Consider the following 72,089-nt stretch of genomic DNA (forward strand, 5'->3'; position numbering starts at 1 on the left):
GGCCATTCAGCAGAAGATTAATATTTTCCTGCTGTTTCCTCTACAATCACTATTGCTGGTCCTGGAATGCTAGACTATCACCAGCAAGCAGTTCTCACTAGAACTAATGCCTTTGCAATGTAGTCTTCGGCAATTGTTCCAATACCGCTAGTGCAACTGGACAATATAACTTGCTTCACAACAGATTCCTGTCACATAGCAAGTCAGCCATTCACCAGAAACCCAGATGTAGCTGTGGCATATTTAATTCATAACTAATTCATATTATCGTTGATTCTGTGGATCACTGGTGAATTTCAGCACAGACACTGCCCTTTCTGAGAAGTGGTGTCTAATCTGAGCAGGAACAAAACATTGATCTGAACTGGGACATTCGCTGAAAGACTTTATTCAAAACTGTGACATTTCTAACCTTTAGTGTATGGTACAGTAGCTTGAAAAATGAGCAATAACCCCACCCCCCCCACCCCAGAAAAAAAATTTTTTTTATTGTTCATCCAGTAGTTAAAACTGCAAATCAATGCTTTTCACATGGTACAAGCTCTGAATTTTCACCTCCTGGACTGAGGACCCAATCCTGCAAAGTGCAGATCATTCTCAGTTCTCCTGGACTTCCATGGAGATTGATCGCATCCAACATGCTACAGGAAAGGGCCTGGAGTAGATTTCATTCTAAAGAATAAAGTTGAAAAATGAAGTCCTCAGAAGTCTTGAACGTTAAAGTCAAGGTTGCTATGGAAACCTTAACTCTGCTGTTTTGTGCACAAGCATTACAATACAGTCTTTAATTCCAGCATAACACATTATTTTTTCTGTCGGACCTCTGCCTCCTTCACTTTGCAATCTGGATGGAGCGCACTGAATGAGACAGCTGTTCAATGTTTATTTTCTGTCCTCACTGTCCAATACGTGGTTCCTTAGCTCATTCACTGAGAGCCATCCACCCGCTGCACCGAGTGAGGCAGGTGTTCTCTGGGAAAAATAGCACGTGGCCATGTACCATAAAGATTGGCTTGGAATGCATATTTTCAAGGAGACAGAGTTAAAGTAGTGTGGGCAGCTTTAACCTTGGCCTTTCCAGACTTCTGAGAACTTAATTTTGTAACTTTAGCATTCTTCTGATGTAGGGCATTTCTTAGTTCTTTTTAATTTATTATTTTGTAATAAGGAGGGAAATAGTAAAGAAATTCCATCTTGTGGAATGACTTGCTAGTCAACAGAAGAAAGCTCTATCCAGTTCAGTGTGGTCTGCCTCATTCAACATGCACTTGTGTGTATGGGGGTGGGTTTTTGGAGGGGGGTGAGGGAGTGAGAGAACCTGGATTTGTGCAGGAAATGGCCTAACTTCATTATCATGCACATTGTGTAAAGAGTTGTCACTTTGGATGGGCTATCACCAGCAGGAGAGTGAATTTGTGTGGGGGGGTGGAGGGTGAGAAAACCTGGATTTGTGCTGGAAATGGCTTTTAGATAAGCTAATACCAGCAGGACAGTGGGGTGGGAGGAGGTATTGTTTCATATTCTCTGTGTATATATAAAGTCTGCTGCAGTTTCCACGGTATGCATCTGATGAAGTGAGCTGTAGCTCACGAAAGCTCATGCTCAAATAAATTCGTTAGTCTCTAAGGTGCCACAAGTACTCCTTTTCTTTTTGCGAATACAGACTAACACGGCTGTTACTCTGAAACCTTTAATTGGTCAGATTTCAGTACTGAAATTTCCCTGCTTTGTTTCAAATGCAACTTCACAATACTCACCCCATTCCATTATCACCTTCACATTCTTATCTCCTCTGACCCAGCTACTTGGTACCACTCAAACAGTGCCAAGAAGTTGCAATCTGACTATGTCTGGCCAGTCAAAATCAGGAGCCAACAGGGAGGAGCGTTCAGATGGCATAAAGCCAGCTTAGTTATCTCTTGCATGCATCACTCCTCCCAACTCAGCATACAGGGGATGTTGAGTGGATAGATGGTTGGGTCGGGTGTGAAGCATAGCTGTGTTCTGCTGAGTCTCAGCTGCCATGTGGCTCATTAGGGATTTGCCCATCTAGTGTAAGGTTGCAACCCCATTGATGCTCTAACTCACACTAGAGCCAGATAGCTTGGCCCAAAGAATGAGGAACTATAAACTGCTCAGTGCAAGGGAGAATCTGGCCCTACATTATCTGAGCAGAACCCAAGGTTGTTTCAGAGAGCAATGCAAAAGCCAAATAAATAAAAATAAAGTAAATGTGATGCACACTATGTAGAATTCCTTATGTGATGTAGCTAGTTATTATAAAAAGAAAAGGAGTACTTGTGGCACCTTAGAGACTAACAAATTTATTTGAACATAAGCTTTCGTGAGCTACAGCTCACTTCATCGGTTGCATGCAGTGGAAAATACAGTGGGGAGATTTATAGACACAGAGAACATGAAACAATGGGTGTTACCATACACACTGTAACGAGAGTTTATTCCCTCCTGCCCCACTGTTCCTCATACGTTCTTGTCAACTGCTGGAAATGGCCCACCTTGACTATCACTACAAAAGGTTCCCCCCTCTCCCCCCCCGCGTTCTCCTGCTGGTAATAGTTCACCTTACCTGTTCACTCTCGTTACAGTGTGTATGGTAACACCCATTGTTTCATGTTCTCTGTGTATATAAATCTCCACACTGTATTTTCCACTGCATGCATCCGATGAAGTGAGCTGTAGCTCACGAAAGCTTATGCTCAAATAAATTTGTTAGTCTCTAAGGTGCCACAAGTCCTCCTTTTCTTTTTGCGGATACAGACTAACACGGCTGCTACTCTGAAGCTAGTTATTATCGGTTTGTCTGTCTTTCATGTCTTGATATCCCAGTATTACAGCCCAGCATGGAGCACTTTGACAGAATGCTATCAACTGAAACTGACTTGCAGATTTCCTTCTACAACAAATTTTAAAATCTGACCTGATACATTGTCTAGTTTTTGTTCCTCTTGGTTGCTGAAGCAGAACTAACTGCACAACCATTGCATTGATTAACAACAATAAATACACAATCTTTTCACACTAATTCAATACCCACTGCCTCTTCTCCCATCCCGCCCATTCCCCCTCACAAAAAATCTGTCCCTGTATGAACCTCTTGATTCTAGCACAAAACATCATTTTGAAATAAAAGCATCCTCTTTTGAGGAGATTTGGAAAATAAGTGAGTGGAATTGAAAGCTCTGATGGGAAATTTCAAGGGAAGATGAACATAGGGAAAAATTACATACACAGTACTGGATCAATTTAATTTTAAATCTGTTTTATTTGAAGGTATGTAATAAACTGGAGAAAATTTGTTTTTTTTTTACGAAATCCCATAGCTTTTCAAATATTTCTGTAGAATCTATGAAGTGCTGAATTTTAAAAAATTTCCAATGCAATAACCTCACAATTCTGGTTGATGCATATTAGCTCTTTGGTCCCAGTTCAAATTGAACTGATCTTTTTAAAAGACACGTTAGATTGTTTCATACTGTTTTCTTGAAAGTGTTTCATACTGTTTCTTGGAAGTGCAAGGCATAGTTAAGGTTGTTTGGGTGCCTTAACTGTGCATTTCCACATCTTAACATGCTTGGATATCTTGTAAATTTAACACTAACTCTGAACTTACTGTGTTTATAAGTGCTTGTGTAACCCTTCTGCCTGTCAGAGTTGGCAGCAACAAGGGCCGGGTTCAGGATCTAGGGGTTCCATTCCACTAACACAATGCAAAACAGGCTAGAGCCCCCACCCAGTGACCTGGGACAAATATATACCACCCCTGCTGGGCGCCTCTAAGAGGCAATACTTTCCCTCTCGCAAGCACAGAGTCTGAGTGTAGCAAAAGCCTTTTAATAACAGAAATAAACAATGTGGCATTGTGTTGGGGAAACACCACCAATAGGATTCATAACACAACCCATGAGCAAAAACCCCACACCAAGCAAACTGGGCCATGTCCTTTCCCTTTGGTTCTTGAGTCCAGCAACCCAAAAGTCCCCCAAAGTCCCAAAAGTCCAACAACCCAAAAGTCTCTGTCCCTGGTCAGTGCAGCGCCAGAGTTTGAAAGTTTATCTGCAGAGTTTTACCTCCCAACCTGGATGGAGATTAGGGGTTAAGGGGCATTTTACGTGGTCTGAAGCTGATTACCTCACCTCTCTGTGGGCTCCGCTGCACTCTACCAGCCATCCCACAAATCGCTCCGCTCTGCCAGCCACCCCTATGAGCTGCTCCAGCCATCCCACAAACTGCTCCACAATATATCTTTAGGCCCCCCCTACTTAACACAACAGTGATTTCAGCTCTTAGTAATTTTAGCTCTTTTGTGATTTCAGCTTATAGCAGGGGAGCCTCAATGCTGGTGCACCATTAGCCCAAAATGAATTCAGTTCAGCAGCCTGTAACTAAACTCCTAATGGAATCAAAATTAGCTCTGATATTCCACAGTGAAGAGAAGAGGCAGTGCAATTAGCATATAAAGCCCTCATCAGGGAACCCATACCACCAGGCATTAATACCCATCCTCAACTTCTCTCCAATCACTGAGTTTTGGAACCCATGTCCCTTGCCTAGCGGATGCTACTTAGTTGATGGCGAGTCCCTCCATCATAACAAAAGGCCAAGTACAGTTCCACTGTCCTTGATTCACATAATCAGGATAATAACAATTTATTCTTCCTGCCCCAATAATAGAGAAACTGGGGATCCCACAGCAGCCAAAGTGACCATTTGGGCAGCTGTGGGCTCATGCTAGGCGGGGTGGGTGTGCCTATGCAAATGAGATCAGCCCCTGAAGTTCTTTGCCACAGCTCACTGCCAGATGTCAGGGTGGAGCTCATCCTGACTCTGCTTACACTTGTTTTGGCAATAATTACCCTATCCTTGTACTTTGTGTGTGTGTAAATCACTGATATGCACTCTCAATCTTAACTCCATTTTCATATGTATTTTGTCTTGGAATTTCCTTGTGTTTTTTTAACTACAATTTTCAAACATGAACACTAAACAAGAAACCCAATGAGGAAGTTACTATATGGTATTTCTAATGATCTGAAGACATGAAGCATCAACTAACTTTTTTTTCAATTTTATTTTAACATTTAGGGTTAAATTCACCTAGGTGCCTTGGCTGTTTTATGCCATTCTGGACCTGCACAAAGCAGTAAGAGCATACTGGTCAGTTACACTGAATTTACAGCTGCTTTGTCTTGCCAGAGCAGCATAAGGTGTGCACAACCCAGTTTTTCCTTCTCACTTGCTTCCCCCTACGTTCTCCTGCACACACAATACAATTTGCCTCTCCCTCCAGTCTTCTGTATTCCTTTGCACACTCCTTTGATCCAAATTCCCCCTCCTGCCATCCCTGTTGAGTAGATTTGGCACAGTGGTTAAATGTTGAAAAGATACATTTACGATTAATAGCCATTTTTGCAAATTGAAAGTTTCTCCACAAGCAGGAGGGAGTGCACAAAATCTCCTTCAAGAACTCACCAAAAAATTGCTCTTCTTCAAAATAGCCACCTTCACGCAATTGTTCTTATTGGGACTGAGTCTAAAAGCTGACCTCACTTCAAATCTCTCATTGTACTCTGTGGAAGTGAGGCCACAGGGTGCCCCCAGCAAAGATGGCCACTTTCAATGGGTGTGTATCCAAGCTGCTTTCAAGGAAGATGGTACACCACTATCCCCCGCCGTCTCCCCCCCCCTCGCCCCATGCTGCCTAGAAGCAAAAAAAGATCACTGTGAGGAGTAAATTAATGGTGGCCATTTTTGGAAAGGGCAGCTTGTGGCCTAAGTTCCATTGAGAACTTGGGTGGGAATTTTATGCCAATTGCTAAATTTTTTAAGGACCTGATTTAAAATTAATTTATAAATTAACAATTTACTTGTAAATGGTCAAAAATCCACTCAACATTCAAGAAATATATGCTGTAATTTTGGGGAGGATACAGCTGAGGATATTATTCTTTCATTAATGACTTGGATAATGGAGTGGATAGTATGTTTATAAAATTTGCAGATGACACCAAGCTGGAAGGAGATGCAAGCACTGGATATCAGTTGGAAAAGTTGACTAGGTGGTAGTAATGAAGAAAAGGATCTGGGGGTTATATTGGATCACACATTGAATATGAGCCAACAATGTGATGCAGTTGTGGAAAAGGTTAATATCATTCTGGGAGTATTAACAGAAGTGTAATATGTATGACATGGAAGGTAATTGTCCTGTTCTACTTGGCACTGATGGGGAATCAGCTGGAGTATTGTATCCAGTTTTGGGCACCACTCTTTAAAAAAGGTGTGAGCAAAATAGAGAGAGTCCACAGGAGTACAACAAAAATGATCAAAGTTTTAGAAAACTTGACCTATGAGAAATGGTTAAAAAAAATGGATGTTTAGTTTACAGAAAAGATGACAGAGAGAGGCCTAATAACAGTCTTCAAATATGTTATGAGCTGTTTATAAGGAGGAACATAAAAACATAAGAATGACCATACTGGGTCAGACCAAAGGTTCATCCAGGACTGTGATGAATTATTCTCTATGTCCACTGAAAGTAGGAACAGACGTAATGGGCTTCATCTGCAGCAAGGGAGATTTAGGAGAGATATTAGGAAAAACTAGCTATAAGGATAGTTAAGCACTGGAATAGGTTACCGGGGAGGTTTTTAAGAAGAAGTTAGACAAACACCTATCTGGGATGGTCTAGGTATACTTAGGCCTGCCTCAGTGCAAGGGGATGAATTAAATGACCTCAGAAGGCCTCTTCCAGACCTTCATTTCTGTGCTGTATGATTTCCATACATAACAAAGAAGTTGAATCGTACCTGAAGTGCAAAAATACATCTCTATTTTAACTATGAAGCTGCAAGCGGTGCCTCCATATTACAGTTTGTCATAGACTTTTGGGGACTTGATTCTCTGTTGCCCTGCACCTTGTGTTAGTTGTTCACTTTCCATCGTGTAAATGCAAAATTGGTGTAAAATTATATCAAATCAGAATGCTAGGGCTTGATTCTCATTTACGCTAATGCCACTTTACACCCCTTTGGCAAAGTAAATGAGACTTAAAATGAGTGTAAATGTACATTGCTAGTGCAGTATCAGTAGCCTTGATGTAAATGAGTATCACACCCATAGTTTTAAACCTACTTTGCATTCACTTTGCACAGGTGTATACAACTATACAGGATGCAGGGCAATGGAGAATCAGGCATTGGGTGTTTAAATTTGTTTTGACCTTTAACACTGCCTTTGTGCAGTCCACAAGCTAAATGAATGCTTAGGAGAATGTACTGAGACTATATATACTATTATCTCCTAAAGGTTAATGTACTTAGGCTGTTTTCATGTAACATAGTAAATATAGATGTAAATAACTCATTATAATTTTGTGACTATTAGTCTTTATTAGGTAAATGTATGTGTAACAAAGTAAGCAAACATTCTTAACACAACCAGAAATGGAATTTTCAACAAACACAAAGGATTTTCATACCATGAGAGTTAATGGATCTAGCCATATATCACATGCACCTAATGTACTTATTCCAAAAGAATAAGATTAATATGATTGTGTGGTATGATTTTTTTAAATTTTAAGGCATGCCAAAATATTACCAAAATACTATGTTAAAATAATATGGTTTTAGATTATGAAAACTCTTCTTAGTACAACACTGCACTAAATACACAGACAAAAGCTAAAGTTATCAGATTAATTAAAATCCATATTTTGTCAGTGTTTGATGCACAAAAATAAAAATAATGAAGATCTTATTGTTCAAGTATATTGTTCAACATATTTTCCCATTTTAAAAAGGCAGTTTACATAGACTAGGACTGAGTACAAGGATATTTAAATACAGAGGTCAGACTTTTAAATGCATTAATCTATTGTACTGGTATTGGTAATCACTATCCTATAAAAGACATTCTAAGAAATATTGCTAGGATTCAGAATTTACACTCATGCTAATCCCACCTGTTTGCAATATATAAGTGGCACCTTATATCTGTTGCAAATCACCAGTTAAGATGCTTACCCTTTCATCAATGTGGGGGAAGAGCTGGAACATGCAGAAAAACCATGTATTCAGACATCATTATTAGGTTAGCCCATTTGGAACTGCTAGTAAGTTTTAAAATAAAAAGTTAATGGCAACACAGGATTTCAGGTAATGTAAACTTGAAGAACAGAGGGCAAATGTTAATGTTCATGAAGACTGTGGAATAACAAAAATGGCCAGAGCCAGGCTTAGTGTGGCCAGGTCTACTGAACCAGCTAAAGTTTCAATTTATCAGCTACATACTGTACTAGTGTAGCTACTTGTTTGCCATACCACAATGTCTTTTCTGAAATACTGGATGGATCTTCAAGGCATAACTTCCAGAAAAACTGGGAGGAAAATGGTAGCACTCCACTGGTAAGTAAACTTGAGGGTATTAAAATGTACATCCTATTAAGAGCTCTATGAGATACATGCTTCCCCAGCTGGTGGTGCTGTTTGAGCATTCCAAACATCTCTGGCAATATGCCCCAAGTCCTGAAATCTAGTACCCTGCTATACCAAGTTTCATAAATTGGAAGGCCAGAAAGGACCATTATGATCATTTAGTCCAGGGGATCTCAATCTTTTTCTCTCTGAGACTTCCCCCAACATGCTATAAAAACTCCACAGCCCACCTGTGCCACAACAGCTGTTTTTCTGCATATAAAAGCCAGGGCTGGCATTAGGGGGTATCAAGAAGGGCAATTGCCTGAGGCCCCACACCACAGGGGACCCCATGAAGCTAAGTTCAGGCTTTGGCTTCAGTCCCGGGTGGCAGGTCTTAGGGCCCCGGGCTTCAGCCCTGCACAGCGCAGCTTCGGCTTTCTGTCATGGGCCCCAATGAGTCTAATGCCGGCCCTGCGTGGCAGATGCCCTGAAACCTGCTTGTGGCCCCGCAGGGGGCCCTGGACTGGACCCCTGGTTGAAAACTGCTTATCTAGTCTGACCTCCTACATAACACAGGCCAAAGAACCTCTACCTTGAGCTGCTGTTAAACTAAGAAATCCTATCATTGCTTCCTAAAGCAGGTAAATACATACTAGAAAACTGTACTAAAGTCACCAACATCATCATAAAAAGGTTCAAGAGGGAGGGGCAACTACCTGAATCCCTAAATACCTTTTTTCCACATTTTTTCTATTTGAAAAAGTTTTTCTAGTTCAGTATAAGCCTATTTCTCTAAGTCCTCTCTCACCTAAAATTGAGCCAACTCAGTTATTCACAGCCAGTTTCTATGGAGGACTGAATAAATGAATGAATCAAGTACTACGAATTTAGGATTGTATAGTTCCTGACATACTGAACAAAATCTATCTATACACCAAATTTGGGTCAAACTGCCCAAACCACTTTCTAAATAATTTCTTTAAAACCTTTTCTCCCCCTTTTTTCCACCAGTCCCCCCCCCACCACCAATAGAAACAATGTAATGGTCCATTAGGTGCAACCCAAGTGACAATGTACCTTCAGAGAAATAACATCTATGTCATTTACCCAATGTGTTCAGCACTTCTGATACATGAATACTAACATAATGCATCAGGATAAGCCTTCCTGATCCTACCTTGTTGAAATGTTATGCCACAGACCAGGAAAAAAAAGAAAACAGCTTGAAAAAAAAGCTGCCTAAAAGTGCACTTTTTTTTTTTTACTTTGTTTCAAAAAGAAGAAACCCAGCAAAGGTGGAGTAACGCTGGTGATCTCCATGGAGGGCTCCATTCCCCATTCGCAGCCAAACTTCATCTCCCTTGGCAAGTTTTAGCACTGCACTGTTTCCTGATGTGTCAGCTTTTCCTTTTGATTCATAGCTAGGAATGAATGTTTTACAAAGAGTTACGCTTTTCTTTGGTCAACAATGATCAAATAAGTCACCTAAAAGAAAATGTTGAGCCTAGAAAACACATGGTTTTGCTCAGGCACCAGCAAAGCAAGCACGTGCATTCCACCCATCCCTTTTTTTTCGGGGCAGTTGTGCTCTCGGAGCTGCGCCACTTAGACGGGGCGAGGGCGCCGCGCCCCTGGCCGCAGCGGGAAGGGGAAGCCTCAGCCCCGGGATGCTGAGCTGCCAGGGCCCAGCCACTACCTGGGGAGGAGAGGGCGAGTCCTGCCGGCGAGCCGGGGCTGTACCACCTCCTCTGAGCACTGGCTGCCGCAGTGCCTTGTGCCACCCCTTATCTCGGGGCTTCTCTGCGCGGCTGGGGAGGGGTGGGGAGGGGGTAAAGCCCTTGCAGGCGCTGGAGAAGGTGACATCACTCCCTCCACTTCCAGCGCCGCCTGCAAGCCCCAGCCCCACCTGCGCTTGGGGCGGCAAAAGAAACCCAGAGCCGGCCCTGGTTTTGCTCAGTATATTATGTTTTAAATGGTAAAATCAAGGCAGAGTTGACAAGCAGGTGTTGAGTCAGACAGAAGAAGTTTATTCAGTTGTCTCGCAGTTGGCTATGTAAATTAAGCACTGTAAGCCAACACCATGAAAGTCGAATCTACACATGGAGTAAACAGGGGAAAGGGACGGTACTGGCGGTTGTCTCTTCTCTGGGGTGGGGGTGGGGACGGTGACAGGGGAATGAACCTTGAAGAATATAAATAGAATGCAGTGTGACATTTTGGCACCTATTCACTAAGGGAGGACTGGGAAGAGAAGGGGAGGTTCATGAGTGCTTGGATCCTGGTTTGACTGAGAACCAGCTAGTTCTGCAAAAGACTGAATCCTGGGAGGGAAATTACTTCATTTATCAGGAAAGGTAGCCATTGGTAAGTGGAGACCCAGGTTTACATTTTATGTTTTTGTTTTATGTCTCTGTTTGCATTGTCTCTGCATTGCAATGTCTCTGTTTGCATTATCATCACTCACGCGCTCTTAAATCTTAGCCTTTGATAATAAACTTATGACAATAAACAATTTATTGTTTTCACTATAAGTATGTCTCAGTGCTCTTATGTTATACTGGAGCAGATCCTCAGTTGAATTAAACAAACTAGTGGGTGCACTGTTCCTTTGGGGACAGCTTACCTGGCAATTTCTGTGAGTGTCCTGTGGTTACAGGGGTGGACACTACAAGGGAAAGAGGGCTCAAGGATTGGGGTGCACTTATTGTTAACCTGCAAGACAACATAAGGGCTGGCAGAGCCCCGAGGAGATTGTATGGGTGGCTAACAATCTGGCAGTGTCTGGGAGCTGACATTCAGTTCAGCACAAGGAAATCTTCCTTTTGCTGGAGGTAGAGGGGTAATAAGGTGACTCACAACCCTGGGTACCCCAGGGAAGCATCACAGAAGGATCCACACATTTCTCACATATCTGGCTATCTACACATTCTGAACCATATGATGAACAAGTGACTGGGCTCAAAGTCAGTCCTTTTGGATACTGCCAAGGGCTTTCGATTCCTGATCGCATGAGTAAAATAAAGACTTCGAAATCTGCTTAGCTGAGATAAATTCTCTGTCACACATTGCAGGGCACAGTTAATAGCACCCTGGTCACTGAGGTTGGTGCAGCCCTGGGCAGAGTGCAGGCTTAACTGAAGTCAATTAATCAGTTTCTGTTGAGGATTACTGACCCTTGGGTGGCAGTTGTTGGCTTAATGAGGCAATCGGCTCTGTACTTGGGAGGATATAAAGAGGAGGAACAGGCAGCAGAGGGAAGCTCAGAGGGTGAGCCTGGGCTGAGGAGAGAAGGCTGCATGGAAGTCTCCTCCTGCTAGAAGCCTGCAATATGCTCTGTTATACTTTGCAAGGGAATACTAAATACACAGGTGCTGAAAGGGTAATGAGCTCATGTGTGTTTGTGGTTAAGAGACCAGAAAGAGGCCATGCAATGTGGCACACCAGGTAGTGACCAAGCCACCCTGTGACCCAATGACATTATGTACAGCACTTAGCCTTCTTACTATTTCATAGCACTGTAGCTGAAATGTCATCTCTCTTTAGTATAACTTGCTTTATTGTAACATTCAGTAAGGCTGTCGTTTAGATGGTATGTACTGTACATGCATCAGAATCAACCTGAGATGAATATTGTTATTTTAAGCTATCACCATATGTTACCATTAGATCACAACCCCAGATCAAAACTGACCATTTGGAGAATCTGTCTATGTACAATGTATAAATGCTGGGTGATGTCATGATGTGGAATTCACCATTTGCAGACAGGGACTGTAGCAGTCTCTGCCAGACCAGGGATAATAGTCAGACATTAAATCTTCGTGGTTGCCTATTCAGGTAGAAATGCCTTGAACAAAGGGCTTGGCTGAAGCAGGAAAGTACCCATCAGCAGAATAAAGAAACCAGGTGTTTGTAGGGTGACATGTAAACATGAGGACTCAGAGAGACACAGTAGAAAGCTTTGACAGGAGAAAGGGGCATGCTTTTGTAGCAGAGGTGTGCTGTTTAAATAAGGGTCCAGCCAAAGTGAGAGAAAACTAGCTGACCCATAAAGGGGGAAAGGATTCTGAAGAGAATCCATGAGCTTTTGAAGAAGGATCCTGGTACAGCAAAGGACTTTGCTAAGGCCGAAGAATTCTCCACAGTTGGTGAGGCCCTTGAGGCAGGGAGATGGCTTCCCCCATCCTCCATACTGCTAAATAAAGAGTACTGATGTTTAGAATCCGGTGTAAAGTCTGTCTGTGTGTCTGTTTGCTTTCGCTATCATGTGCCCCGAAGAGTTAAATTGTAAACCCAGAGCACCCACATGGCTGCCCTTCTGAAAGAGGGTGTGCTACAGGAAGCCTGAGGAGTCAGCACTGGTCCCAAGGGTTAGGCAGTTGGACTTTGGATACTCAGCTTTCAGAGGGACAACAAGGAGTCTGGTGGCACCTTAAAGACTAACAGATTTATTTGGGCATGAGCTTTCGTGGGCTAGAACCCACTTCATCGAATGCTTTCAGAGGGGGTGCTAAACAGAGAAACTGCACCCCAAGAATTAGCCTAGACTCCCACAGGAAGGGGCACTGCCTGGACTCTGTTCAGACTCAAGAGGCTTAAAGTACCAGGAGCCCAGTGAGGTGGACTCCAAACAACAGCCTGGGGAGCGTCCAGCCAAAGAGGAACTCTGCCAGGGCTCTGTGTATGTGACAAAATCACTAGCTCCTTCCCCAATGGTGGGGAAATTCTAACTAAGACTGAATTTTAGTCTCAGGCACATCTCTAGTAATGACACACAACTATGAATCTAGGAAGGCAAACGTTCCACAGGCTATTTCTTTCTGATGTGTTTCATACTATCACGTTCCCTCCAAAATGTGTAGTAAGAACCGACATCCATGCAAATCTGTCTAGCATGGTGAAGAGCACACCTCTCAACTTACCTATATAAGCTGAAAACTGTATTGCCATTGTGCATGAGGTACACATACACTTCCTCCACATCCTCATGTTTCATCATGCTGAAGGTGAAGAAATACACCCCTAAAAAAGATATCATGTGCACCATGCATGTGTGTTTTACATAGTAAGTTGTAGGGTACATTCCACAGATGTGTTTGTTGGTTAGAATAGGGAGGAGATTTTGCCAAACCAAGGGCTCAGTGAAGTCACTGGGAGTTTTCCCTTTGACTTCAGCCAGACCTAGATTTGATTCAGTCATCTGATTCTCCACTGAGCACAGGGGATCACTGAAGTCAAGTTCCAATTAAATAAATTTACTTAAAAATGGCAGAGCCTTCCCTCCCAGACTGAGAAGGAAATTACTAAAACATCCAGTCCAATGACCTCCCCCTTTCCCTTCCCTACTTCCTTGCTCCTATCAGCTCATTGCTTTCCCCTCTTAACTCAGTCTCCACAACATACTTTTTTAAAATGTAGACAAACATGACACATGGCACTAATCACCCTGATCACTTTGTTTGTACATTGTGTCCCTTTAGTTCACCCTTTGTCTTTTTTAGATTTTAGCTCTTCAGGGCAAGGACTGTATCTTTTTCTGTGTTTGAAAGTACCTAGCTATACTGTGGATGCTATTTTGATATAAATAACAAACAACAATAATAAACTACATGGCCTGGAAAATAAAGTACGCTATGCAGCACTTCAGAGGCTATGGTCCCAATCCTGCAATGAGCTCTGTTTGGGCAGACCTCTCAGCTTGGGCAGAGATTGCTGCAGAATCCTGGGTGTGACATGGAAAAGTTAGCCTTGATTTCTGTGTGCCAGTGTGGGTGGCAGGTTCCATGTGTATACTGTCCTGCAGAGTTAATTTTGTTTTCACTCAGCAATCTGAAGGAAGTGGCAAAATGACCCAAAGTAATTTCAAATTCCTCATCATACCTTCATCAGAAATAATTCCTGAATCACTATCATCAGTTAATAATCATTCCCGTATTCTTGTGATTATCTTGTGATTCCCGTATTCTTGTGATTCCCGTATTCTTGTGATTTGCACATGTGATCTCCTTTCACTTTTGAGGGAGACAGGTATCTACAGGAACCCATTATGACTGACATCACTGTATGGTTGTAGAAAAGAAGTTAAGGATTAAGGACCTGATCCTGCAAACACTTAAGTAGGTGCATAACTTTACTCACGTGACTAGCTCCATTAACCTCTAAGGGACACTGTTATGAGTAAAGTTATACATGTGCATAAGTGTCTGTAGGATCAGAGCCAAAACAGGTCCAGAGGGCCTGATTTTCATGTACACTACTGCCACTTTTTGCAGCTCTGGCAGTGTAAAGGAGTTTTACAGTGAGTGGGAATGTGATTTGCACCCACTTTCAAGTACAGTTAAAACAGTACAACTTGTGTGTGTAGACCAAGCCACAGTGCAAATGAGAACCAGGCACAGAGAGCAAATTACGTGCTTATTCTTAAAAATTGTCCCTCCAGGTCAGGGGTGACGCACCTTGCCAGGACAGCATGCTAAAATTTGCACTGCCACCTCTATGCTCTACTTGTTCTGTAGATAAAAGGAAGTCTAAGGCTATAAATCTTTCCCCATGTATAAACCCCGAAGTCATGTTTTAAAAACTCACCTCAAAGATTTGAATAACAATGAAGTCAGATAACAGTTGCTCTTATTTGAAAAATTACTACTTAAAGTTCCCTCAACTTTGTCTTGAATTCCTAACTTCCCCAAACGGAGGCAAAGCCAAGAGCACTAGGAGCTAAATTCTAGTCCTAGTGAAGTCAATAGCTAAACTTCCTTTAATTTTAATGGGACCAGATTTTTCTTTTAATCAACATCTGACACTTTTTCTGACTGAAATTTATACTACTTTGCTTTATAAATACTCACCATTCACTGGGGCACCAAATCTACCAGTCATAACATCAAAGAAGTTTCCAACATTGGTTTCAACACTACTGAAGATTATCCCACTGTTCTGATTGCTGAAATGGGTTGCCATAGAAGCCATGAATGCAATCTATAAAAATATACATCTGATTTAACCAGTGGTTAATGAGCAGGAAAAGGACAAATATAAAAACACAACCTACAGGCTTTTTCCTGACATGTGCAGTACATTTATTTTCCTTACAGAGATGTTCTTTTAGGGTCTGATCCAACTGCCGTTAAACCCCAGTAACAAAACTCCTATTGAATCAAATTGCAGAAGGACTAGGCTCCTTAACTTCAATAGAACTATTCATGTGTGTGTATATAAAGTTAAGCATATCATATGGGTAAATGTTTGCAGGTTAGGGTCTTAGTTTTCAATTGCACTTTTACTTTAAAGCTTAAAGCGATATGATAGAAAAGTTATAATGTAATGTATGGTATTTTAGCATAAACTTGATAACATTGGCTTGACTAGGTTCCTTAAATCCATTTAATTCAGTTACTGCTTTTAACTCAGTGTTAGCCATAAATAAGGCTCAGTAAACCCCATACATGTTATTGTGTCTTTCCAGCTACCAATCAGAAATGGCTTAAGCAATTCTGAGGCCGTATGATTAAGGTCCCTCTAGCTGCACTGTCCAAGGTTCAACATTCTTCATCCTCTACCACCTGCTCCAACTTCCTTTGCCATGCTAGCTCAGACTGCTTGGATGGACATAATGGGATGAAACTCAGAAAAGGGAAAATTTAGATTGTCAAGAAGTTTTTCACAATGGTCAGTCAGATATATTAGGCTGTGGAAGAATGTTCCAAGGGAAGTGGTGGATGTCCCCTCATTTGGGACACTTCAAACTACACTGGACAAGATACTAGAAAATGACCCATAGAAAACCATTTTGCCTAAGCAGCGAAATAGGCCATCTCTTAGTTTCTATGATCTTAAGGCAGCTTGGTACAGTGGACAGGGCATAGGACTGAGGGTTAGGAGACCTGGGTTCTAGAAGGCCACAAACTTGCTAAGCAAAACACTTAACTTCTGTGAAGTGCTTTGAGACATGTAGATAAGTGCTAAGTATTTATTATTAGCATTAAGTCTCACGGGAAAGGCTGTTTTCATGAGATTTTGGCCGAACTAGAACCAGAAAAAAGACCTCTTCACAATCAAAGAATCAAAACCACAGGAGTAGGTTCAGATCCAGTGACTGAAATCCTAAGCCCCCACCAGAAATTCAAAGAGGTTCAGTTTGGGCTGATTTCCCTTTTCCAGCATGAATTTGATAGATGGGAAAGCTGGTAAAACTGGACTCAGTTAAGTTAATGTGTTGATGTGAAGTAGTTACAGAATGATATTTTATGCAATGGATTAATTTTTGTCAAAATGCCATTTGAAATTCTAATCTGTCCTTCTGGAGCTAACCAGAAAAGCAAAAAATAATGCCTTTCATCCACCTTGTCTCATTTCAACATAGCAGATCAGAAATGGATTCATTCTCTTTTAAAATAGTCCTGGTTTTAAAAGCATTATACATGGGAACACTTTTCCCTTCTCTACATACCCCTCAAACATTCCAAAGCATAATCTAATTTGAGAAACTATAGACTATATTGGGCTGATACTTTTTAAGCAAAACTATTTGTTACAAGCAATGGGGAAATTTGACGTAAAAACTGATGGCATGATATTCAGTTATTCAGCAACATTTTCAATTACCACCAGAACATATACATTGGTAACAGTTCTGATAGCTAAGTTCAAAGTTAGAAAAATACCCAGATGGAAAATAATTGTAACAAGGATGTTTTTGAAATCATTCTACCATAAAATTCTTCCCAGCTAATGATCTTTAAAAGCATTCTCCAGCTATTTTGCTGTGTAATAAATGCCACTTAGTTTTGGAAACATTTTTAAGCTGCATTTTATTCAGTACAAGAACTCTATATTGATGCAACATTATGACTGAGAATTTAATTACAGGAAATTCAAAGTTATTGCCACCACACTGCGCATATGTAGCAATTTGTACTGGTGTATTTGCTGTTAATTTTCATGTCTTTTATGCATATGCAAAAACATAACTGAGTTATGGTTGTTATGGAACCATAACTTTGAATTAAAGATGGGCCCAAATTACAAAGTTTGGGTCTGTAAACTCATCAAACTACTCCCCCCCCCCCCCCCCCAAGTTCAGGAATGTTTGCATCTAGGGTTCCTTTTGTATATTCTACTTACTCCCTTCAGTGGTGCACAGGTCTTGTGCTGGCCATGCTGCAGGAAACAGTTTGGTGATACTGGATCATAAAGATGAGGGATGCTCTTAAGGCACAAAGACCCAGATTTTTAAAGGAATTTAGGTATTGCTCCTCTGAGAACTGCAAGGCCGAGGTGATTTAGATAGCTATGTCCAATTTTCAAAAGTGACTTAAGTATTTTCGGCCCCAAGGCCCATTGACTTTCAACAAGACTTAGGGCTTGTTTAGATGGTCAGCTAGTGTGCAGCAAGCTGAGGTGTAAATCTACAGTGACTAGTGTGCCATCCACTATGTGTGTGGACTCTGCTACTGCACACTAAAAGTTTCCTAGTGCACTTTGATCTACTCCAGGAGTAGGTCAGTGTGCGCTAGAGAACTTTTAGTGTGCAGCAGCAGAGTCCACACAGTCAGTGCATGGCATGGTGGTGCACTGTAGATTTACACTCCAACTTGCCACACGCCACTTCTCCATATACACAAGCCCTCGGGCTCCTAAGGCACTTCTGAAAATGAACTTAGTCATCTAAGTCACTTAGGACCAAATTTTAGGACTATTTAGGTGCCTAAAGATGCAGATAGGTGCTTAGTGGGATTTTCAAAATTGACTAGAGGCTTTTGATAATCCTATTAGGGGCATAACTGCATCTTTAGACATTTAAATACCTTTAAATATCTGTCCCTTATGCCTTGAAACACTGACTGGAGTAGCCACCTAAATAACTGTAAAAGTCTGGACCCTGGTGCCTCTTGATGTTGTTTTTTTAACATGAACCAGAAAGTACACCAATATATATTTGATGCATGTTAATAAAAATGTGATTGTGTCATTTACTGTTCTTTCATCATGTGCACATTACCTGAAACCTGGCAATAAAGAGATATTCCAGTTGGAGGGGTTTATCCTCTGTCCAAAACATATTTCTCTGTTTGCTTTTTACAATAAAGATAGATCATGACCTGGCAACACTTTTTCAGGATGACTCTGGCAATACTTGTAGGACATGTTTCTTAATAATGACAAATAGTGTGTATATCACACCATGCTTCTTGTTGTTCAGTTACGTGTGGGCTTGATCTATAATTGCATTGTGGTAATTGGGTGCTGTCTTTGAGAGGGGAAAGAAAACTACACTGTAAAACACATGCTAAAGACTTTGTACCTGAAGCTCCGGTGGAATCCCAGGGTAACCCTTCTCTCCTTTTGGTCCGTGATGGCCACGATCTCCCCTTGGTCCCAGGTCCCCTTTGTCTCCTTTGTCACCTTTGGCTCCTTCATTGCCAGGTGCTCCATTATTTCCATTGTTTCCATGATTTCCTTTAAATAATCAAAGCTTTCTGGTTAGTTCAAATAATCTCTCTCTCTCTCAAATCATATCTGTGACAAGGTGCTTCCCTTCCCACCCCAGCTCTATAACAAAACTTCTTTTTAGTATAAGACCCATGTTTAGATACCAAGGAATAAAAAATGGCTATGGGTCTAACCTGGTGTACTTAAGAGATTTTAGGATTTTGGCGGGGGACTTTTAAAAAGGAAGTGCAAATATCTTTAAGGAATAAGGATCATGTGACCTAGGTGCTGGTGTATAAAATGCAGACTTCTCAGGCCATTGCTTGATTTTGGTGCTAGCTCTTAATAGTAAGGGACCTGGGGACTGCTAGGGAACAGAGTGTTGCAGGGCTGTCAAAAGTAAAGGTGGTTTGGTAGTTGAGTATACTGAACAGTTTGGATTTGTTTTGATTTTCCTTTTGAACTATTCGAATGGCTGTGTTTTTCCTCAAGGTAACCCCGAAAAGCAGCTTAATAGCCTTCAAATGCGTCGACACAATCAGAAGTGATTTGGGCAAAGAATTAGGTGGTCTTTGGGGAGTTTTTCACAGGCCAGCTAATGCAGCCAATTCTGTCTGTTTCAGTCTATGGGTGACTAGTTAGGTTTGAAAAAGCTGCTTACGTTACTTTAGATAAGTGTAGGAAAAGGCAAAGGATACATGATGAAACTCTGCTGATTCAATTTCATAATGATAATAGTCCCCCTTACATACACAGTAACTGCTATTTGTAACAATACCCTACACTTCCCAATATTTACTGGAGAAATTGCTGGTATACTGAGCAACTGAACCATCTATGGCAACTGACAAGAAAGCAAGACAAAAACACCATATCTGTGGATAAACGCTTTTCACAAAGCAATCACTCTATATCTGACCTCTCCGTCCTCATCCTAAAAGGAAACCTGCTGTCACAATTGGGACATGGGCAATCTAACCTAATGGTCAGAGGAGGAGTCAGACGGATCAGAGACCAGGAGGTCAGAGTCCAAGACAGGCCAGAGAGCAAAACCGACAGCCAGGAGGCAGGCAGAGTCACGTTACCAGGAGGTCAGCAGCAGGCACTGGGAGCAGGTTTGCTGGGGAATCAGTCCTAGGCAGGGGAAACCCAGATCCACGGAGAACTTCCTGTTCCTATTATTGGTTTAAATGGAAGGTGTGGGGAGGGAAACCAATCAAGACCCCCATGTGTTCCACTAATCAGATCCCAGGACTGGAGTCCTTTGTCAGAGTTCAGCTTCTATTCTGGCACCTGTTAGCACATCACTGGCTGGCAGGTTGGAACTTACTAGCTTCTGAGAACCTTGTAGACCAGCATTCATGACCCCTGCACAGCACCTTCAGCCTGGGAGCTTAAATTCATAATTGTGCTGGCTCCTAAAAATCATGGACTGAATGTATGGCTTATTACTATAATCTATAACTCATTAACCCCTCCCCCCAGCCTTTTCCCCCCTCTTCTTCCTCCCCCTCCCCCCCACCTTGAATGGTCCCTTGGAATATGTGTTAACTACTTAGGCTAAACATCTGTTCCACCTTGTATTTAGCTGTGACACTCTGAGTTCCTTTCCCAGACCTGAAGAAGAGCTCTGTGTGGCTCTAAGGCTTGTCTCTCACCAACATAAGTTGGTCCCGTAAAAGATATTACCTCAGTCACCTTGTGTCTCTTATATCCTGGGATGAACATGGCTACAACACTGCATATAGCATTACCCTTTAATGTCAGTAAGATACTTATATGGACCCTACTGCTGTAGTACAGAGGTCCCCAAACAGTGGGACGCACCTCCCTAGGGGGGAAAGGAAGAATGTGCGGTAGGGGTGTGCCGGTAGGGCCCACACCAGCCCCCACGGGGGCGGTGAGGGAGTGTCACCCAGCCCCTCCCCGCCCCCAGCTCTGCTCTGGCCCCACCCCCAGCCACATCCCTGGCTCCCAGCTCCTGGCCCCGCACCAGCCCCCAGTCTCAGCCACTGGCTGCAGCTCTGTTCTCAGCCCGGGACTGAGGCTGGGAGTGAGTCTGGGAGCAGAGCTGCACAAGGCCACAGGCCCAGCTGCTGGATCCCACTGCAGCCTGGCTGCAGCTCCGCTCCCGCCCTCGCTCCCAGCCTTGGCCCCTGGCCACAGCCCCGCTCCTGGCCCCAGACCCACCCACAGCTACAGCCCCAGCCTCAGCCCCCTTAATCGTGTCTGTGTCTTCCCAGGCCCCTCCACCCACTCCCCCTAGCCGTGGCCATGCTCCCCACCCTGGTTCAAAAGTTTGGGAACCGCTGCTGTAGTATCTGAGTGAATCACAATCTTTAGTATAATTATCCTCACAACACCTCTGTGAGGCAGGGAAATATTATTATCCTCATTCTACATATGGAGAACTAAAACACAGAATAGCTAAGTGATGTGCCCAAGGTCACAAAGGAAGTCTGATGGAATAGAGACTGGAGCCTAGCTCTCCCAAGTCCCACTATAACACCCAAACAACTGGACTGTCCCTTTCCAGTTAATTTAATTAATTTATGCATCTTATAATCAAATCTCTGTGGTTGTAGTTCTGTGATTACAGTGGATAAGGCTGCGTGAAACACCAGCACAGATACAGTGACTCCAGTTAGGATTGCATAGGATGTGTTGTAAGTCAACAATGAGTCTGACCCCATAGGGTCTTCTTTTAGTCATATCGGTCCAACCCCCACAGAAGCCAAATGGTCAGATTCTGTGCTAATATCATGCAACCACACTGATCTAGGTGGTGTGATTGTCTGCAAATCAGCACTGAATTTGGCCAAGCTATAATTTCACATTAGATAAGGGCAGAAATAGGTCCATATTGCAAAATATAATCCTGTGTATTTGCAGTATACTGACTGGCACTGTTAACTGGGGGTGGGGGAGAGGGATGTAATGCAAAACATTGTACCATTTTCTAAGCTGCCAAATCTTTATGACTTTACTTTCCCTAAATACAAAGTTATGTTTCTGTATGACAGGCCTCACCATGACAGTTCCCCTATGTCTGTAGAGTTATATATGTAGAGTAAAGGGTTGATGGCTGATTCACATAATAAATCTTATTTACAAAAGTCCGATGCCAAAAAATTTCAAAGTAACGTTATTTTTTTACATTTTTGCCAGCCAAAGCTGCTTAAACAAACACACACCTCACCATTACTGGAAACTGCTACCACCAGAATATCAACAACCCATTTAAAGAAATATTTAATAGAGATACCAGAACCAGAGTTACTGTCAGCAACGTGTAGAAAGAGACAGAAAGAATGAAAGTAGTGAATGAGTAATTAAAAAGAAAAAAGCCAGGTTGTTGAGGCAAGCTACCCAGACTGTGACACACTCCTATATGTCCCACAACTGTGTTATAAATCATCTTAATGAAGATAATTGCTCAAGCAAATCTAAACCCACTGACTAATCACTGTTTCCCCTTCCATATAGCTCCCTCTCTTTTCATACCCACTCACATACAAACACTGCACCAAATTCTGCTCATTACCAGAGTGCTGAGTTTTTCTATGCACAAGCGAAATCATAATCTGGCTGTCAAACTGGTTTTTATTTTTCATTAAGACAGACAAGAAAGAAAAAACAAAAGTGAGTTTTCCATGGGAGAGTACAGTGCAAGTGTGTCTCCTTTGTAAATTTAGCACATCTGAGGAAGAAATTTACAAATCATCATTTGCAAAACAAAGAAAACAAAAGCAATATCCACCGCAGGGCACATCCCCTTAATTTCAGTGGAAGTGTCACTCATATAACAAAGAGCAGAATTTGGCCTACGAGCTATAAGAAACACAACACTTTAATTAATGATAGATCCATTAGAGATTAATTTTATTAGCAATTGGTTTTGATTAGATTGGAACCTAAAACCTGACTCCAAATCCCCACGCAGGTTATGAGAACATTTGGATCTGGATCCAAATCCATATCCAAGCTCAGCTGCTTGCTTGGGCCAATCTCTGATTTTCACAGCTCGCAATCTGCAGTTAGACTGATCAGAAGTCCATCAGAGTGACATTTTTACCTGGCATTCCAGCAGGCCCTGGAGGTCCTGGTGGCCCTTGATAGCCTCGGAATCCAAATTCTCCACGGCAGCAGCTACTGCAGTCTGGCTGTTGAGGTCCACTTTGAGGGGGCTGAGTGCAAAAACATAGGTTTTAAATAAACCATTCATAGAGTGTATTTGCTATACATACATCTGCATCTCGGTAGCAGGGTCTCCACTATAGCCCCCTGCTTGTACATGCTTACAAGCTTTCTGAACATTTCTCCTTTGAGACTGAAATCTTCCGTGTCTGGCCTCTCCCTAAAGAGGTTGGTTTTGAAATTTTTTCAGTTGTTCTTGAGTTACAACATCATTTTATATCAGTTTCCCCATCTGAAAAATCATTCTTAAATAAATAAGATCAAGTAATTTTAAAATGGTAGAACTTTTAAACTTGGTCTCCAATCATGTATTTTGCTGTATGCAGGCAAACTACAATGCGGACATGAATTCTCATAGACTTCAGTGGCCCTTGGTGCGGGAATGCTAGCCTGTATGCGAAGAACTGCAGAATCGGGGCCTTAGGCTTCAATGTGGAGAACTTACTCTACTAAATCTGAAGCAATAGGAGGCTGGATTTTCAGAAATATGTGCGCGAAAGTGCACATGTGCAAACTCGAATTCCTGCATGAAAAGTGTGCAGGAAAAGGATGTACCTGGCTAAATAAGGAGTTGCAAGTATGTGAGTCAGGCATGTGCAAGAGTACGCAGGCGCATCTGAAAATCTAAACCTCAGATGGAAAGATAACATTTGGGGCATTTTGTTATGCTCTGTGTGTGTGTGTCATGATGGAAATCTTATACAATATGTTATTCATATGATGAGTGCAACAATGTATCAGTGAAAATATACTTAGCATGAGTTATATACAGCAACATTTATTGTATAAGAAAGTTTGATAACACCGTATATTTTTATAGTGCTTTTCATCCCAAAGGAATTCCAATTTATTTTATGCATACACAAGTGGCTTCACATTCACAGACTGGTAGATTTCATAACTGCAAAGGGTTCTCATATCGATATTCATATTAATTCAGTAAAATTACAAGGACTGTGATAAATTAGTTGAAGTTGAGCTCCTCCTTTTTCTTTCCGGAAAATAAGCCCCAAACCCACAATCTGCAACTTGAAAGAATAGCAGCCCCGGAAAAAAGAAGCCCAAATACACTCATGATTGGTGGACTTGGCAACCCGCTCATGTCAGGTTCTTCAGTAAGTGACTTTGGTGTGTTATGTGAATTTCAACCACCTGCAGAAAAAGCTGGCAATTCACATGGTCATTTGACACTGATATTCCAAATAGCGCAAAACTCATTTGTAATCTAAACACACAAATGCTCTGCTGGCATATCAGAATTTTTTTTAAAATAGCGTCAAACAGATTAATCCTATGTTGGAAAAATAATGAATGTGCAATGAGGTAACACAAAGAAATTCCATCCTGTTACTAAAGTGACAAATGACACAAATCTGGTTCAGTTGACTTATGTCACCAGAATCCTTAGTTTTTCCCATATGGCTGGTTGGTTATTAATTCTCTTCTTGTCAATATTTAGATGGGAGATCATAAGAAATTTAAAAAAGATACTTCAGTAAGTGATTCTTTGGTAGGTGGAACTCTTCTCTCTGATCCAGTTCAGAACCAACCCTTAGCATTGAGCCAGGGGGCAGGCAAGATGCTGTCTGATACATGAATCTGAAGACCTTCTGACCACTAGAGATCATTAAGGATTCCATGGCCCTTTTTATAAGACTAGTTGTGTTAGAGCCAGGATCTGAAATTCAGGTTGAATCAGTGAAGTCTGTTTACCTAAATTTCTCTCCAGTTTCCGCTGGAGATGATATTTTTCACTTCCTGTCAACAACAGTTACGTGTAAGTGTGCAGTGTTGAACCTCTGCTATGTCCACGCAAGAGGTGGCTGCATTTCAGTACTGCAAAAGGTGGTTTCTCTATAGATAAATATAACTTCCTGAGCCATTTGGAATTATGGCTGTATGTTTTCCTGGTTCTATTCCACAAACCCACTGCTGACTCATTTGCTAACTCATATCATTTTAATCAATAGGATTAAAATATGCAAAGTACCTGAGAAGGACAAGGCAAGGTAGAGAACAGGATAAAGGGAGCAAGATTAGAGAAAAAAAGGGCCTGGTGTGACTAACTTCTGTCACATTTTCAGCACTCCATGAGTGCCTCATGTCTTAGGACAGAAGTAGAGAGAAGAAGCTGAGGGGAAAGGAATGGAGAGAGAGATGCGGTGTACTGAAAACTGTTAAAACTGCAAGTTGTTGCTTTAAATTTGAGCTGGGGGTTGTGGGCAGGGGGTGTTGACTCTGCTTGCAGGCTAGGGACTCTGTAGGGAAGTGTGCAACCTGGGCTAGCTTTAAGAGGGATAGTAGATTGCTGATATCCTCATGCAATATAATTATTCTCTCTCAGAGAATTCAACAGGACATTACATTTAAAATGGGCCAAACTCTGCTATGCTGACTTAAAAGTTGTCCTGTTGACTTCTGTGGAGTACTTGGGCAAGTTCTGACATAAGATTTGTCCTGTTAGATTTAAACATCTTTTGACATAGGAGTGAAAAATCTGTTTGTATTCAATGCCCCAAAATAAAGAATTTTCAGGTTAGGTTGTCTTAATCTGAGGAAACCCAGAGCTCCGTGCAAATGAACACATTTTAAAGTAAAAATCTGGAGATTTGAGACTTAAATGTGAATGATGAATAATGTAAAGCTACTTTCTCTAACCCTTAAAATGGGACCTGAAGATTCATTGAGACCCACTTGTCAAAGTCCTTATAAATTCTATTGCATGGCAAACCTGTGGAATTTTTTCCTAAAATTGAATTCAGTGGCTTGTGAAAATCACCTGTCACACAGATTTCCTAGGACAGACAGGAGGTTAGAATTAAGATATTTCCTAGATCTCTGAACATTATACTCTTGAATTTTCTTAGATTAACAGCTAGGAAATCTATCAGTTTAGGAGGCAGCTAAATAGTCAATAAAATTCCTCTAATTTGAACCTGTGGACCAATTATAACTGGAGACACAGACATTTTTCCATTTCCTGCTGGCTTTCGTTAAGGTTTTATTTTACTCTATCCAAAACAAGAAGTTAAATAAATACCTGCCACCATGGGTCCTGTTCTGAATAAGAAGGGGGCAAACTGGTGTACGTGGGTGGGGCAGGGACAACATTCAGCTGGCTCCCTCTTGTAGCTAGAGGTGTTGCCACAGCACCCTCCATCCTGTCCCCTCTCTTAAGGGTGCCTTGGGAGCCCCATATAGTCTTTTTCAGGATAATCATCAGCTCTGAAAATGGGTCAGCAGCCCAAAGTAATTCAAGATAGTCCTCAGTGTCCCAAATACAACATCCATCATAGCAACCCCATAGCTTGTACCCAAATCCAATGCTCCTGCCGATTGTGGAGCTTTTATTCTTCACAGCAGAAGCTTAGCCTTCTGGGTCTGCTTGCCTTCCTTTGTCAGCAAACGTCCTGTTCTGAGAGGGAAGGCGGCATATATATGCCTCTCCTTCTGAGAGCTCCTCCTGATTGGCCAGGAGGGAGGGGAGCCCTGCCCCACCCCGATGCAGCAGGGTTCCTGATGCCAAGCCCTTAAAGTAAGTGTCTTGGGATCTTTCCAATCCACTGCTAATTCCCCAGGATCACCTCCTCTCCTCCGATTTTGGCAGGTTCCTGAGCCTGTGCTCACACCCCCATCACTAGGATGGGATCTTCTGCCCCCTGTTAGGCTTAAAGGGCCAGCACACCTCATTATAAAAGGGCATGGAAGTCCTTCCTGCTCCTTCTAGATTCACCTCATCTGGCAAAATAAAATAAATAAATAAACCACCAAAAACACTAGCAAAAAGCCAGTAAGTTGAGGAGCATTCCAAGTATATCAAGCAGAAGCAGCAACAGAAAGAAGATTGTATCTATATCTGTTCCATACATATTGTCAGCGACAGGGCTTGAGGAAATCATGCTACACCGCTCGTATGTTATCAGCAGTGTGGAAAATTTGGCATAGGGAGGGGCTTGCTTATTCTCTTTGGCCCCTCTTTGTCACCTCACAAGCTCCTTAGACATCTGGGGGATGAATTCTCCTGGCACTGTCATTGCATGAAACAGCTGGAGACATAGGGGGCATTCTAGGGGCAAAATATCCAAAAGGCATATGCAGCTACAGGGATTCTCAGCTGCTGCAGGTGGCAAAGCTGCTCAAAGGAAAACAGCTGCTGGCTGTTCTGCTTTCCATTGAGGGTCATACAAATCCTTGGAGCATCCCAAAATTGCGTGGACCTAAAAGCAGCTTGTTCCTCTCCACCTGAGAATGCATAGTCTCTAGTGATGGAAAAGACATGTTAAATCAGCCATTCCATGCTGGATTTCCCCAATTGTACAGTTGCTCGTCTTTCATCTAGTTTTAAGTGAGCCAGGAACTGGGATTGCATCATTGCCCATGGGAGATTATTTTCCAGACACAGGAATGGTGGACATGAACGACCTGCAGTCAAGTCAACTGTGTGCCAATTGGCTGAGTCCCTCTTGCTCAATAAGTAGTTCCATTACTGTAAATGTAAAGATCATCTTAATACGTGGTGCCAAATTCTATCCTTGGACATACATGCATCCCCTAATGACTTCAATGGTACTATATGTCAGAGGGCTGAATTTGGCCTTTTTTGTTAATTATAACAAATTTGTATTAAATTATATATTACTAAAAATAAATTAAAAGTCAATTCTTAAAGCACAGGCCACTAGCTCTTCAGCTAAAGGAGAATCTTCTTTAATTATTAGCAACATAGGGTCTATGGTATACAGTTGCACAGTATTCCATCCAACAGCAAGAAGTGGAACACACAAACACTAGCTGGATCATTATACTATACCCCCATTGATTATACTGTTTATGTACACAAGTTCAATTTAGCGTAAATTAAATTTTCCTGATTTTGCTGGGAGAACAGGAGTTCTGTAACAAAGAAAGTTTATATGCTGTGCTGTACAACTATTTAACTATAGGAAATGTTGTTGCTGTATTTTGAACTTATTGTCATGTTTTGCCATATCTCGATCTGTTTCCATTCCTGAAGCCCATCACAATTACCTAAAATCAAAACTCATTTCTATTTGTCACGAAACAATTATTATCCATCCCACATCTGCCTCCTTCTGCTTTTGGGAATTCAGGATCCAGGGTTGAGACTGAAAAAAAATTATACAATACCATCAACTGAAATGTAAAGACTCAATCATTTGCATTCAGTAGGGGAAATAAAACTCTCATTTTGTTACTGACTATAAAACATAGTAGACAACAAAACCTCCAGCCCAGAGCAGATGTAAAACTTTCCATTTTGTTTACTGCTCAATAAAACTTCATCTTATCCCCTTCAACATTTTTCCTTTTTTTAAAAAAAAAATCTGGATCGCAGTTTTTACATATGACCAGGTGAGGTAATTTTCCCTTTGCTGAGAGCTAATGTCTAGAATATATAAAATGCTATGTAAAATGCATACGAGATTCCTAACAAAAAAGCAAACTCTACAGGAAATTTAAGAAGCATTAATTCCAGTTCTTTTTTCCCCACTAAAATAAAAAGGGCAGCAAATACACACACAGCATGTTATATCATACCTACTTGTGTCTCAAATGAAGTATTACTGCCAGGATTTAAAAACAAAACAAAACGCAACTTAGAGGCTATCCATTGCAAATATTTGCTACTGCTTTAAATTATTTTCTCAAGCTCAAAAGGATACATTTTTTCTATACATACATTTCAAGTAAACTGGGATTTTTTTCTCCCGGTTGAACAGTATCCTTCAGAATATCATCTCTTTACCAATTTCATAATTTTTCTTCACATGCAAACAATATCATAAATAGATTATAAAATCTTAGTCTGCTAGAAAAAAAAATATTCTGCAATAATTGAGAAACTGTATCTCACCATATCTGATTGCACAGAATCAAAGTTTCAGAACAGTGGGCTGCTGGTTGTGTTCTCACTGCCCTCACCCCACTGCTGGCTTTACCAGTTCATTAAAAGATTCTGTGAAGCAACCCAGTAGCATACAGACCAATAAGCAGCATTAATAAACCTCTTTACTTAAATGTATCAGTCATAATCTTAGAAAAAATCTGATTTCAAAGTTATTCTTAGAAGATTAATTCAGAGTACCTGGACTCTGTCTGAGGTAGTCTGTGCTACATCATCTACCTCTGGTCTCTGGGCTTTTTGGTCTGTAGAAGTGCTATTAACATCAATAGTCGACTCTATAAGTTGACTCCGCTGTCCCAAAATTTCCCTGCTGCTGGAACCTTTATGGCCAGTCTGGTGGTGACTTTGCAATATTTTGGCCACCGCTTTATTAGATCTTCTGCTCACCTCCATGTATTCATCTTGACACAGGCAAAATGGAATTAAAAACAAAACCAGCAGATGCCAGGTGATGAAATCCTTCACTGCCATATTACTCAAAATAACAACTTCTCAAGAGTCCAGAAAATGTCTTTTAGAAAGAGAAGCCCGTTGACTGCATCAGTAGGTATGTGGTCCTTTCCACTATTTCCACTGTTAGGCTTGGCACTTAGACCAGTACCAAGTTTTATACGTTTGTGCGCAATAAATAAAACCATGAAAATGCCAAAGTGACAGGATCCTTCATCCAAAAATCAGTCATGCCTCCTTAAACAAACCAAGCATTATTCACCACAATGAAAATTGATTTGTATGCTGGAAATGGCCACCACATGTAACGGACTCCTGTGGTTTCTATTTGGGGGCATTTAAAAATGTGACACTTTTGCGGGTGGGGATGGGCATGTTTTCATTTAAGTGTGAAGAAATGTGATGGAAAGGGAGAACATGTGGCTAATGGTTTATATTGCTTGATTAGACATGGACATGCTATGAATTCACACTCTGAAATATCTTTCGGACACAGTCATCTTCTTTATTTGCCAGGAAACTCACATACACGACTGCGTCAGCTCAGTCAGAAAAACCATCCAGGAGCAATTAGGAAACAAAAAGTACAAGACAGCCTTTTGCACATGATTCAACTTGATAACTATTTCTGACTATGCTTTTCATTCACTAATAAAAGAAAAAAAATAAATTTTCTATGTCAGTTCACCAACAGTGGAAGGTGTCTGGGTAAACAAGTCTGCCACGCTAGGTTGAATTCAGGTTCACACTGAGCCCCAATTTTTCAATTTCAACTTCCCACTCGGACAATTCCCCCCCCCCCCCCCGAGTTTCCAGTGTTTTTCTGAATGCCATTGCCAAACCAAATTTTACATTTTCACTACCAAGTAAATATAAATTGCCACAAAGCTTGTTTCATATTAAGAAAAGAGAACCAAATTACTATATACACGTAATAACCTAATTTTCATTTTTGAAACCATCCACTGATAGCCTCTAGAACTGTACAATTGCAGGAGACAGTCCTGCACATGTTTACGCATGAAAAAATTTACACACAGGAGTATTGTCCCTGAGTTCAAGTATAGTTACTAAAATGCACAAATGTTTGCAGCGTTGGGGCCACACAACCTGTGTTATGCAGTAAATCAGACTAGATGATCACAGTGGTCCCTTCTGGCCTTAAAAATCTAGCAGGCTATCAACCCAATCCTGCTCCCACTGAAGTCAAAGGAAAAACATCTGTTGGCTCCCATGGAAGCAGAACAGGGCTCACAAACAGCAAGGATTATGGAACAGTGGCTGAGGCTCCATAGCTACAGTTTGATAAATTCAATGAGGGATTAAGCCCATCAATACTGTTCAAAAACCTTGCTGACACTGAAAAGGCTGAGCAATTTTAATTTGCTGAACTTTGGTGATGATACTTAGTTCATATGTAGATGAGGAAATAAACACTGTAAACAAATTACTCATTTTTTCAAATGCAAGCCCAGTTTATTATGCCTTTTTTTCAGGATCCTGGGGCATGTAGTACTTTGGAAGGAGTGGGAAGCAATCCACCATCATTGGAGGGAGAGGGGGCACAAACACAGGATCTAGATGTTTCTTCTAAAATGATAAGCAGTGAAACGGTTAACAGCATTGACATCTACATTGTCATCTTTAGGTTTCAGATTTAACAACACATTTTGATGAATGGGCAGCAGCCGCTGGTCATTACAAGCCAATACAGCTAAGCCCCACCAGTAATGCCACACCTGCCAGCTACCCTGGAGATACAGTGTAGTGTGGCTGATGTACTGCAAAGTGCAATGCCACCTGTTTTCACTGTAGGACCCCTATGGGGATGGCTGGAGCTGCTCCAGCCCCTGAAGACTGCTGCCACTGGGGTCTCCCAGCCGTAAATCACATAGATTGCAATAGAGCAGAGGGAGGAGGCAAAGCGCAAGGAATACAGGCTTCTGTGGAGCTATTTCACAGCAACATCCATCTCCTGGAGTCCTTTCATCGCATATGCTGCAAGTGGTGGAGGGAGGAAGTGCACAGTAGGGAATACAGCAGCCCACAGAGGGCGCCACTTTCTTCCCGCATCCCTCCTTACCTCCCACTAAAATGTTTCCTTGTGACATTCCTGACCGCACTTTTCAGGATCGTTGTTCCAAGCTGTCTGCAGACTCAGGAAGATGGAACTGCATCAATTTGCACTCAGTTCATGAGATTTTTAAGTTGTCTTCAAAACCATAAGGACTGGGAACTTCATTTTATTTAAGGGAAATCTTAGATTCTGGAGCACACTTCTGCAGCAAGTTGCAGGTTCATTGGACTCCGAATTACTGAATGCATGACACCCTGATCATATTGGATGCCTGGGATAGGCAACTTATTGCTATCCAACAAAGTACCTGGTAAAGAAAGTTCACTGGCTTGTATTTTATAGCTATTTAAAATATTGTTTTTAAAAACTGCAAATTCAAATACAGGTATTCTGGTTATTTCATTGCAAAGGGATGGAGAAAAGAGACTTTATTGGAGGGGAAAGACAACAAGTCCCAGTCACTCTTCTGAAAATACAGCTCTAGATTTTGAAAACCCATTGCCACCTAAATAGTTTTTTTTTCATGGAGACAGAATTTTCTTGGTAGCGAAGGAGTTTGAAACCCTTGGAATCTATAAACATGGGAATGACTCATAGAAAAACATTAATCCATCTTGGCACTCAATAATTTGATTCAGCAAATGCTGGAGCAGCACAGAGGTTTTCAGCTGTCGTTGGTGTTTTCAGGGCTTGCAAGACTCTGTTCCAGGAGCTTCCTGTGGCATTAAAGAGAAAAATGTTTCCAACATGAGTAATGCCCATTCACAGCACCCATGTCCCAAAGGGAGGATGAATAAAACTAAGAAGATTTAGTCTTCCCAGCCTCCACCTATCGCTTCAAGTAAAAGCTGAAACAAGTATGTTCCTTAGCAAACACTTTGAAGGAAGAAATATTCCCTCTAATAACGTCCACCTACTTCCTGACCATCGTTATTTCAGTGGTTTGGTAGTGCAGACATTTTTTTGTACCATATAAATGGTTTAGTCTTTTGCACTTTGATATGCAATTTTTAAAGAAAAAACTGGGCACATTTAGTCTTGAGAAAAGAAGATTGGACCTGATAACTGATAACAGTCTTCAAAATATGTTAAGGGCCATTATAAACAGGCTGGTGATCAATTGTTCTCCATGTCCACCAAAGACAATAAGAAGTACTTGGCTTAATTTGCAGCATTTAGGTTAAATCTGGGGTCAGCAACCTATGGCATGCGTGCCAAAGGTGGCATGAGAGCTGATTTTCAGTGGCACTCTGCTGCCGGCCTGGGGTGCTGGCCGCTGGCCTCCTGGCAGCCTGGATAGACAGAACCCCAAGCCAGCAGCAGGCTGAGCGGGGCCAGCGGCTGGGACCCCGGCTGGCAGGGGCGGACGGAACCCCAGACAGGCAGCGGGCTGCTCAGCCCACTGCGAGTCTGGGGTTCCATCTGCCAGCCCCTTGCCAGCCGGGTTCCCAGCTGCTGGCCCCACTCAGCCCACTGCCAGCCTGAGGACACTGGAAAACTCAGCAAGGAAAAGCAAGGACAAGGATCACACTAAATTGATAAGATCTGTATTTTAATTTAATTTTGAATGAAGTTTCTTAAACATTTTTAAAACCTTATTTATTTTACATACAACAATAGTTTAGTTATATAATATAGACTTATAGAGAGACCTTCTAAAAACGTTAAAACGTATTACTGGTATGCAAAACCTTAAATTACAGTGAATAAATGAAGACTTGGCACGCCACTTCTGAAAGGTTACCGACCCCTGGATTAGATATTTTGAAACACTTTCTAATGATCAGGATAGTTACGTACTGGTGCAGGTTACCTTGGGAGGTTGTGGAAACTGCATCATTGGAGGGATTAAGAACAGATTAGACAAATACCTGGCAGGGATGGTTTAAGTATACTTAGTCCGGCCTCAGCATGGATGGATGGACTAGATCAGCGGTTCTCAAACTGTGGGTTGGGACCCCAAAGTGGGTCGCAACCCCCTTTGAATGGGGTCACCAGGGCTAGCTTAGACTTGCTGGGGCCCGGGGCTGAAGCCTGAGCCCCACTGCCCAGGGCTGAAGCCAAAGCCCGAGGGATTCAGCCCTGGGCGGCAGGACTCAGGTTGCAGGCCCCCTGCCTGGGCCTGAAGCCCTTGAGTTTCAGCTTTGGCCCCCACACCCGGGGCAGCGGGGCTTGGGCAGGTTCAGGCTTCAGTCCCCCCTCCTGGGGTCATGAAGTAATTTTTGTTGTCAGAAGGGGGTCGGGTGCAATGAAGTTTGAGAACCCCTGGACTAGATGATACCTCATGGTATCTTCCAGCCCTACATTTCCATGCTCCTTAAAATTTTCTCTAAGCAGTAAACAGCCTTCACAGTCTACCTTCCACCTGCATAAAGTTTTGGGTAGGAACAACGTAGGAAGTGATCCTCCAGTCTCGCACCTTGAGTAGTCAAATACACCAGTGAAAAGTGGATACCAAGTGAGTGTAAAATGATACCACATCAGAATGGCAGCTGTTTGAACTCACATTGTACTGGCATAAATGACTATAAAAGGCTCAAGACAGTAAAAAAGCAGGCCCTTGCAGTCTAGTGACCAAAGAAGTGTTGACATGAAAGGCCCACAGTTTAGTTACACAGGTGTGATGTTCATTATGGGAGTTATGCTGCTGTAACAGAGCAGAATTTGGTGCTATCTCGATACCTCTCAGCTACATACCTTTATACCCAGTTTTAAACCTACAGTGACTTCTGTCTTTGCTTATCTGTACACTTCCAAACTGTTGTGTTTATAACGCTGAAGTATATTTGGAGGGAGAGGGAGGGAACACATTTGATTCCTGATCTTCTAATTTTTAACACTATACAGCTCCTTGCTCTGCTGGTGCTGTTTGATTCCCCCTGTGGCTATGCCTTAGAGGTAGTTGTCTATGTTAGACTTTGTTGAAGTATTGTCTAAAATGAGATGGTTGTGCACAAGTTGCATGGTAATCTTTCAAAAGGCAACAAAATAAAAGATTAAAGAAAGAAGTGTTCAGTCATAGGAAGTGACATCAGAACAGTCACATTTGAAAATGGCTAGATATTTATATGGAGGCTTCACCATAACTTCATTTAAACCCTGTACAGTAGTGGGTCTCAAACTTTGGGATGGGCCTCCCAAGGGAGTCACGGGAATGTGTCAAGGGAGGCACGAGCTATGTGCTTTCCCTATTTATTTTTTTAAAGATCTGGATGTAAATTTTGGCTGGCACTGTTGCTTTTTTAAGCCCCGTCCTGGCAGTCCCAACTTTTTTGGCAAAAGTGAGCATGTGTCCTGTTTGCTCGTGCCAACTTGATCAGTTGGCAAGGGCAAACGGGACACATGCCCTCTTGTCAAAAAAGTGGGGTGCAGAGGAATGTGGGGGGAAGGGCGTACCACAATGCCAGCCCCATACGGGGTGGGGGGGGGCAGGCAGGGCTCGAGCAACCAGCAAGAGGCCTTGGCTGTCAGCCCCCAGTGGCAGCCGCAGTGCAGAAGTAAGGCTTCGTTGTGAAAAGTGATCCTGACAAATAGTTTGGATTAGGGCTGTCGATTAATCGCGGTTAACTCCTGCGGTTAACTCAAAAAAAGTAATTGTGATTAAAAAAGTTAGTTGTGATTAATCGCAGTTTTAATCGCACTGTTAAACAATAGAATACTAATTGAAATGTATTAAATATTTTGGATGTTTTTCTACATTTTCATATATATTGTATTCTGTGTTGTAATTGAAATCAAAGTGTCGATTATTTTTTATTACAAATATTTGCACTGTAAAAATGATAAACAAAAGAAACGGTATTTTTCAATTGACCTCATACAAGTACTGCAGTGCAATCTCTTTGTCCTGAAAGTGCAACTTACAAATGTAGGGGGGTTTTGTTACATAACTGCACTAAAAAAAACAAAACAATATAAAACTTCAGAGCCTACAAATCCATTCACTCAGTCCTACTTCTTGTTCAGCCAATCGCTAAGACAAACACATTTGTTTACATTTACAGGAGATAATGCTGCCCTTTTCTTATTTACAATGTCACCAGAAAGTGAAAACAGGGATTTGCATGGCACTTTGCATTGCATTGCAAGGTATTTATGTGCCAAATACGCTAAACATTCATATGCCTCTTCATGCTTCGGGTTCCAGAGAACATGCTTCCATGCTGATAGCACTCATTTAAAAAAATTATTTATTTAATTAAATTTGTGACTGAACTTCTTGGGGCAGAATTGTATGTCCCCTGCTCTGCTTTATCTGCAGTCTACCATATATTTCATGTTGCAGCAGTCTCTCAAAACTGGAATACTGCGTTCAGATGTGGTTGTCCCATCTCAAAAAAGATATATTGGAATTGGAAAAGTTTCAGAAAAGGGCAACAAAAATGATTACGGGTATGGAACTGCCATATGAGGAGAGATTCATAAAACGGGATTTTTCAGCTTGGAAAAGAGATGACTAAAGGGGGATATGATAGAGGTTTATAAAATCATGACTGGTGTGGAGAAAAAGTGTTATTTACTCCTCATAACACAAGAAGTAGGGGTCACCAAATGAAATTAATAGACAGTAGATTTAAAACAAACAAAAGGAAGTATTTTTTCCACACAATGCATAGTCAAACTGTGGAACTCCTTGACAGAGGATGTTGTGAAGGCCAAGACTATAAGAGGGTTAAAAAAAGAACTAGATAAGTTTATGGAGGATAGATCCATCAATGGCTATTAGCCAGGATGGACAGGGATGGTGTCCCTAGCCTCTGTTTGCCAGAAGCTGGGAATGGGCGATGGGATGGATCACTTGTTCATTCCCTCTGGGGCACCTGGCATTAGCCACTGTCGGAAGACAGGATACTGGGTTAGATGGACCTTTGGTCTGACCCAGTATGGCAGTTCTTATGACCCAGCACATGTTCATTTTAAGAACACTTTCATTGCAGATTTGACAAAATGCAAAGAAGGTACCAATGTGAGATTTCTAAAGATAGCTACAGCACTCGACCCAAGGTTTAAGAATCTGAAGTGCCTTCCAAAATTTGAGAGGGACGAGGCGTAGAGCATGCTTTCAGAAGTTTTAAAAGAGCAACACTCCAAAGCGGTAACTACAGAACCCAAACCACCAAAAAAGAAAATCAACCTTCTGCTGGTGACATCTGACTCAGATGGATGAAAATGAACATGCGTCAGTCCACACTGCTTTGGATGGTTATTGAGCAGAACCCGTCATCAGCATGGACGCATGTCCTCTGAAAGGGTGGTTGAAGCATAAAGGAATATATGAATCTTTAGCGCATCTGGCATGTAAATATCTTGCAACACCGGCTATAGCAGTGCCATGTGAACACCTGTTCTCACTTTCGGGTGACATTGTAATCAAGAAGCGGGCAGCATTATCTCCTGCAAATGTAAACAAAACTTGTTTGTCTGAGCGATTGGCTGAAGAAGAAGTATGACTGACTGGATTTGCAAGCTCTAAAATTTTACATTGTTTTAATTTTGAATGCAGGGGTTTTTTTTAAACATAATTCTACATTTGTAAGTTCAACTTTCATGATAAAGAGATTGCACTACAGTATTGTAGTAGGTGAATTGAAAAATACTATTTTTTAATAGTGCAAATACTTGTAATCAAACATAAATATAAAGTGAGCACTGTACACTTTGTAATCTGTGCTATAACTGAAATCAATATATTTGAAAATGTAGAAAACATCCAAAAATATTTAATAAATGGTATTCTATTATTAATATGTGTAATTCATCGCGATTAACTTTTTTAGTCGCTTGACAGCCCTACTTTTCACATTAAAACCCTTACTTCTGTGCTGCTACTGGCTCAGCGCTACCTTCAGAGCTGGGCACCCAGCCAGCAGCTGCTACTGTCCACTCTTCCTTCCGAGCTGGGTGGTGGTATATGTACTTGGGGAAGGGCATACACAACTACAGTCACAAAGAAGGGGGGCCCAATCAAATAAATCTGAGAACCACTGATCTACAGTAACAACTCAACTGTGATGGGCAAAGAGATCATCGATACCTGACATTCCCCAAGCAAATTCCTCAATTCCTTTAAAGGGACCCAAGCCACAGGTGATGGGACAAAGCCCAGCAAACACTGACAGCTCAGATTCTGGAATTCGTCTGAAACTCCCAGGAAACCCAGGAACACTCTGAACTGGTCATTCTAACCCCTTTCTTTGCAAGGTAGTATGGAAATCATCTCATATGTGCAAGATCTAGTCCTAAAAAATCCCCCAAAGAAACAGGTCCCTTCTCTCAACTGTTTTCAAGGGTCCATGACAATCAGGCAGGGTAAGACTGTCAACAGTCCCAAACAGGATCAGCAGATCATTTATCAAAGACACTTTTAGACCTGTAAATATTGAAATTTCATAGAGGTGTGTGTTGGGGCTTGAGCCCCACCACTTGCAAGGCAAGGGAAAGGACCCACATAGTCATGCTCTGCACCTGGCAGGGGAGTAACGAATTGCCTCCTGGATAGAGGAGGCAGAGGTACTCTAGATAAGTAGGCTGAGGGAACTGATTTGTGGAGAGACTGCAGAGGAGATAAGCCTGAGCTCAGGGTTTTGCTCTGGCGGAGAGGCCTAACAGTCCAGATACAATAGAATCATAGAATATCAGGGTTGGAAGGGACCTCAGGAGGTCATCTAGTCCAACCCCCTGCTCAAACAGGAACAATCCCCAACTAAATCATCCCAGCCAGGGCTTTGTCAAGCCTGACCTTAAAAATATCTAAGGAAGGAGATTCCACCACCTCCCTAGGTAACTCATTCCAGTGCTTCATCACCCTCCTAGTGAAAAAGTTTTTCCTAATATCCAACCTAAACCTCCCCCACTGCAACTTGAGACCATTACTCCTTGTTCTGTCATCAGCTACCACTGAGAACAGTCTAGATCCATCCTCTTTGGAACCCCCTTTCAGGTAGTTGAAAGCAGCTATCAAATCCCCCCTCATTCTTCTCTTCCGCAGACTCAACAATCCCAGTTCCCTCAGCCTCTCCTCATAAGTCATGTGTTCCAGTCCCCTAATCATTTTTGTTGCCTTCCGCTGGACGTTTTCCAACTTTTCCACATCCTTCTTGTAGTGTGGGGCCCAAAACTGGACACAGTACTCCAGATGAGGCCCCACCAATGTCGAATAGAGGGGAACGATCACATCCCTCGATCTGCTGGCAATGCCCCTACGTATACATCCCAAAATGCCATTGGCCTTCTTGGCAAGGGAACTATAGCGAAGCCTGTGAGGAGTAGAAAGGCTATTCATTTAAAGCTTGTTTGTGCTACCCCGGAAGGGGCTAAATCTTGATTTGGCTGGAGAGTCAAACCACAGAATACCCTGAGGGGGAGTCAGGGGAAGATGTAAATGGAGAAAGGTGATTGCAGGTCCCAGGGAGAGCCCAGCTGGGTGTACTAGAGTCCAGGACCCTATGCAGTGCTGCGACCAGGGATGAGGGGATGTCCACAAGGTGAGGATATGTTCTTACGAAATGATAGCACTCTGGTACTGGAACAAATAAATTCAGTGTAACAAGCTTTTCCACATAAATTATCTCCTCTCTGATCTACATCATCTAATAGAAGAGCCAGAGCACACAGCTTTCCAAGAAGCAAGGGTGGGGAAAGAACAGCCTAGTGCCAAGACATGGCATTGATCAACATACTTGTATTACATATTAGATATTTTGGTTTGGATTAAACAACTAACCTGAGTGTCTGGCCACAACTTAAGCTACCTTTCCCCAGGTTCTGAAATATTCTGATTTCTTACTTTAAATTTTGCATGTCTCTGGACTTCTGTGTTCTGGCCATGACCAGAAGTGTAACTGTTTGAAATACCACAAGAGAGAGGGTCCATGGGTTTTGCTGCCCAACTAGAAATAGTGGACATTTTGTGAGAAATCATGGTCTCCTGAGATTTGCAGCCCAACTTGTGCAAACTCAAGAGGATTGGAGAGTTCAGATAAGATATGAATATTTTTAACTAGGAGTCCAAACCAGGCTCCAGGCCAATCAGTAATCACTACATTTTGCTCTTTTAGCATGTACCGTGAACAGTGTGTAAAGCTCAAATACTCACAAATGGTTTACAGAATCAGGTAGATGATGCAGAACAAACTCTACAACATTTGTCTACAGAGACCGGTAGCAGAATTGAAAAATAGAATATGGTGACCTGATCTCTCCACAGGGTCGTCACCTACGATAGGGAGAACTAACCTCAATAGCAGCACAGGTTCACCTTGCACTGACATGGTTCTTCAGCTCCAGAAAAGGGCAGGATGACTAAAAGGAAGTGACATCAAGTCCAAAATCAAGGCCTAGATGAACAATCAAACTGCTCCAAGAATACTCTCCAACATACCTGGGCATCCATATGTGAAGAGCACAGGGCTGATAAGTCATAATTTATGAATGCTGAACATGCCCTGGTTTTGGGGATAGTTACGGTGTGACTATACTGGGTTACTGGAATGTTTATTGTATGCACAGGCTGGTTTAGTTTAACAGCAGGGCTGTTAGGAAATGAGTTGGGAGGCAACACAATAGCTTCAGATAAGCAACTTTCTGATAAACGTGGTCAGGGACATTAACAGACAAACCTTGAGCTATCAGCTGGGAAGATGCTACTTCCAAGCTCCAGCCAAAGTTATTGTTTTGTCAAGGCTGGAGGCCAAAAGATGAAAGGGGCGCTAAACTGTTAAAAGAAAAGGAGTACTTGTGGCACCTTAGAAACTAACAAATTTATCTGAGCATAAGCTTTTGTGAGCTACAGTTCACTTCATCGGATGCATGCAGTGGAAAATACGGTGGGGAGATTTTATATACACGGAGAACATGAAACAATGGGTGTTACCATCACTCTCGTTACAGTGTGATCAGGTAAGGTTAGCTATAACAAGCAGGAGAGAAAAAAAATCTTTTGTAGTGATAATCAGGGTGGGCCATTTCCAGCAGTTGACAAGAACATGTGAGGAACGGGGATGGGGGAATAAACTTGCGGAAAATAGTTTTACTTCGTGTAATGACACATCCACTCCCAGTCTTTATTCAAGCTTAATGTAATAGTGTCCAGTTTGCAAATTAATTCCAGTTCAGCAGTCTTCAGTTGGAGTCTGTTTTTGAAGGGTTTTTTTTGGTTTTTTTTTTTGAAGAATTGCGACTTTTAGGTCTGTAATCGAGTGGCCAGAGAGATTGCAGTGTTCTCCAATGGGTTTGTAAATGTTATAAATCTTGATGTCTGATTTGTGTCCATTTATTCTTTTACGTAGAGACTGTCCGGTTTGGTCAATGTACATGGCAGAGGGGCATTGCTGGCACATGATGGCATATATCACATTGGTAGATGTGCAGGTGAACGAGCCTCTGATAGTGTGGCTGATATGATTAGGCCCTATGATGGTGTCCCCTGAATAGATATGTGGACACAGTTGGCAATGGTAACCCTCAGTGGGATCAGAGGGTAATGGCTTGTAGAATGTGGTGTTGGAGAGCTGCCTAGCAGCCTCTTGTTCATATTCCGACCTATTCATGATGACAACAGCACCTCCTTTGTCAGCCTTTTTGATTATGATGTCAGAGTTGTTTCTGAGGCTGTGGATGGCATTGTGTTCCGCACGGCTGAGGTTGTGGGGCAAGTGATGCTGCTTTTCCACAATTTCCGCCTGTGCACGTTGGCGGAAGCACTCTATGTAGAAGTCCAGTCTGTTGTTTCGACCTTCAGGAGGAGTCCACCCAGAATCCTTCTTTTTGTAGTCTTGGTAGGAAGTTCTCTGTGGGTTAGTGTGCTGTTCAGAGGTGTGTTGGAAATATTCCTTGAGTCGGAGACGTAGAAAATAGGATTCTAGGTCACCTCAGAACTGTATCATGTTCATGGGGGTGGAAGGGCAGAAGGAGAGGCCCCGAGATAGGACAGATTCTTCTGGTGGGCTAAGAGTACAGCTGGATAGATTAACAATATTGCTGAGTGGGTTAAGGGAACCACTGTTGTGGCACCTTGTGGCATGTAGTAGTTTAGATAGTTTAGTGTCCTTTTTCTTTTGTAGAGAAGCAAAGTGTGTGTTGTAAATGGCTTGTCTAGTTTTTGTAAAGTCCAGCCATGAGGAAGTTTGTGTGGAAGGTTGGTTTTTTATGAGAGTATCCAGTTTTGAGAGTTCATTCTTAATCTTTCCCCGTTTGCTGTATAGGATGTTGATGAGGTGGTTCCGCAGTTTCTTTGAGACCGTGTGGCACAATCTGTCAGCATAGTCTGTGTGGTATGTAGATTGTAATGGATTTTTTACCTTCAGTCCTTTTGCTTTGATGTCCATCTGTTTGCATTGGGAAAGGAAGATGATGTCTGTCTGTATCTGTACGAGAGATTTTTCATGAAGTTGGTGGATTTCCACTCCATATGGCTAAATTCAGTGCCTTGGGTCGGGGAGGAGTAGGGAGGCAGTTGCCAGGGAATTTTTCGTGGAGAATGGACTGACACAGAAATGAACTCTGCTGGAGGGTCTGAAGAAGCTACGCCTACTTGGCCCAATACCACAGGGTAAGATAGACATGCATATAAAGCCATTGTTGTTTTAAAATCTTCTCTCTCTTGTATTGTGCTTTGCTCCTGCTAAGTTCAAACAGCACTTTGGTTTGATAAAGCTGTCTGGTCCCAAGCTCCAGATGGGAAGTTTTGCAGGTGCTGAGACCAGTAGGGTTTGCTGAGTAATGATGGTTGATACACAGGGCACTCTAGCCCAGCGCTCATTATAATAGTGGGAGAACTGCCGGATTCCACCCCAGGTGAGCTAAAGTCCTAAAAGCCAGAAGGCACCATTGTGATAATCTAGCCTGATCTCCTGTATAGCAGAGGCCATGGGCCTAATTCAGGGAAGCTCTAACAGCTGAAAGGGTGCACTCAATGAGACCAGAAGAGAGGACAGCAATGCAGCTAGCCCTGTAACTGTGATAGTGTCTATCAGAATAATCCTAAAGCTCAGTCCTGTTGTGACTATGAGGCCAAGTGCTCAAAACCTTACACAAGGGTCAAATTAAGACTGCATATTCAGGACTGGTGTCACGGAGTCCCCGGGCGATGCTCTGGAACTGCTCCCTATGAAGCCAGTCAGGATTCTGGGGAAGTCTCCTTTCTGTGAGCAGACTGTCTGCAGGACACACAGCTCACACAGCTTCCACCTTCCTGGGTCTGACCTCAGAGCATTCAGCATCCTCTCTGCCCCTCCATTTGTTTCCCACATCGAGTCCGCCCAGGAGGGGTCCTGGGGAAGCCAGAGGGTCCTGCACCCCAACTCCGCAGTCAGACGTGACTCTCAGCCAGCCAGTAAAACAGAAGGTTTATTAGATGACAGGAACATGGTCTAACACAGAGCTTGTAGGTGCAGAGAACAGGACCCCTCAGCTGGGTCCATTTTGGGGGGCAGTGAGCCAGACAACCACGTCTGCACTTCACTCCACATCCCCTGCCAGCCCCAAACTGAAACTCTCTCCAGCCCCTCCTTCTCTCGGCTTTGTCCCTTTCCCGGGCCAGGCGGTCACCGGATTCCTTTGTTCTCCAACCCTTTAGCTCTCACCTTGCGGGGGGAAGGGCCCAGGCCATCCGTTGCCAGGAAATAGGGTGTTGGCCATTCTCTATGTCCAGACCCCTGCACACACGTGCCCTCTAGGGCTCTGCAACGATCATACACACTTATCCCACCACCTAGATACTTAAGAACTGCATAGGGGAAACTGAGGCACCCCCACACTATTCAGAGGAAACAGTAAGAACGGTCCCACTTCATCACATCCTGTAGCAAGAAGGAAAAGATTCCTGAACTTGTGTGTGGCAAAGGGAAGGAGAATGCTAGTTGTCACAGGGTCCCTGGGCGATGCTCTGGAATTGCTCCCTACGAAGCCAGTCAGGACTCTGGGGAAGTCTCCTCTCTGGGAGCAGCCTGTCTGCAGGGCAAAAAGCTCACACAGCTTCCACCTTCCTGGGTCTGACCTCGGAGCATTCAGCATCCTCTGCCCCTCCGTGCGCTTCCCCAGGACCCCGCCTGGGTGGACTCACTGTGGGAAGCGTATGGAGGGGCAGAGGATGCTGAATGCTCCGAGGTCAGACCCAGGAAGGTGGAAGCTGTGTGAGCTTTTTGCCCTGCAGACAGGCTGCTCCCAGAGAGGAGACTTCCCCAGAGTCCTGACTGGCTTCGTAAGGAGCAAAGACTGCACATTCAGGACTGGATCTAAAGCAGATACCCCTCTTCTCCTCTACCGATGAGCCTTGAAATACTGAAAAGCCTGAAGGGATTAGGTCAACACAGGACATGAATTAACCTGAAGCCAAACCTCCACCTCATTTTCAGTGCTCCGGTCTAGGACAAGAGATGATTTATTTACACTGATAATTCAACAATACTCTAACCCTCTTTTGTTGTGTGCCTGTTTCCTTAGTCAAAACAGCAGTTTCTTTGACAACTAACACATTCACCCCCAGTGAAACAAGGCACCAAGATCCCTGCTTTGGATCTGCGAGCTTTGGAAAGTTCATTCCCGTAATACACACTTCCTAAGCTCCGACCAAATTTCCTTAGACCATCTGAATCTCCTAGAAATGCTCTACATGGTAACCACACCTGTCCACCGGAGCTCAGAGCTCAGTCCTGGAAAGAAGCAAAAGATTTATCAGAACAATGGGAATCATGTCAGATGCCCACACAGGATATAAACCCACCAATCCTTAATTTCTTGTGTGTGTGTAATTATTTCTTCCCTTTCTTCCCCCCAGTAAAAAGTTACCTACTGTTTCCCAACAGACAGCTGCTTAGCCAACTCAGAGAGAAATGGCATGGGACAGAATTAAGAATGACATCTGGTGCTGCATGAAATACATTTGCAAGGTACACGCTGGCTTTCATTCACTCTTGCTTGCCTGTTCTGAGCTAAAAATGTTTAACGTATATCCTGTAATAATAACTGGGAGCAAACTGTCTGTCTGGAGAGGCAGAGTAATGTCTCCTGCCATGCTGGCAGCCTTTCCTGGGTAATAGTCCCACAAGTTTGAGTGGATTGTAAAAGATAAGGATTAGCTTCCTGTATGGGAAAAATGTGCATGTCTCTTTCTCATTTGCTTTCTGGTTATTCATTTTACAAGGAGAAAGGAAAATGGAGAAAGGAAATCATATTCCTGTGGTTTTGTTTTTTATTGGCGGTGGTTGTAAGATATTTCTGGCTTGACAGCCCTGGCGAATTATATCCCCTTTGCATCCAGGGAACAGCATGGGCAGTAGCAGACAAAGCTTCTCCAGAGTGTCCTGCTAAATATACTTCATTTCTCACTTGAAGATCTTCTGTAAGGTTAATACACTGTCTACTGCCATTCTTAGTCCTTTCCCTGTCTACTGAGACTGCTAATAAAGACTCCAGTCATGAGGGGATATACCGAGAACAGGGCTGAGAACACAGACCACTAGCCACCAAACAGCCATCAGTTTGAAACAGTTCTTAGTCACTGCTGACCGTAGTCATTTGGACTGGCAAAGCAAAGGCTCAACATTCAAGGCTCTGTGTACTTTGCAGCAACCCAGACCTAAATTCTGTGGCAGCAATCCAAGATTCTGTAGCTGTGTGGTGAAAATTCTCTAAAGTCTGCTGCTGACGTGTCAGATAATCATTTTAATTGGGTTTTCATTGTATTAAAGATGAAAGAACGATACAATTGAATAGCCCCTGTGCTATTTATTTTTAAATTAAATAGAATTTATTTCACACTGTCTCCACATTGAAGTTTTCCATATGTCACAGAATGTCTTAACATGTTAGACAACTAACCCACTGAGAAGAATGGGACAGTTCACACCTTTCAGAGGTATCGTTTCAGGCTCTCTGCAAACTCAGGCAGACATCAGTGCACATTCAGTTACCTTGTGATATTATCTTTATAACTATACAGGCTGTAAACATATTTTTAATGAAAACAGAGATTTTAGAGCTCAATTCAGTGGCATGGCATGAATTCTGAAATTAAATCTGTGACTGGTGAAATGTAGAATACACAGTGGCCTGCCTTTTTAGACTGTATTGCCAATCCCTTGAATCACCCATGCCCTTTGATATTTTAAAAATTAAACTTTATAAAAATGTTGGTTTATTTTAGATCAGGAGAATGGGACTGTAAAAAAAATGCTGTGAGAATGACAGAGAATGTGTTAAGTGGAGGCAGAAATAACCAGCTGGTGGTGAGCTGCATAGATTCAAGGTCTCATGCTACGTATACAAGTGCTGTTATTGTTTAACATTTACATTGTGGTAGTGGCAAGAGCAAAACCAGGCTGGGGCCTGTCATGCTAGATCTTACAAACACATAATAAATGACATTCTCTGCCCCAAAGAGTGGCCCACACCTCTTCCTGCAGTTCCTATTGGCTGGGAACATTGAACCGCAGCCACTGGGAGCTGCAGGCGGCCGTGCCTGTGGACAGTCAATGTAAACAAACTGTCTCGCAGTCCTCCCACAGATTACCCTGATTTACACCACTGGCTTACAATCCAAAGCCTTGTCTACACTACAAAATTAGGTCGAATTTATAGAAGTCGGTTTTGTAGAAAGCGTTTTTATACAGTCGATTGTGTGTCCCCCCACAAGACAAGATACACAGGTGAACAAGAGAAATAGGTGAGAGTGACAGTTGCAGGAGAAGGGGGTAACAAAAATAGGATGTGCACAATTTTCAGCCAGTCAGGAGTAGTACTTACATGACTGAAGTTTTTGAATTGCACATTCAGAGCATATGTCCTCAAAGTGAGTTATTCTACCAGGACCAAGACGGACTCCAATAGTTGTAAGTTATTAGTAACAACTAATACCACAGGTAGAGTCAGTCTTTAAGAGTAGCTGGGCTGGCACATCACATCTGGGTGACGAACCTCACAGGGTTCCCAGTCAACTGTCACAACCCCGCTCCCATCCAGCAGCTCACTACTAACTGAGCAGAAGAGACCATGAAACCTGAAGTTACATCAGGGAGGGTTTCCTGGGCCTGAGTGAAGGAACACTGAGCTCTGATTGGTCAGGGCTTCCTATTTAAACCCAAAGAGAGGCACCAGAAGTTGTCTGCACAATCTGTCTGCTACATTGGACCCTTCCTTCCTGACCTTGTTCCTGATTCTTGCCCCTGGTCTCCAAATCCAGCTCCAACAGTTGGCTTGACTTTGGTTCCAAACCTTGGCTCGACTCCCAACTCCAACTCCTGTTCCAACCACTAGACTTGGCCGCCTACATCTCTGCCCCAACAATCTGGACCTTTTTGATCAAAACGCAGTCTGTCACACTATTCTGTGTGACCAGGACTTTAAATGAACCACCATGGCTGCATTCTTGCCAACTGTATGCATTCTTCCAATAAAATACCGTGCTTCTATAACTATCACTTGAGTGTTCACCTATGTATCTGAAGATAGGTGAAAATATTAGGGCTGTCAAGCAATTAAAAAAATTATATAATAAAATACCGTTTATTTAAATTTTTGGATGTTTTCTACATTTTCAAATATATTGATTTCAATCACAACACAGAATACAAAGTGTACAGTGCTCACTTTAGAGTTATTTTTATTACAAATATTTGCACTGTAAAAAACAAAAGAAACAGTATTTTTCAATTTATGTCATACAAGTAATTTAGTGCAATCTCTTTATCATGAAAGTTGAACTTACACCCTACAAGTCCAATCAGTCCTACTTCTTCAGCCAATCGCTCAGACAAACAAGTGTGTTTACATTTGCAGGAGATAATGCTGCCTGGTTCTTGTTTACAATGTCACCTGAAAGTGAGAACAGGCATTCTCAGGCCCCGTTGTAGCCAGCATTGCAAGATATTTACATGCCAGATGTGCTAAAGATTCATATGTCCCTTCATGCTTCAACCACCATTCCAGAGGACATGCATCCATGCTGATGACGGGTTCTGCACAATAACGATCCAAAGCAGTGCAGCCCACACATGTTCATTTTCATTGTCTAAGTCAGATGCCACCAGAAGAAGATTGATTTTGTTTTTTCGTGGTTTGGGTTCTGTAGCTTCCGCATCAGTGTTGCTCTTTTAAGACATCTGAAAGCATGTTCCATAACTCATCCCTCTCAGATTTTGGAAGGCACTTCAGATTCTTAAATCTTGGGTCGAGTGCTGTAGCTATCTTTAGAAATCTCACATTTATGCCTTCTTTGCACTTTGTCAAATTTGCAGTGAAAGTGTTCTTAAAATGAACAACATGTGCATGGTCATCATCCGAGACTGCTATAACATGAAATATATAGCATAATATGAGCAAAACAGAGCAGGAGACATACAATTGTCCCACAAGGAATTCAGTCAAATGTAATTAATGCTTTATTTTTTAAAATGGGTGCATCAGCATGGAAGCATGTCCACTGGAAAAATGGCCAAAGCACAAAAAGACATAAGAATCTTTAGCTCATCTGGCATGTAAGTATCCTGTGATCATAGAATATCAGGGTTGGAAGTGACCTCAGGAGGTCATCTAGTCCAACCCCCTACTTGAAGCAGGACCAATGCCCAATTTTTGCCCCAGATCCCTAAATGACCCCCTCAAGGATTGAACTCACAACCCTGGGTTTAGCAAGCCAAATGCTCAAACCACTGAACTATCCCTCCCCCCAATACCAGCTACAACAGTGCCATGTGAACTCCTGTTCTCACTTTCAGGTGACGTAATTAAGACGTGGGCAGCATTATTACTCCCATAAATGTAAACAAACTTGTTTCTCTTAGCTATTAGCTAAACAAGAAGTAGGACTGAATGGACTTGTTGGCACTTTTTTTTGTTTTTGAGTGCACTTATGTAACAAAAAAACCTACATTTGTAAGTTGCACTATCATGATAAAGAGATTGCACTACAGAACTTATGAGGTGAATTGAAAAATACTATTTCTTTTGTTTATCATTTTTACAATGCAAATATTTGTAATAAAAAATATAAAGTGAGCACTGTACACTTTGTATTCTGTGTTGTAAGTGAAATTGATATATTTGAAAATGTAGAAAACATCCAAAAACATTTAATAAATTTCAATTGGTATTCTATTGTTTAACAGTGCAATTAATCGTGATTAATTTTTGAGTTAACTGCGATTAATTGATAGCCTTTAGAAAATATAGATCTAAGCAACTCGCCCATGGCCAAGCTCAAAAGAGTTAAGATTAAGGAGTCTTATCTGCCACTTCCTCTGCTATATATGGTCATCAGAAGATGACAATATCTTGCAGAACAGGAACAGATGGTGAACTTTTCTTTCAGATGAATGCTCTAAACTACTGAATAAAACTAAAAAACTTTAACAATTGTGTCAGGTAGCCAGTGTTTGTCTCCAGCAATTATTTCCGGCCAGTATGTTCAGATTTTTCCTGTCAATATAAAATTAACTTGTCATTCACATCCACAACACTGCTGACTGTTTTACTCATTAAAAACCTGTTACCGAAAGATACCATTTCATTTTAATATGCTTTCTAACAGCAGTAGTCTTTTCTTGCTACAAGTCTTGCCAGCAAAAAAAATTGACTGATATAAGACTATACTCCTTTTCTTTTTCCTGAGTGAATTACTGCTGTGGTGGAAAAATTGACCATGCGTTGTGTTTGGATCAGAACTAAGCCTGAGGCTCCTTTATTGATTACAAGCGCAGGCCGGTAATAGCTCTAAGTAGCTGCCCGCCGATGCAAAGCACACACAAAACTTTTTAAAGCTTAAGACCACAGACAAATTATATATACTTTGGTCTTAATTACCTTATTTGGAATATAGCAAAGCAAGCTTTTTCTGTTATTGACAGGTGTTTTCTTTGTGGTTAACAAGCTTTTTTCTGTTATTGACAGGTAGTTCTTTTGCGGTTAATGTTTTTTAAGCGGTGCTGCTGCAATTGCCTTACAATGGAATTTCCCTCACTTTTCTTTTTATGCTTTATATACACACAGTTAGCTTGACTAAAGTTTTAGGCCCACTTGGGAAGTTTAGGCCTACCTGGGTCCACTGAATTTTTCCTTCACACTGCTGAACTATGCTAATTAATTTGCTTTTCTGTTTTATCAAGAACCAAAATTCAAGAGGATATGGCTTCAAATATAATTTTGGACTTCTATGGATCCAGGCATAATCTGCCATTTAAATGTAACAAATTAAGTGTTCTGGATGTGCTCAGGGTAGACAGAGGCTATTCATTACATCTAAGATCCATCTGACCAACATGTGGACTCTGAGATGAATGAACAAAGTTACACTGTTACTTTAACACATCTGAAAAAATATCCTATAAAACTTTAGACCACAGTGACTGCTAAAACAGATTTAATGAGTGATTTTAATATTACACACTTGCAAAAGGGATTAGAAACCTAAACGTTCAACAAAGTGACTATGTAAAATAGCACAATTTTGTTCAACAGACTCACTCCTTTTGTGTATTCAGGTTACATCTCAATATGTTACCAATCACAATAATTATTTTTTAAAAGTTGTTAGTACTGTGGAACCAATATAGCTCTGAAATGAATGCTGGCTTCTACTCAGGACCACACATCATCAACAGGATTATTAACTAATTGCTAATTACTGAATCATTATCACAGCTGATGCATAAGCTGGAAAGCCTGCCTGACTTTCATATTCCAGGCCGAGTTGGTCGGGCTCACATTTAGGAAAATCATGTTTATTACATTAGGCCTGGATCCACAAAGGTACTTAGGTGCCTAACCCCCAGGTTTATGAACCTAAATCCCACTTTTGGTGCTACTGCAATCCACCAAACTCCCCCTCACCTTACCCTGTAGGCATCTAAACTCACTTGGCACCTACAGTAAAAATTCCCATGGCACCTGTGCTCCTGAGCACACATGCTACTACCCCACTCAAAAAAAACAACAAGGAGTGCTTGTGGCACCTTAGAGCGGGGGTGAGCAAACTACGGCCTGTGGGCCACATCCAGCCCACCAGCCATTTTAAGCCAGCCCTCAACCTTCCACTGGGGAGTGGGGTTTGGGTCTTGCCCTGCTCTGGTGCTCCAACTGGGGAGCAGGGTCAGGGGCTGCTCCACGCTGCTCCCAGAAGCAGCAGCATGGCCCCACTCCAGCTCCTACATGTAGGGCAGCCAGGGGGCTCTGCTCTGCATGCTGCCCCTGCCCTAAGTGCCGCCCCCACAGCTCCCATTGGCCAGGAACTGTGGCCAATGGGAGCTGCTGCAGGGGTGGCACCTGCAGATGGGACACCGTACCCCCACCCCCACCCCAGAGCTCTCAGCCCACACTGTACTTCCCCACCCCATCCTGGAGCTCCCTCCTGCTCCCTGAACTCCTCATGTCTGACCCAACCCTGCAGCCTGCACCCCCAACTAGAGGCCTTACCCCCACCCTTATTTTGTCAGCATTCGTGGCCCGCCATACAATTTCTATTCCCAGATGTGGCTCGAGGGCCACAAAGTTTGCCCACCCCTGCCTTAGAGACCAACAAATTTATTTGGGCATAAGCTTTCGTGGGCTATAACCCACTTCATCATAGCCCACAAAAGCTTATGCCCAAATAAATTTGTTAGTCTAAAGTGCCACAAGGACTCCTTGTTTTTGCTGATACAGACTAACATGGCTACTCCTCTGAAACCTACCTCACTCTAGGCCTCCAGATGCCTATCTCCGGCCTAAGCCCCAGAGTGATCCACGAACAGGGGGAAGATGGGCATTCAGCCACCTAATTCACGTACAGGGCCTGATCCAGTAGGTGTGCTGAGAGCCTGCCTATCTCCACGCAAAACAGCCAAAGGGGAGGGAGATCTCCCTTACAATCTTTAGCCCACTAGTTAGGGTATTCACCCACAATGTGTGAAACCACCAGTTCATGCTCCTCCTCTGTCTAAGGGGAAGTGATTTGAACAGTGATCTGCCACCTCTCAGGCAAGTGCTCTCGCCACTGGGCTAGAGAATGAGTCTCACTTTCTGGTCCAATTAATATTTAATTAAAGTGGAACAACTTCCATAGGAGAGACTGAGGGAGACCCATATCAGAATATCTCAGTCCAGTGGTTAGACTAGCACTGTGTAAAACACAGAGTAGCAAGTAGTCCCTGCCCTGAAAATCTTGCAATCCAAATAGACCAAACAGACCCCCGCCCCTGCCTGACACCAGATACTGATTTAAAAAGGCGCTGACATCTGACTCCCCAGACATACATGAGCATTGAGCAGAAGTTTTCAGAGAATTATCCATGGTGATGCCTAGATCTTTTCCTTGCGTGGTAACAGGGAACTTAGACCCCATCATTGTATATTTGTAGTTGGGATGGAATCTACATGTAGTCTACTTCCATGTAGTTTGCATGCTCCCTAACCTCCCTTAGCACTTCACAATCACGGTCACTGTCCTGGTCAAATGGTCGCTAGCATATTCCTACTGCTACACTCTTTTTATTCAAGCATGGAACTTCTAGCCACAGAGATTCTAGGTACAGTTTGATTCATTTAAGATTTGGACTCTCTGCTTATTTTATTTTTTTTTAAACACAGGGTGCACCTCCCCCACCAGCATGACCTACACTGTCATTCCTGCATCTTTTGTACGCTGGTGTTCCCGTGTCCCATTGATTACCCTCACTCCACTAAAGTTTCCAGGGTGCCTATTATGCCAATACCCTCATTTAATGCCACACGGTCTAGTTCACTCGTCTTAGTATTTAGACTTTTACATTTGTGTATAAGCACCTGTCATAAATATAAAGGGAAGGGTAACCACCTTACTGTATACAGTGCTATAAGATCCCTCCTGGCCAGAGGCAACATCCTGTTATCTGTAAAGGATTAAGAAGCTCAGCTAACCTGCACCTGACCCAAAGGACCAATAAGGGAACAAGGTACTTTCAAATCTTGGGGGGAGAAAGGCTTTTGTCTGTGTTCTTTGTTTACATGTTTGTTCTCTCTTGGGACTGAGAGAGGCCAGACAGAAATCCATCTTCTCCAACCCATCCTAATCCAAGTCTCCAATATTGCAACCAGTATAGGTAAGCCAGGCAAGGCGGATTAGTTTATCTTTTGTTTTATGTGAATTTTCCCTGTGTTAAGAGGGAGGTTTATTCCTGTTTTCTGTAACTTTAAGGTTTTGCCCAGAGGGGGATCCTCTGTGTTTTGAAGCTGAATACCGTTTAAAGTATTTTCCATCCTGATTTTACAGAGGTGATTCTTTTACCTTTTCTTTAATTAAAATTCTTCTTTTAAGAACCTGATTGATTTTTCATTGTTCTTAAGATCCAAGGGTTTGGGTCTGTGTTCGCCTGTACAAATTGGTGAGGATTCTTATCAAGCCTTCCCCAGGAAAGAGGGTGTAGGGCTTGGGGGGATATTTTGGGGAAAGACTTCTCCAAGTGGTCTCTTTCCCTGTTCTTTGTTTAAAACACTTGGTGGTGGCAGCATACTGTTCAAGGACAAGGCAAAGTTTGTACCTTGGGGAAGTTTTTAACCTAAGCTGGTAAGAATAAGCTTAGGGGGTCTTTCATGCAGGTCCCCACATCTGTACCCTAGAGTTCAGAGTGGGGAAGGAACCCTGACAGAACCTCACTAGCTCCCACCTCTACTTCACCAACTTCTTTCCTATCCTCTTTACAAGGCTCTAGAGTTCCCCCTTTAATAAATTCATCCTTCGGGGAGATGTCCGCCCAAACTGTGTGCTCTCCCACCTCTGTCAGCTTTCCCCAAGCCTGTAGTTTAAATAAATCCTTCACAACATTTTAAATTTTCTGTACTAGCAGCCTGGGTCCATTTTGCTTAAGGTGGAGCCCATCCCGCCTGTATAGGCTACTCCTTCCACCAAAAGGTTGCCAAATTTCTAATAAATCTAATCCCTCCCCCTTACACCCTTCAAACACATCCTTAAATGCTTTGCTGAATAGGGATGGTTTCGTGAACTGGAGCTCTGTTAGCAGCATGAAATATATTCATATTGGCACTGATCCTGCAACTCACAATGAAATCCAATGAGAATTGTAAGTCCTCAGTATCTCTTAGGAGCAGACCTGCTATCTGCTACAAATAAATTGTCTCAGGGGATTGTCTCAGATGTAGGCAGGAAATCGAATTATCCTATCCACAAATATTCATCAAGGAGCACAGTAATAAACATCCTCACAGCTGGTCAAGAAGCAAAAAATATATATACATATTTGTGGATGAATCAGAGAAATGCATTTTTTTCCTTTTCATTTTTTAAACCCAACAGAAGGATGTGGTAGAGCAGCGAAGGAGGACAGATGTACTGTGTCCGTGTGACCACACTCTTTGGGGTCCAAGACAAACTAGAGGACAGACTCAATAGGGTGCAAAAATCCGTTGAGTTTATTGAGGCAGTTCTCAGATGCCCCCAAGCAGGGGTTTCCTGCAATAGACTCATTAGTCCCCTCAGGCCTGTCCCAGACAGCACAGTCTCCCAATAACCCTTTCTTTAGTAAGCCAAAGAAATAATCCCAAAACCCAAACCCAATAATCCTGTTCCAGGCTTACCTTCCTTCAGAGGGCTCGGACAGTCAGCAGTTTCTGCAGAGGGTCTGGGCTGGTCCTTTTCTCAGGAGCAAAGGATAGGAAGTCGAGAAGAAGGCTACTAGTTGCTGGACTCACACCCTTTGCCCAGGGCGGAGGTTCTCCCAGATCTGTACAAGTTGTGATTCCTGATCCTGAGCTCCAGTTCTAGTGGGTAAGGAACTATAAACTACCCCTCCTGGACCTTCCATGGCTTTAGGCATTTCATGTCATACATCTGTGTTGTCTTCTGTTTGTCCAGTGGCCTCCGCTCATAATTGACCTGCCTGATTACCTCAGAGGGCCCCTGCCACTTGGCTAGCAATTTGGACTCGGTACTTGAGTAGTAGCAGAATTCAGAGTTAAACACTTGTAGATGAAAGCTCTTGTGGTATGCCTGCTCCTGGGCCTGCTGTGCATTAAGGAGGTATTCCCTTGCAAACATGCCCGGAGCCTTGAGTTTATCCTGGAGCTTTGGGGTATGACTAGATTCTCAGCTATGGGGCCCTTTTCCTCCCACAATTCTCACAGAAGGTCTAGGGTTCCCTTTGGTGGCCTCCCATACAGAAGTTTATTACCCATGATGATTGGGAAACCTCCCTCACAGCAAACAAGAATGGGTGAGAGCAGCTGGTCCCAGTGGCAGTAGGTCCATTGCAATGAATTTCTTTAACATTTTTTCAGAGACTAATTGAGATGCTCAACCAACCTGCCTGTTGGTTTTAATTTTTAACATATACCTCCTTCCTGAGCCATGACAAAGTTGGTTCCCCGATCTGCTAAGATCTCCAGGGGCAAAAACCTTTTACCAGCTTAGTCATGATGGTCTTTGCATTAGTCAATCATAAGGGAATCGCCTCCAGGTACCAGATAGCATAATCCTGGATTACCGGTGAATAGAGATAGTCTGTTGCACTTTTCTCAAGGGGCCCTAACAGGTCCACCCCATCCTCAACCAATGGGAGGGGGACTAAAGGAGACTTTGCCACTGTTTTGGGAGCAACAAGTCAGCACTTGGGACAAGAGGCACAAAAGTCGGCTACTTCTTTGTATATTCCAGGCCACAAAAAGGCTCAAAATTCTAGTGTAGTTTTCTCCTTACCGAGACGGGACCAGGAGCTGTTTTTGATCTTCTCCAGTCGGGTCACTCTTTGAGGCCATAGAGTCCCTCCGCTTGGAGATAGAACCAGGGGAAGCTATATAAGACAAAGCCACAAATATCAGGACTGTCCCTATAAAATTGGGACATCTGGTCACCCTACATATCCCTAACCGATTTTGACTATCCACGAAGAGAGTATTTGTATTTAAACTTTTGCTGTTAAAAAGCTGATTTTTAAACACTCTTCTGATTTATCTTAGCCCTCCCTGGGCTTTGAGCTGTGCCTTGTAGGGATAAAGGAAATCTGAAGCAAAAAGAATTCTGCTCCTGCCCTGCAGCCCAGCAGGACACTGGCAAATAAAAACAGCAGAACAAAGCCCAAGGCAGAACTAATAGAAAACTAGTTGAGAGGGGGAAATGTATTGACTGTCATTCTCCTTCACTTGGGAGTTTCCTTAGAAATTGGATTATTGAGGTTTTAATGGCTAACCAGTTACCAGTATGGCTGCATTTTTTCCCTCTATTAAGCCTCTTACTGTATGGAAAGAAAGTGGGGTATAGAAAATTCAGTGCTTGGTTAACTGATGGTGGGAACTTGCTAAGATGTTTTTATTTGAAATATTGAGCCAAATTGCTCTGTTATGCCAATGCAAATCCAAAGTAACTCCATTAATTACTCTGGATTTACACCAGAGTAACTGATCCATTTGTCTCGGTAGATAAACATTGCTATGACTAGTTTCAGAGTAACAGCCGTGTTAGACTGTATTCGCAAAAAGAAAAGGAGTACTTGTGGCACCTTAGAGACTAACCAATTTATCTGAGCATAAGCTTTCGTGAGCTACAGCTCACTTCATCGGATGCATACTGTGGAAAGTGTAGAAGATCTTATTATATACAGACAAAGCATGAAAAAATACCTCCTCCCACCCCACTCTCCTGCTGGTAATAGCTTATCTAAAGTGACCACTCTCCTTACAATGTGTATGATAATCAAGGTAGGCCATTTCCAACACAAATCCAGGTTTTCTCAGACACACACACCCCCCCACACACACACAAACTCACTCTCCTGCTGGTAATAGTTTATCCAAAGTGACCACTCTCCTTACATTGTGTATGATAATCAAGGTGGGCCATTTCCAGCACAAATCCAGGGTTTAACAAGAACGTTGGGGGAGGATAGGAAAAAACAAGGGGAAATAGGCTACCTTGCAAAATGACTAATGACTAATGACTAAGCCACTCCCAGTCTCTATTCAAGCCTAAACTATTACCAGCAGGAGAGTGAGTTTGTGGGGGAGGGGGTGAGAAAACCTGGATTTGTGCTGGAAATGGCCCAACTTGATTATCATACACATTGTAAGGAGAGTGATCACTTTAGATAAGCTATTACCAGCAGGAGAGTGGGGTGGGAGGAGGTATTTTTTCATGCTTTGTGTGTATATAATAAGATCTTCTGTACTTTCCACAGTATGCATCCGATGAAGTGAGCTGTAGCTCACGAAAGCTTACGCTCAAATAAATTGGTTAGTCTCTAAGGTGCCACAAGTACTCCTTTTCTTATTGCTAGACTATCTGTCCTCTGAGTGCATTATATAGGACAACATGTGGATCTAGTAACATTCTCTGCTGATCCTTAAGGAATTTTTCCCTTGTATACTGCTTTATACTGTACTGCTATTACTGATACTTTGAGATTCATGAGCAACACTGTCAAAGAATGCAGTCCTTGAATTGCTAACTTTTTAGTGTGTGCATATTTTGTTCTGAGAGTACTTCAGATGTGAAATATATATAAAACTTAACAAAAAAGTGCATTAGAATGAAGAGAGCAAGGGATTAACAGAAAGCCATTAATGCCCTTCTGTTGCTGAACAAACTTGCTTCCTCTAGTCCCACTCAAACAGAAACAGCACCATCTGTTGCTCTCTGCTGTAGATCAAAGCAGCTTTTTCTCTGCGCAGATGACAGCAGGAAATGAATCATGTGCAGGAGAAATTAAATAGAGACAAATGTTAATGTTAGAGATGGGCTAAGACTGGAACAATTTATCCTAATCCATCCCGGATACAGAACCAAACTACCCTTGGTTTTTGTCTTGCAAAAACAAAGCCCAAATGAGGAGGCTTTGCAAAACCAATTCTAGCATATTTGCAGTTCAGGAACTATCCTCAGAAGTTGAACTATAGCTACTAGGGATGGGAATACCCTTTAGGGCTGGTCCAACCCTTCAGTGCAGCTCTGGCTTTTCCCCTAAAGTATGCTGTCTTTGTCCAGTCAGTATTCATGATAATTATTTGTTCAGCTCAGACAATGTGTTTTTCAGCACTGCTTTCATGACACTTGATCTCAGCAGAGTTAGATGACAGAGTGCTGAAAACCACACTGACAGCTGGACCCTGTTGTACAGCAGGGTTCTCATGCTGGTACAGCCTAACTGCTGCTAGCCCCAGTGGAAAGTTTTTCTCAGAGTTCCTTGGTGGGCCAAAGTATGAAGCCATGTCTGTGGAGAAGCAGCAGACATGGCTGCATTGTGGCTGGAATTTGAACACAAAGCTGTTTGGCTTCATTTCAGAAAGTGGGGCTACATCTGTGAGTTACAAATGGAAACTTCTCTTTGATGTTTAAAATTCCTCCTCAACAGTGGATATACTTGTACATCAGTTCAATGAAAAATACAGTTCTCTCTCAATAATCCACTCCACATTCCAAACCCTTCTTGATGACTCAGGAGCCAAGACAAGCTCAGCTGTCTTTACTCAGGCACTCACATATTAGCTTCAGCAATCAAGTTTGATAAATACGGGATCAGTTTCTGACTGTATTATGGGATCGGATGTAACTGAAGGATCTTATACTCTAACCGAGGTTCAATGAGGAGTTATGACAATTATAGTCTTAGGTTTTTAATGTTATTTTTCAGAATATGAAATGCACTACTCTAGTTGGAGTAAAAATGGGTAGGATAATGGTACATTGCCATCTACTAGCTACACATAATGCAGATGGGCTCTGGACAAGTTCTGCAAAGGGCATTGAGGTTATGGGGACGGCTCGGAGAAAGGTGAGGTATAGCTACTGTGTTTCTCATTACGCAGATCCAGTAGCCACAAACCACCATGCTGTTCCTACTGTAGCCCAAGGACTGGAGTAGCAACAATGGAAGGGCTGAAGAGTTGCCCTGCTCCATGGCTGCAGGTTGGGTGTGAATTCCATATCCCACCTTCTACTCCCTAAATAATCCCTTGCACAAACCTAAGGCAAATATGAGTTTTTCATTTACATTTTGAAAACGAGAGTAAGAAGAATAAAGTAGTCTGTTTTGGGAGAGATGGGGAGTTGAAGGAATCAGAGGAAATTGGAAGCTGTCACTCTCCACCATGTCCAAGCTGTGCTCAGATGTAGTGGAGAATCAGAACCTTCAAGTTTACGATCCAAATCCCTCAAGGCTGGAGCTAGTTGCAAATGTGATTTCCCCCCCTCCCCGCCCCCCAAAAAACCAATTTTGATATTTTTAAGAAAATAAAATGAAATGAAGATTTTTTTTTTGTTTCAGGGTTTGAAAACTAGAAAAATATTATGGGTTGATTTTTTAAATATTTCCCCCCCTCACTTCTTTCCTCTTTTTTCCAGCTGAAAATGGCACGGGGGTGAAGCAGTAAAATAGGAAGAAAAAGTAGTGGAGGTAATGGGGAAACAAAACGGTAATTTTCCTCCTCACACTTTGTAATTTTCCCCCTTTTCCCCCCCATGGGAAAAAGGGAGCAGGGGGCAAAAAAAGGGCTGAGAAGGGGTGAATTAAATCTAAAACCATCATCATTTTTTCCAATTTTTGAAAAGCAAGCTGAAACAAAAATTATTTGAAACGAAACCAAAACCTTCATATCATCACAACATCAAAGAATTGTATCAAAATCTAACTGTTTTCAACAAAAGCATTTCAGGGTTGATGAAACTTGCACTTTTTGATGGGGTGGGGAAATTTGGTCAAAACATTTCACCTATCCCTGCTTATGGGCCTGGAGCTTGCTGTGACTGCCTGAACGTTGCCACAGCCTGCAACGTCATCTGTTCATGTCACTAATGACATACCAGACTTGTCAACAGGCATTGCAGAAGATTTAGACATGATATATTTTATGACCACACCAGCTGATCCCAGCTGTTTGTAAGCCCTTTGAGCCCTCCCTTCATATGTTGCTCTCCTCCAACTTCCCAGCCTGCAGTTATAAATTCTGCTTTAAAAAGTGCAAACCAAAATTAAGGCAAAGAAATCAGAGCATATCAGACTGACGTGCATAATGCAATCCTTTAGTGCTTTCTTCATCTACATGTGCATTGGTCATCATTCTGACTACGCAGTGAGCTTTTTTAGATAGCAGGCAGCAACAGAATAAAAAAGGAAGGAAAAGAAAGGGCAGTTAACTGCAGTTCTTTTGGTGGATGCACTCAGAAGCAAACATCTTAGAGAGTCAAGTTCTTCGCATGCAAGAAATCAACTTGTTTCATGAAGGATTATTTTAATATATAAACATAGCTTCTAAAGAGGTAAGTTTGCAAAATCCTTGTCTTTTTGGCAATACTGTGTACTTCATGTAGCGTTGGCTCACTTTTGCCTATTCTAGACCTTCACTGTACTAGCAAGGAGGATGCCTCTGAATGCATATGCTAACAAACATGTCCAAATAACTCTACAGGCCTAAGCTATACAAAATTGTAAAATGAACAAAAAGCACCAGTATGTGAAAATAGTTTTAACAGTCTGACTAAACTCGTTTCAGTCCGGAGGTAGAAACTTCAGCACATGCAGGATGTTGGTGTCTACCTGCCATCTTTGTCCTAACACAGAGGTTGTTGGCTTTCACAGCACAAGATCTACAGTTGTTTCTTCAAGGTTTTCTGGCAGAGGAAATTTGAGGGACGCTCACATTTTCCGATTGGTAGTTCTTTGTTATCAGTAGCTGCTTCTCATTTGATGGATGAATGTCTGCATGGGAGTTACAGTCTTTTGTATGAGCATGTGACAAGTCTGATAGAAAAAAGGAAAGACACATGGGATTGATAAACAAGATGTTACAGCTGGCCCCATGAAGAGGTAATGGGTCCAGCCCCACCTCTCCCACACAGGTAGGGGAATATTAGTGTAGTCACATGACATGTAGATCATGTGGCTAAATCAGTCCCAAACCCAGGGCTAACAGAGAAGCCTCCAGAGCACCAAAGAGGGAAGGAGGGCCGTGTCTGCCTGCACCCACCCCAGAAGTAGGGCCCCCGTGGACTATGGGCCCCCTGAACCAAGGGGGAAGAGACATCCCTCAGCCCCAAAAGGAGAGCTGGGAAGACCCCTGAACCTGAAGGAGAATCTACAGGCAAGGGAGACCAGGACTGAAGTCACCTCAAACTGTAGAAAAACCTGAGTGTCTCTGGATTAAGTTTAGAAGTGTGTGCAACAAGAGTGATGTAGTGGTGGGAGTCTGCTATAGACCACCGGACCAGGGGGATGAGGTAGATGAGGCTTTCTTCTGGCAGCTCACGGAAGCTACTAGATCGCATGCCCTGATTCTCATGGGTGACTTTAATTTTCCTGATATCTGCTGGGAGAGCAATACTGCGGTGCATAGACAATCCAGGAAGTTTTTGGAAAGCGTAGGGGACAATTTCCTGGTGCAAGTGCTAGAGGAGCCAACTAGGGGGGGTGCTTTTCTTGACCTGCTGCTCACAAACCAGGCAGAATTAGTGGGGGAAGCAAAAGTGGATGGGAATCTGGGAGGCAGTGACCATGAGTTGGTTGAGTTCAGGATCCTGACGCAGGGAAGAAAGGTAAGCAGCAGGATACGGACCCTGGACTTCAGGAAAGCAGACTTCGACTCCCTCAGGGAACGGATGGCCAGGATCCCCTGGGGGACTAACTTGAAGGGGAAAGGAGTCCAGGAGAGCTGGCTGTATTTCAAGGAATCCCTGTTGAGGTTACAGGGACAAACCATCCCGATGAGTCGAAAGAATAGTAAATATGGCAGGCGACCGGCTTGGCTTAACGGTGAAATCCTAGCGGATCTTAAACATAAAAAAGAAGCTTACAAGAAGTGGAAGGTTGGACATATGACCAGGGAAGAGTATAAAAATATTGCTCGGGCATGTAGGAATGAAATCAGGAGGGCCAAATCGCACCTGGAGCTGCAGCTAGCGAGAGATGTCAAGAGTAACAAGAAGGGTTTCTTCAGGTATGTTGGCAACAAGAAGAAAGCCAAGGAAAGTGTGGGACCCTTACTGAATGAGGGAGGCAACCTAGTGACAGAGGATGTGGAAAAAGCTAATGTACTCAATGCTTTTTTTGCCTCTGTTTTCACTAACAAGGTCAGCTCCCAGACTGCTACGCTGGGCATCACAAAATGGGGAAGAGATGGCCAGCCCTCTGTGGAGATAGAGGTGGTTAGGGACTATTTAGAAAAGCTGGACGTGCACAAGTCCATGGGGCCGGACGAGTTGCATCCGAGAGTGCTGAAGGAATTGGCGGCTGTGATTGCAGAGCCATTGGCCATTATCTTTGAAAACTCGTGGCGAACCGGGGAAGTCCCGGATGACTGGAAAAAGACTAATGTAGTGCCAATCTTTAAAAAAGGGAAGAAGGAGGATCCTGGGAACTACAGGCCAGTCAGCCTCACCTCAGTCCCTGGAAAAATCATGGAGCAGGTCCTCAAAGAATCAATCTTGAAGTACTTGCATGAAAGGAAAGTGATCAGGAACAGCCAGCATGGATTCACCAAGGGAAGGTCATGCCTGACTAATCTAATCGCCTTTTATCATGAGATTACTGGTTCTGTGGATGAAGGGAAAGCAGTGGATGTATTGTTTCTTGACTTTAGCAAAGCTTTTGACACGGTCTCCCACAGTATTCTTGTCAGCAAGTTAAGGAAGTATGGGCTGGATGAATGCACTATAGGGTGGGTAGAAAGCTGGCTAGATTGTCGGGCTCAACGGGTAGTGATCAATGGCTCCATGTCTAGTTGGCAGCCGGTGTCAAGTGGAGTGCCCCAGGGGTCGGTCCTGGGGCCGGTTTTGTTCAATATCTTCATAAATGATCTGGAGGATGGTGTGGATTGCACTCTCAGCAAATTTGCGGACGATACTAAACTGGGAGGAGTGGTAGATACGCTGGAGGGGAGGGATAGGATACAGAAGGACCTAGACAAATTGGAGGATTGGGCCAAAAGAAATCTGATGAGGTTCAATAAGGATAAGTGCAGGGTCCTGCACTTAGGACGGAAGAATCCAATGCACCGCTACAGACTAGGGACCGAATGGCTAGGCAGCAGTTCTGCGGAAAAGGACCTAGGGGTGACAGTGGACGAGAAGCTGGATATGAGTCAGCAGTGTGCCCTTGTTGCCAAGAAGGCCAATGGCATTTTGGGATGTATACGTAGGGGCATAGCGAGCAGATCGAGGGACGTGATCGTCCCCCTCTATTCGACATTGGTGAGGCCTCATCTGGAGTACTGTGTCCAGTTTTGGGCCCCACACTACAAGAAGGATGTGGATAAATTGGAGAGAGTCCAGCGAAGGGCAACAAAAATGATTAGGGGTCTAGAACACATGACTTATGAGGAGAGGCTGAGGGAGCTGGGATTGTTTAGCCTGCAGAAGAGAAGAATGAGGGGGGATTTGATAGCTGCTTTCAACTACCTGAAAGGGGGTTCCAAAGAGGATGGCTCTAGACTGTTCTCAATGGTAGCAGATGACAGAACGAGGAGTAATGGCCTCAAGTTGCAGTGGGGGAGGTTTAGATTGGATATTAGGAAAAACTTTTTCACTAAGAGGGTGGTGAAACACTGGAATGCGTTGCCTAGGGAGGTGGTGGAATCTCCTTCCTTGGAAGTTTTTAAGGTCAGGCTTGACAAAGCCCTGGCTGGGATGATTTAACTGGGAATTGGTCCTGCTTCGAGCAGGGGGTTGGACTAGATGACCTTCAGGGGTCCCTTCCAACCCTGATATTCTATGATTCTATGATTCTATGATTCTAAGGAGGAGAGATGGGAAGACCCATCTACCTAAGGCTGATTAAACTAAATAAATTTGATCCCAGGAGAAAGACTATTGTTGAAAGACTCTGGGTTTCAGAAATAAACTGCTCAGATCCAAACAAGCTGAGGGTGGGGTGCCTGCAGAACCATGCCTTGACACAAGGGGATGGGATCTGAGACAGACCCCTCTAACCCAAGGGTTCCTTTCCCAGAGATGTATTTCAATCACCAATGTATATATACCAGGAAAAAATGTCTCTGCAGTCTTACTGACCCTTGTCAAAGACGTCTGCCTCAAAATAGCCATGCAAAGCAAAGCATGGCCTATGTCTTTCCAATTCTCTCCCGCTCTGTGGTGTAAGGCAAGTCTTATCCATTTTCTTATACCGCAGCATAATTTACCTCACAGGATTTTAACAGGACTGCCAGAGAAAGGGGAACTATAACCCTGCTCCCAAGGATTCAAAAGAGAGGCCAACTGTGAATTATCCTGAACTAGCCTTGACCCTGTTGCTGGGGCTGTTCCAAACTACAGATAAGTAAACCTGCAAGAGAAAGTCAATTTAGAATTAAAGAGATAAGGTGGGTGAGTTAATATTTTATTGGACCAACTTCTGTTGGTGAGAGAGATGAGCTTTCGAGCTACACAGAGGTATTCTCCCAGTGATCCAAAGCAACATAGCTAGGTCAACCTAAGTTTTAGGTGTAGACCAGGCTTAAGAGCAGTGGTTCTCAAACTTTTTTACTGGTGACCCCTTTCACATAGCAAGCCTCTGAGTACAACCCCCCCCTTATAGATTAAAAACACTTTTTTATATATTTTACACCATTATAAATGCAAGAGGCAAAGCAGGGTTTGGGGTGGAGGTTGACAGCTCATGACCCCCAATATAATAACCTCACAACCCCCTGAGGGGTCCCGACCCCCAGTTTGAGAACCCCTGCCTAAGAGGAAAGCCATTGAAGTGGATGGAGTTGCAGTAGTGTGAGCGGAGAATCAGGCCTGTAGATTTCAGTGAGGTAGGATAGGATAGGTTATAGCTGAGAGCAGACTTCAGCCTAAAGGGGAGCTAAGAAGAGTTTCCAGCCCAGTCTACACTCAAAAGTTAGGTTGATATAGCTACTTCAGTCTGGGGTGTGACAAGTCACACCCCTTACTGGAACAGCTAGGCCAACCTGAGCCCCGTCCCCAGCCCCAGTGTACATGTAGTTATGCTGACAAAAGAACTCTTCGGAAAGGTGGTATTCCTACACCAATAAAAAGACCTTTCATCAGTGTAGGCTGCAGCTACACTATGGGGTTATGCTGGCATAGGTATGCCAGCACAGTCTCTGTAGCTTAAACACAGCCAGGCCTGGAGGCATTAGTTCTGAGAGGAGTGAACTGTCCCATTCATCTCAATGAGATGTTATTTCCAAAACCCACTGTTTTTCCCTCCCAAGTAGATACACCCTGGCAACTGGGCCCTGGTCTACACTAGGACTTTAGGTCGAATTTAGCAGCATTAAATCGATGTAAACCTGCACCCGTCCACATGATGAAGCCCTTTTTTTCGACTTAAAGGGCTCTTAAAATCGATTTCCTTACTCCACCCCTGACAAGTGGATTAGCGCTTAAATCGGCCTTGCCGGGTCGAATTTGGGGTACTGTGGACACAATTCGATGATATTGGCCTGCGGGAGCTATCCCAGAGTGCTCCATTGTGACCACTCTGGACAGCACTCTGAACTCAGATGCACTGGCCAGGTAGACAGGAAAAGAACTGCGAACTTTTGAATCTCATTTCCGGAGACTGTGGGAACTGTGGGATAGCTACCCACAGTGCAACACTCCGGAAGTCGACTCTAGCCTCGGTACTGTGGAAGCACTCCGCCGAGTTAATGCACTTAATGCACTTAGAGCATTTTCTGTGGGGACACACACACTCAAATATATAAAACCGATTTCTAAAAACCCGACTTCTATAAATTCGACCTAATTTCGTAGTGTAGACATACCCTGGGATAAGTGGCCCCCTCCCTCTTCAGGGTATAAAGGAAACCCCTACTGTTGTTCCTGGGGAGAAAGGGGCCCTACCTCTCTTGTAGTGAAAGAGAGTTTCCCTACCTCCACCACTGCAAATTGGGCTGGAACCTCAGTGCAGGGCTGAGCCACAGGGGGCCCCATGTGACGTGGTGACCCTCAGGCCCCAGATTGCTTTAGTTTAGCTTTGGCCATAGCTGCAGCCAGCCAAGCCCTCAAGTTGGAGCCTCTTTCAGAGAGGCATCCTCTACTCTGGAACTCACCACCACCAACTGGACTGGAAATAGACCAAATTTGTGGACACTCTGGAGCCCATCTATTTTTTGTGGGCTTCGAGAGAAGGGGGAAAGTAGTGAGAGCTTGTGTTCGTGGGAAGGGTGAGATATTTGGGATCAATTTTCTAGCAGTCCTATTCTGGTTTTGGGAGGGCTGCTGGATTTTCAGATATTTATATGACAAGTATTTTTAAATCTTGTTGAAGGAACATGAATACTAGATAGGTGCTTTACTTAATAGGATTTATAAAACAAAAAATAAAGATAATTTGTGTAAGGGTTGCAGGGTCTCATATGAAAAGGACAATGACAGAGAAGCTTTTCTTGTCTAAGTTGAAGAGGCCATTTTGCAACTCTAATGGGAAAACTCCTAGCAAAAAAAAACTCCTAGCAAAAAAAAAAAAAACTAGCAAAAAAACTCCTAGCAAAAAAAATTATGCTTTTCTACTTAACATGGAAATCTGTTCTCATAAACACAAACACAATGAAAGTGAAATGGTGTAGGAGAATACCTATGGATTATGTCCTGCTGTTGCCATAAAGAGGTCCAATGTGCATTAGAATAAGAGAGGGGGAGGAAATCTGTTATGGAAGTGTGTGGGAGTTAATATACCAGAACAGTTTATTGTGCAGGTAAGGATCTAGACAATTTAAGTGCATATTATTTATTTGATAACCTGTAACAAACTGGGAGGGGGTGGAATTCACCACTCTGGTGCCTCTTGCTGGCTGTCATAGGAATTAGCTCTCCTTGCCAGTGCGTCCTCTTCGGGTGGGGCCTCGCCGCCGTCTCTTCTGCTCTGGGACCCATATCACCCCCAGGATTGCAGCATCTTCAGTGACACAGCCCTCTGGCTGTGCCACGCTCTGTGCTCCCCCCTTCTGGGGGAATGTCGCAGTCCCTTATTCCAGCAACTTCCTCAGTGGCGAGTGGGAACACAGGGGGGACCCACTACTCTGGGTCCCAGTCCAGTGACCCTGTCAATGGCCACTGCTTGCAGCACCTCCTCAGTAGATTTCCCTGGGCCACTTCCCCGTGGCCCCAGCACCCTCTTTGCCCTTGCCTCAGGGCATAGGCTCCAATTCCGTGGGTGCTCTGGGGCTGGCAGCCCCCGTATCAACACCTCTCCCTCCCTCCAGCAGCTCCTGCCCACCAGCAGACCCCCGATCAATGCCTCCTCCTCCCTCCCCACGCCTCCCACCTGCCACAGATCAGCTGTTTCACAATATCAGGAGGCATGGGGGGCGGGAGGGAAGAGAGGAGCAAGGGCGCAGCACACTCGGGAGAGGGGGCGGAACTGGGTGGGAAGAGGCGGGACAGGAGTGAGGCATTGGGAGAAGGGGTGGAGTGTGGGCAGAGCCTGGGGGGAGCACCCCTCAGCAGATTAGAAATTTAGCACCTATGCCTCAGGGCCTCAGCCTGCAAATCCCTGCAGCCCATCAGGAGCTGCCTTTATCTTCCCGGGTCTCTGCCTGCAGCACTGCTCTATCCACAGTGCTTGCTGCCTTCAGCCTGCAAGGCAGCCAGTCCACCTCCCTCCTCAAGCTCCAGGGAGTGACTGAAGCTGCTTTGCTAGGCAGCCCTTCTTATATGGGCCGGGCCAGCCCTGACTGGCTGCTCTTTGCAACCCCTCTCTGATGGCTGCCTCCTGCACAGCCTCCCAAGGGCTCTATTAACCCCTTATTGCCCAGTGTGGGGCAGGTGCCCCATCACACAGACTTTTTGAAGATGTGCCAGAGCAGTGTATATGTCCTTCAAGCAAGGGCTGAAATGTAGATCTTGTACTTCATAGACCATTACTGCCAATTTGCAACATTGTGCCAATCTGTAGTCGGGAGTCATCAAAAATAAGCGCTGTTGGTATTCCCATTTGGTATTTGGAACAGACTCAAATTATTAAAATATTGCAAAATCATCTGCTATTCGTTCACTCTTTAAATCATACTTAATAATACCTTTTTCTCTTGCTATGGCAAGGACTCTAGCGCATAAGACATACATCTCTTGTATTATCAATAATGAATTAGCTTAGTTTGTAAATATTTTCCAGTAGGTCAGTTTATTCATCACAAGACACAGTGTTCACAGCAAAGGTCATTCTAAAATGCTAAGAATGCAGTGCTAGCTTCATTTCCAATAAAAGATATAAAATAGCCTTTGTGCAAAGGAAGTTTGATATTTTACACTTTAGTATCACTATGACTATGAATCAAGACACCTCTATACAGGTCACAGATAGAAACAAGCAGCTAAGTGGAAGAGATGTAGACCGAGCTGAATGTTTCAAACAATAACTGAAATAAAAACAGCAAACCAATGCATGTATATGGTGTCTTCCACACCAAGTTACAACAGGATGGCCAGCAAAGTGTAAGTAAAATGATCAGTGATACGAAAAATGAAGAGCAGCAACAAATAACTATGTCTTTAGATCAGTGTTTAAAGCACAGGTTCCCAAACTGTGGGTCACAACTTCAAAAGGGGTTTGTCCGACCCTGAACCTGTCTGGACTTGCTCCACAAATGCCGCACCAGGAGGTCATCATTTTGAGCTACAAATCGCACATACAGTGCATGCAAGGCCAAGCTGTGTAGAGGCCGCCATTTTGTAGATCACTATGGCAGCCCCCTAGACCAGCATTTGTGGAGCAGGTCTGGACGTGTTGGCTGTTTGGATGTCAGTTTGGCCATTTGCACCATCCAGCTGTGCAAACATCCAGCTGAGGGACTTGAATACAAAAAATTCTATCTGTGGGCAGCAGCCTCATCAACAAAGCATCCTTGTTCCTTGTGCTGGTAGGAACCTGTGCTTGCCTTGTCTGAGATGGGAATCTGCAGTGGCTTGTAAGCTCCTTAAGGAAGGGTCTATATCTTCTTTTATGCCACCTTGAGTACCCTACTGGCGCTCGATAAAGAATCACTGTAAGTCACTGTCTCTGTGCTCCCCTAATATCACCACCCATGCCTTCCTAAGTCCTGGTCCTCATTTGCTTAAGTGTGAATTCCTCTTTCTGATTTGTGATAAGAGGCACAATCGACTCATTTTTTGCAGAGTATCTGCTGCATCCTCCAACAGTGAATCTAGTGGTGAAGTAATGAATGAAACATAAGAGTGCAAGAAATGTGCTCACAAATATGAGAAGGCTTTCTTTGAGTACGGCTTCACCAGTGGTTTGGTCAAGAACAAAGACAGGCCAAAGTGCCTGCTACCTCACACAGTGTTATTTAGAGAAAACATGAAGCCTAATAATCTTAAAAGACACTTGGAAACCCTTCACAAGGAACACATAAAAACGGTCATACTGGGTAAGACCAAAGGTCCATCTAGCCCATTATCCTGTCTTCCAACAGTTGCCAAGGTCAGGTGCTTCAGAGGGAATGAACAGAACAGGCATTCATCAAGTGATCCATCCCCTGTTGCCCATTCCCAGCTTCTGGTTTTCTAGGAAAACCAAGGTCATTTTTCCAGAATGAAGAATTTTCGCATCAACAAATACAATTCAAGAGAGAACAGGAGTACTTGTGGCACCTTAGAGACTAACAAATTTATTAGAGCATAAGCTTTCGTGAGCTACAGCTCACTTCATCGGATGCATAGAATGGAACATATAGTAAGAAGATATATATATATATATATATACACACACATACAGATAAGTTGGAAGTTACCATACAAACTGTGAGAGGCTAATTAGTTAAGATGAGCTATTATCAGCAGGAGAAAAAAACGTTTGTAGTGATAATCAAGATGGCCCATTTAGACAGTTGACAAGAAGGTGTGAGGATACTTAACTTAAGGAAATAGATTCAATATGTGTAATGACCCAGCCACTCCCAGTCTCTATTCAAACCCAAGTTAATGGTATCTAGTTTGCATATTAATTCAAGCTCAGCAGTTTCTCCTTGGAGTCTGTTTTTGAAGCTTTTCTGTTGCATAATTGCCACCCTTAAATCTTTTATTGAGTGGCCAGAGAGGTTGAAGTGTTCTCCTACTAGTTTTTGAATGTTATGATTCCTGAAGTCAGATTTGTGTCCATTTTTTCTTTTGTGTAGAGACTGTCCGGTTTGGCCAATGTACATGGCAGAGGGGCATTGCTGGCACATGATGGCATATATCACATTGGTAGATGTGCAGGTGAACAAGCCCCTGATGGCATGGCTAACGTGATTAGGTCCTATGATGGTGTCACTTGAATAAATACGTGGACAGAGTTGGCATTGGGCTTTGTTGCAAGGATAGGTTCCTGAGTTAGTGTTTTTGTTAAAAGAAAAGTGTTGTGTGGTGTGTGGTTGCTGGTGAGTATTTGCTTCAGGTTGGGGGGCTGTCTGTAAGCGAGGCCTGGTCTGTCTCCCAAGATCTGCGAGAGTGAGGGATCATTTTTCAGGATAGGTTGTAAATCTTTGATGATGCACTGGAGAGGTTTTAGTTGGGGGCTGAAGGTGACAGCTAGTGGTGTTCTGTTATTTTCTTTGTTGGGCCTGTCCTGTAATTATCACTACAAAAGCTTTTTTTCTCCTGCTGATAATAGCTCATCTTAACTAATTAGCCTCTCACAGTTTGTATGGTAACTTCCTACTGCATCCGATGAAGTGAGCTGTAGCTCACGAAAGCTTATGTTCAAATAAATTGGTTAGTCTCTAAGGTGCCACAAGTACTCCTTTTCTTTTTTCCAACTTATCTGTATGTGTGTATATATATATATATATCTTACTATATGTTCCATTCTATGCATCCGATGAAATGAGCTGTAGCTCACGAAAGCTTATGCTCTAATAAATTTGTTAGTCTCTAAGGTGCCACAAGTACTCCTGTTCATTTTGTGGATACAGACTAACACGGCTGCTACTCTGACACCTATCATAATTCAAGAGAGCCGTGTCCATCTCTGACTGAGCTCAAAAGGCATCATTTGAGGTGCTACCTCATCGTACAGGCCAGGAAGCCTCATACAACTGGAGAGACTTTGATTTTGCCAACTCCAATCAATATGGTGAAAACAATGTGTGGGGAAACTGAGGCAAACAAGCTCAAAGCTCACACTCTCCAACAACACACAGAGTGAAGGAGTGAGGCAATAGCAGCAGATCAGGAAAACACACTGGTGGCGTGTCTGAAAAACACAGATGCTTTTGCTCTTCATGTTGATGTGAGCACTGAGGGTACTTCACACATGGGAGGGTGCAATTCTTGAAGACATTCTGTTGTGCCTCCCTCTTCCTAGACACTGGACTTCACAAGGAATATTCAATGTGCTATTTGGCTAAATACAAAACAAAAATATCCCATGTGCTCACATGGTGGGCTTTTGAACAGCTGGAGCGCCTTATGCGAGCCTTGATAAAGCAAATTGCTCCGTCTGCTTTGAGGATTCACTGCATGATTCACAGAGAACAACTGGCATCTAAAGCTCTGAGTTCAGAGCTCAGTGAAGTTTTGCAGCAGGTCTCAGCTATTGGGAACAACATCAAGACGCAGCCTCTTTGCATGTGTCTGTTTGAAAACTGTGTGAAGAAATGGGGTCCAATCGTGACATGTTGTTGTTCCACATGGAAGATCATTGGCTCTCAAGAGGAAAAGTAGTAAGACAATTTTTTGAACTGAAAGACAAGGTATATACCTATGCAATGAACGGCAAAATGAGTGAATCTGTTGATTTTCTATGTCACCAGAGGAAGATGTGCCTTCTTGCCTATATCACAAACATAACCAGGAAACTGAATGAACTGAATACAGGTCAGCAAGAAACAAACACCCACATCCTTCAGCTGAGTGACTGAATCACAGCATTCATGAAGAAAACTATTTTCTGTAAGAACACTCCATTGAAGATGAACTATAAGTCCTTCCCGCTGCTTTGCAAGCTCCTTGCTGACAATTAAATTATTCAGCCTCCCACACAGGTAATGGCTCAGCATCTCAGCTGGCGGGAAGAACAATTTGCATCCTTTTCTCCCAACTTGGATGTAACAAAGTCTGTTTGGGTGCGAAACCGTCTTCAGTGCAAGCCTGATGCTATGGATTTGACATCAGCTGAAATCAAACAGCTCATCAAAATTTCCAGTTCTTGCAAGGAACATATGGTCAACTGGTTCTCCTGGCATAGGTAACTGGTAACCACTGATAGTGAGAGGGGGCACAATGGCAGGTTACTCCCTCACCACCACAGCCATGGTCAACTTCCTGGTGACAGCCAAGGCACCTTCCAGCAACACCCTCTTGACCACAACGCCTCCCTGGCAATGGCACACTGGGCGGTTGCCCACGTCGCCCACCCTTATGGCCAGCCCTGCCAGGGTCAGCCTTAGGGAAAATGGCATCCTGGGCAAACCAATCACCCTGCCTCCCCACACTGCCTCCCTGGGTTCCATGGGTGGTGGGTGAACCACGGGCTCTGGGAAGCTAGCCCCCAGCTAGCCCGCAGCCTGGCCCACCCCTTCCGCCTGAGGCCCTGCCCCTCCCTCCCTTTCCCCTGATGAAGCCCAGAATGCCCCCCCAGCCCTGGGCCTCCCAAGTGCCTCCAGCCCCATAGCGCCCAGCGGGCAGTGCACACACCCCCAGCCCCGGAGCACTAGACCAGCAGGCGGGGCGTGCCCC

The 72,089-nt window shown here is 43.1% G+C and overlaps 1 protein-coding gene across 1 annotated transcript; it reads right to left on the reverse strand.

Annotated features, from left to right (window-relative positions):
* Nucleotides 1-9,699: 9,699 nt before the first annotated feature.
* On the reverse strand, nt 9,700-29,463 carry C1QTNF3 (C1q and TNF related 3). Its single transcript, XM_077816240.1, has 6 exons — nt 29,173-29,463; nt 22,945-23,056; nt 18,742-18,896; nt 15,287-15,416; nt 13,361-13,460; nt 9,700-9,859 (listed from the first exon to the last, which is right to left on the reverse strand). The coding sequence occupies exons 1-6, from the start codon at nt 29,461-29,463 to the stop codon at nt 9,700-9,702; spliced, it is 948 nt and encodes a 315-aa protein (XP_077672366.1).
* Between the last annotated feature and the right edge of the window lie 42,626 nt (nt 29,464-72,089).

The sequence above is a fragment of the Eretmochelys imbricata genome, chromosome 5, assembly GCF_965152235.1.
Source record: "Eretmochelys imbricata isolate rEreImb1 chromosome 5, rEreImb1.hap1, whole genome shotgun sequence".
Lineage (NCBI taxonomy): Eukaryota > Metazoa > Chordata > Testudines > Cheloniidae > Eretmochelys > Eretmochelys imbricata.

What these genes read in the sequence shown, in the direction of transcription:
- C1QTNF3 (XM_077816240.1), bottom strand. Translation starts at nt 29,463, where the DNA reads ATGGCAGTGAAGGATTTCATCACCTGGCATCTGCTGGTTTTGTTTTTA. An exon ending in AGGGCCTGCTGGAATGCCAG is followed by an intron (nt 18,897 to 22,944) that starts GTAAAAATGTCA and finishes GATTATTTAAAG; the next exon opens with GAAATCATGGAAACAATGGA. An exon ending in ATTTGGTGCCCCAGTGAATG is followed by an intron (nt 13,461 to 15,286) that starts GTGAGTATTTAT and finishes TATCTTTTTTAG; the next exon opens with GGGTGTATTTCTTCACCTTC.